Consider the following 69,142-nt stretch of genomic DNA (forward strand, 5'->3'; position numbering starts at 1 on the left):
AGGCGTTTTATAAACTGGTGAGTATATATACAGACAGCAATATATAAAGGGTAGCACGTTAATACATAACCAGTTGGATATATATACAGACAGAATTATATAAAATATATCACGTTAATAGATACACAGATAGAAATGTATATAGACAGGAATATATAAAAATATATGTAAAAACGGCTGGTTTGGGTTGAGAATTTTTTTTTTTTTTTATGCAGAGGAGCGAACAACGTTTCGACCTTCTTCGGTCATCGTCAGGTTCACAAAGAAAGAAAGAGGTAACTGATCGATAGCTGACTACATGTTTGAAGGGGATTGTGTAACCGAGTGTAGGAATGTAGAGGGCGTGCTTAGATGTTGCATATTTTTATTAATGTAGGTATAAAGGTGCTCCTTTGTATTGGTTTATTTTGAACTTGAGCTGTTGTATAAGTAAGGCTTCTTTAATTTTGCGTTTGTTTATATTTGTTTCTTTATTTAGTATTTGAGTGTTTTCTATGGTTATGTTGTGTTTATTTGATTTGCAGTGTTCGAAAACGTGTGAAGGTGACTTTTTGTGTTTTTTGAATTTGGTTTCCATTTTTCTACTTGTTTCTCCATATATAGAAGTCGTGGCAGTTATCACATTGTATTTTATAAATAATGTTGGAGTGGTGTTTGTCAGTGTAGTCTTTACACAGTATAGAGCTGAGTTTTGAACCTGGTTTTTGAATAAATTTGGTATTAACTGGAATGTCATTTTGTTACTAGTTTTTGCCAAATGTTGGTTATTTTTCTGCTGATGTCGGGAATATATGATATGCAGCAGCACACGGTTTCGTGACTTTTTAATTCGTGGGATATATTTACTTTTATTACTTGATTTTGCTTTCTGTCTAAATGTGTGCGTATAATTTTTTTCTACGGTTTGTGGAGGAAACTTATTGATGTTGATGAAGTATTGTTTAATTTTGTCTAAATCATCATTAATTTTATCTGGTGAGCATAGTTTTATGGCTGTGTTTATTTGGTTTCTTAGTATGTTGAGATTTTGTTTTGTTTCATTTGCTAAGTCCCAAGAAATGTATAGTTCAGTATGGGTGATTTTTCGGTGGATTTCTGTTTTGAATTGTGTGTCGGTTCTTGTAATTTTGAGGCTAAGAAATATTTGATTACTTTCTTCCTGTTCACATGTGACGTTAATGTTGGGATGTATAGAGTTAATGTGATTGAAAAAATTAAGTGTGTATTCAGTAGATGTGAATCGTATCGTTTACATATCTGTACCAGTACAGTGGTGGATATAATGCTGTGTTAATTGCTTGTGTTTCAACTTGTGTCATAAAAATATTAGCTGGAACTGGTGATACTGGGTGGCCCATGCTTAGGTCATTTGTTTGTATATAGTTGTGGTTGTTGAACATGAAGTTTATTTTCATCGTGGTGAATTCTATGAGGGTTGCTAATTGGTTGCTGGGAATGTCTATTGATGGGTTAGGATCTCGGATGTAGAGTTCCAAGGCTACCTTGCAGGCTTCGTTAAAGAATAGACTTCAGGCGAGAAGGTGAGGTGGATATGTCTAAAGATTTATAGATATAAACAATAAAATATTATAGATATATACATCAGATAGATACATGGCTATGTAGACAGGTAGAAATATACACGGTAATATACAGACAATACTTCAACATGTGGCCACGTAAACAGACAGGATAACACATTGCTAGATAAAAAAACATTTGGTAAATAACAGTTGCACAAACGACAGTACAATTATGAAGGTAAGATACTGTTCTCAAATAACATCCCGAGCTATTATACTGTACAACAATTTTTTTCTGAAAAGTTTTGCTGATTGTGACAGGTACCTGGTGGGTGTGCACAAATATAGTTTTGGTTTTGCTTCATTACGTAGGAACTCTGAGAAATAGACAGTTAACTGTTTACTGGCAATAACGTATTTAATTGCGTTTATGTTTCTAATACGTTATTAAGTTTAACATCATTAAAAGTGTTTTGCTCCTGATTTTTGTTTGTATTCAATGTCCGGTGCATCACGTTGCAGTATCCAACAGTAGTCCGTAAACATCGACGGATTCATTCCATTTGCCCTGATATCGTTTTTCCATTGTAGCAAAACTGAAGATTTCAATGAAACGGTACGTGATGGGCAAATTTGGATGTGATTTTCGTGATCAGCAGGAACACCCAATAGTGTTCAAGAAGCAAAAACTTTGTTGTGCAGTGTTATTTTTAGTAATATATAGAAAACTATTAGTTTGTTATAATCTGAAAACAAGCCGAAATAAAAATACACTAAAATAATAAGCAAAAACGCTGTACTAATGTAAAGATCCCAGGGTACAAGTTATAATGTAAGATATAAAATGTACCCTAGGTTTTGGAGGTGACTGCAGAAGTAGAATCCATTTTGCGGTTGGGACACACCATCTATTAGCCTTAACCTCCATTCGCCAGTCTTACATAAAAATATGAAATAAAGTAGTTGCAGTAAATATAGAAATTAAGAAAGCGAGATCTCCCACATCTATACCGCCTCTTACTGCCTGCAAACAGTTGTGAGAAGGTGATTGCTCTCCTAAGTAAAGAAGAAAAAAAAATGATTGAAAAATATAAAAAATAAAATACTACAATTTGGGAGTAAGTTAAAACTCACCCCTTGAAATTAGCATTCCAGTCCCCATTACGGTAGAAAGGCAGTAATTGGTAACCCAGTAAATGAATTATATTAGTATGAAGAGTCTCACCCAATTATCTAAATAAACTAGTATAGCACCCAACCATCACCCATTTATTAAGTCTACTGTGACTATCATGCTCTAAACAAGCCTTTATATGCGGCAAGGTGTACATCCGCCTAAAGTAGTGCCGCATATAATGGCTTGTAACCGAAGAACAAATAACACCAATAACTACCCTTCATGCAATGATGAGTTCCCGAAAATCTATTTTTTGCTAGACCAGTAAAATATTCGTGTTGAAACTAAGAAAGACAAAACTGATACTTTCTCAAAGAATAAGAACTGTTATCGAAGTAAAGATTTTCCTACATTTAATATCTAAAGGAGAAATTTATAACACTTTATTAATTCATGGTGATATACTTTACTTATAACTAGTCGCAGAAGGAGAGCTTTAGGCCCCTGAGAAGACTACCAGAGAGTTTAAGGTCTTCTCTCTAACTGTGATAATAAACAGTCGCTTCTTATAGGAGGAGCTTTAGGCTTCTGAGAAGACTATAACAGAATCTAAGGTCTTGCTTCTTCTCACTTTGATAACAAACAGTCACTCTTCGTAGGAAGAGCTTTAGGCTCCTGAGAATACCACCACAGAGTTTGTGGTCTGCCTTTTCTTCACTCTGATAATAGATAGGTCCTTCCTTACAACAAAAGAAATATGGGGCCCTGAAAAGATTTTGATAGATTCTGAGAACTATGCCTCCCGCTAGTACAGCGGTATGTCTTTGGATTTACAACGTTAAAATCAGGGGTTCAGTCCTCCTCGGTGGGATCAGCAGATAGCCCGGTATGGCTTTGCTATAAGAAAAACACACACTCTGAGAATTGTACTTTATGACTGTGACAGTAAATTTGTTTTTGATTTATATTTGAGAAGATTGTAATACACATCTCGAAACACTGTTTAGCAACACACGAAACTCGAAAACATCAGTTCAACAAGAGAATCTAGATTAAGGTAATTCTGAATTCATTATACATATAAACAAAAGGATAGTATTATCTAGCGCGCTCACACATAAATATTATCTCAATATAATAAATGTATTACTAGTTTTAGTCAGCAATTATAACAGCAGGAAGGGGTATACTTTGTCACACAAGGATAAGTATTTTTCGCCAATGATAGTAAAGGCGGATAGACAAAGTAGCGGATTTTGTCATCCTATTGACGAAAGATACTAACATTAGAGGAGTTGCCCGCCATGTTTAATGTTTCTTACCTAAATCAAACAAACGCAAACTTACGCGGACTCTAGCGTTATGAAACAAAGTTTAAATTCACTATTCCGAAACAACACCAAGGTTATGTGGATACCAGTTTCAAATATTGAAGTAAAGAGGACACGTGAACGTATCGAAACTTGTACGCATACATGTTTGGTGATGTTCCTCTTTAGTGGATCTAAATCATATTTTAGGTTATTTACATGGTATTGTGTACTTAGCCACTATTAGCTTAGCGTTGCTAGTCGGTGTTTTTATCGCTAGATCTAACGTTTCTAATACTTGTCAAATAAGGTATTGATATAGTTTACATATTTTACTTTCGTGAATTGATAAGTAGGAAGTTGGCAGCTTTTTTATAGTGGAAGATGAAAGAGAGAAAGAGGTATTTGATAGTTAATGTTTAAGTTTGTTTTGTTTTTTACATTTCCCATCCACTACAGCTCCTCTATCTGTATATTTATCCAAGCCAGAAAGGCTTACTTAATGGGGTAATCGTGTTATGAGCTTTCGTCATATTCCTCGGGCTTTTCTGATGCGCAAACTAAAGTGTAGAAGTAACTATAATCTTATTACAAGTACTAATGAGCTATAACTTAGTTTTATTCTTAATGTTAACAAATTATGTATGCAAAGTAAACTTACTATTATTGTAATGTTAACAAATTACGAATGCAAAGTAATCCTCTTTTTATTGTTAATATAAGTTATATATTAAAACTAAGTTTACTTTTATTGTTAATGTTAATACGATATTAATTTTGGAAGGTAAGTTTACTTTTTTTTTCAAATATTACCTTACAAAGTTATCAATCGCGCAACAAGACTTTCTGAGGGTTTATCTGTGGGAATTGAGTTCAAGCCAGATCTAAGCCAATGATTCTTGCGCATGATGTTAATATAAAGAACCAATTTCTCATTTCCTGTAACAACCCGTTAAAGGCATAGTTCTTTCTCATGTCTGGTTATCAATGAATTGTACACTGCTATGCATTGGTTTTGTTGTCACATAGCAACTCGTGTGGAACAAACTTATGGTCTACTGACCTTCCCAATCTGTTTAAGAAGTTTTTGAACGATAGACCAAGAATTATTAAGTTATTATAACAACTGTTTGACGGTTTGACAGGAATCTGACTCAACCTCTGACCTCAGGTCTTGGTCCAAATCTAGTGATCTTCCTGAACAATGGTAACCTGAGGAGATCAAAAATCACCTGCTCTATATTTCCTGAAGAACCGCTAGTATTTACGAACACTCAAAGCATCTTTATGAACCCTATAAATGTTTTTAATTGTCTGCGTTGCTTTGTTACCTTTATGAAACTCGTACGGCATGCAATGTCGAATTTGATTAACTTCAGGAATTTAGTTTGTTTGTTTTTTCTGGTCAGAGAAAAACTAGTTCTGTTAACAGACAATTGGTTAACAAGAAGGGTTTTCTTGGCTGCTAAATTAAATTAAGTTAATTAAAAACGTTTAAATTAAAGGCAACAAAAATGAAAATACTTCCTGGTACCCCTAATATGTAGAAAACTGCGATGCATCGAATAGCACAGGCCGTTCATTACATACCAAAATATAATGTCGTTCAGCTGCCTCAAATGACACGCCACGTCATAATTGTGTTTATAATTTACTTCAAAAGGTATAATGCATGAAAAGATAACTTAAAATTTAAATTAATAAATGAGAGGCTGGTGATTTATGTCAGCTTTTTGGGCCTAATCCATATTAAATAAAAATATCCGAAATTTTAAAGTAGGATATGGTACTATGGACGATAGGTTTGGTTTGTTTCAAATTTCGCGCAAAGCTACACGACGGTTATCTGCTCTAGCCGTCCCTAATTTAGCAGCATAAGACTAGAAGGAAGGCATCTAGTCATCACCACCCACCACCAACTCTTGGACTACCCATTTACCAACGAATAGTGGGATTGATCGTCACATTATAACGCCTCCACGGGTGAACGGGCGACATGTTTGGTGTGACAGGGATTCGAATCCGCGTCCCTTGGATTACGAGTTGAGTGCCTTAACCACCGTGGAGGCGTTATAATGTTACGATCAATCCCACTATTCGTTGGTAAACGAGTAGCCCAAGAGTTGGTGGTGATGACTAAATGCCTTTCTTCTCGTCTTACACTGCTAAATTAGGGACGGTGAGCGCAGATAATCCTCGTGTAATTTTGCGCGAAATTCAAAACAAACCAAACCAATCTTTAATTATTGATCCTACACACGTAAAGAGAAGTATACCTGTCTTATGATTGACCGTCATTAACCTTATTTTTGTTACTTCTATTCTTGTTATCTATTATAATAATACTTATTTTTTGTTTGTCCTGAAAATACGCACTCAATCCATTTTACCGGCTGTATACAAAAGGCGGACATAAATACACTTTAGTAGACATTGTATGCAACATATTAAAATATTAAAGTTGTTTAAAAGTTCTAACATTAGATCGTAGAATAATATTAAAACTTTCTTTACTGACAGCATTAAATACAGTGGGGTTTAGCCCTAACTGAACTAAAAAAAACATACAAGTTAAATTAATACTGTATCTCTTTAGCGAATACAGGCCATGCTAATAAAGACGTAACTAATGTTAGGCCTGAGAAAAGTGGACTTGCAGAAAGTTTTAGTGTCTGCGATTAGAATTCTTTTGTATTATTCTAGGAAACCTATATTTAAAAAGTAGTGTTGCAATGAAAATACTAATTTGACCTTAAATGTTTAGCAGGTCTCTGCTAGTAAATAAATATATTCATGAAAGAAAGTGTTTGGGAGATATTTGTTGTTGTTTTTTTTATTTGTTGTTAAACACAGATATGCACATTAGACGATCTGTGCACTGCTTAATGAGGGTATCGAAATCCGGTTTCCAGCAGTATAAGTTCAAAGGCAAACCTCTGCACCACTGGGGAGGCTGAAATTATTTGGAACTTGATAGCTGCAAATAACAAACAAAGGTTCGAACATGTGTAGTATTTCGGTTTGATGCACGAGATATGTTTCTGAACAGCATGTTTTCTTCGCTCTACTTGCGATATAGAAAGGATATTTATAAGTGCAGCTAGAGACAAAAGGTCATCATCAAACGTGCTGACTCTAAAATATGTTCATAGACTGATTGTGTTCTGTTGAAGTAATTATAACTCTTAATTAACGCCAGTGTCTTACTTATTTCAACAAACCCCTTGCACACTCATAAAATCACTACCAACAAAATTAAATATAAGCTATCATATCAATATCATTATAAATTAAAGATAAAATTCAACGAACGTTTTGTAAATCTATGAAATCATCACAATTATAAATTGAAGATAAGTGCTGTCAATTCTCGTGCTAATCCCATAAAATTCATAAACAAAAGCAAGGGTCACGAAAGCTCTTGCAAACCCATCAAATCATTATTATGACACGCCATAAAACAAAGACAATAGCTGAGTCTAGTCCTGTCGAAACCGTGTGTAGGAAAATGCTCGAAACGTTTCCTACCATGTCGTTTGTTGTTAAATTTCGCGCAGAGCAAAACGAGAGTTATCCCCACTAGCAGTCCCAAATTTTAATGTGAAGACAAAAAGTAGCTAGCTAGTCAACTTGTGGATTACTTCAATCGAATAAAAGGATTTGGCTGTCATTCCTATAACGCATCCATGTTTCAAAGTGCGGAACGCGATTTTTTGTTTTTTACAGTAACGAGCTGTGAACCTCGAATCCGCAGTCTCACACGCTAACTACGCATTCGTCCCAGCCTCTCATAAAAGATAATTCTAGCCAATTGGTAAGTTATAATTTGTACTTTTCTGTGTCTAAATATTTATATTTATCTTAATATACATGTATCATTACTTACGCATTAATTAAAATCAACTCTTTACAACTTCATAACACAGCGATACAGAACTACTGAAGTTTATTGTGTTCATTGCTGACTTTTATTGTGTATGAAACTATGCATTTCCAATTTTGTATGAGCACTCTAAAATCTGTATTAAAACGTAATATTCTAGGATCGTCTAAATAACTATTACTGGCAATGCTACTGTAGCATGTTTACATGCTTTGAAATTTAATGAAACATGAGATTCTTTGAAATAGAACACTAAAGATTACTATAGTTCTGATACATTATATGGGAACACAACATTACACAAAGTTGTACGTCATTTCGTTTCTCTGTGATTTTCCGTCAAGTTCTGTTGAATACGTTCAGAAAATTCACTCAAAATAAGAACTAGTCAAGGCGACGACTTTTGAATAGTAAATCAGATAGTCAAGCGGTGCCAAAAAAGACTCTCCAAGTAGTCGCTAAAATCGATGACTATCTGATGTGACTATTAAATATTAGTCATTTTTACTATTGTGTAGTCGGGAAATAGTCAGATAATGGTGGCAAGGATACCTGGCAGGTAATAAATTTGACTGCACTATGATAGTCGTTATGACTTTCGTTAGGTAGTCATTCTGACCAATGCTGACCAGCTGACAATAGTCTCACTGCCTACCTGCAAACCACTACAGAGTAGTCATGACATAATCAGTGTGACCCTATTCGTCCAAGGAGCGGTTGTCATTATGATCATCCATTAACAACGGACTGTTGTCATTATGACTATCCAACGACCATTGAAGATAAGTCATGTTGAACCGGCCAGGACCATCTCTGCAATGTCACTGTAAGGCAAAGAGACTATCTTTAGTCAGTTGTGGTCAGCAGAACCGTCACTGAGCAGTCAACCCCGCAGCCATCTGATGATTCAACCTAAGTCCCAGTAACCAGCTACCATCCTGAAAAAATATAAAATGCATTTTAGCAGCATCATTTTTATTCTAAACTGAACAAGTGTAGATCAATATACATGTACCAAAATAAAATTCAAAATGCAGCAACAATTTGAAAATAAACAACTGAACTTTACACTTGGTTATTGAAAATTCACTCTGGATCAAATACAAGTTACTATTACTAGATCTAATATAACCTTATGGCTTTGAACACTTTCCTCTTCCCTTACCTTTGGATGTTTTCAGATATTTCCCCGCTGCTATGTTTTTTGACATTCAAGAGATCAAGCAACTGAAGAACACATCTGTCTGCATCTTTTTCAGATTTGGTAATTTTCCTGGACTCAGAGCTTCAGAACAACCCTTTCAACAAAGTTGAAAGTTTTCTTGAGTTTTGTTGGAAATGCAAAGTTGATGATATAAAAACTCCCTATATACATAGTGAATGCTTCCACAAAATCTTCAATGGCACAAATATCAATGCCATCAACATATAGTTTGAATTTCTGATCACAAAACTGAGAAACCGAACCACATTGAATGTATATACCACTCTCAGCAGATTCCCTAACTTCAGTTCCCACCATGATACTTTCACTTTCTTTCAGAAGAAAAGGGATACCAAGAATGGCAATACTAGATGTAACATCAGGCATGTGTAAGGACTGTTTCATAAGAAATGCTAGCAATGGATTATTTTCTGGTGATATGTTTCTGTCCTGCAGGTGAGAATTTACTGAGTCCTTATATTGAGAGACAAAGTTGGATATTCCTTTTTCTGCATCATTTCCTAGCCGCTTAAATTCATTCAATAGCTGTGCTGGTGGTGCCACAAGGAAAGGATAATGCTCTACAAGTTCATTAACAGGAGTGTTGTCAATGACCAGTTTCATACGATCATGCGGAGTTTTGTCCATAAGAAAGTCCACTTTACAAAGATCACCCTTTTTTTCTGCAATGCAGACGAGTTTTCATCCATTCCTTGTATTTTTCGGTGGAAGTTTTATCCTCCCCAACTGGCTTTTCACACAAGTATTGCTTTAATCCATATAGCCTCTGTTCTGAGATGTGGATTGGAAATGGGGTTTCATCTGTTGCAGTTTTCGTCTTTTTCTTTCTTTCTTGGACTATAGACAATGATGAATCCTTCCGCTTTCTATTATTCTGGAATTTCTGACGAAGCCTTATCCTCCACAGCTCCTCCAATTAGAATTGACAGAATTAGTTCTATTGAGAATGAATAACAAAACTGCCCTGGTATAACTATAATTATTTCAAACATTATTTCTTTTAAACCACTTTTGGCATTTTGAGGTTTAATCTGAGAAACTGTAAGTCATACACATACTTGTTAATAAATCAGTTGTACGAGTTCGTCTTGACAATGTATTCTCTTTAGCATCAAATTAGTTGAGTTTCATTAGTTGAGTCACGTTACGTCGTATGCAAACAAAACAAATATTCCAAAGTATCAAAATAGCATTTTCCACAGCCCCTCCTTGGTAGATTTTGTACTTGTGTGCATTTTAAAAAATATACAACTTCCCACAAAATTTTCACTAATTTCTTCACTAATATTATGCAACACAAAAAATGCCATTTAATATATTTTGTAACTAATGAACATATTTTTTGCAGAATACATTTACACCCTTACAAGTGGTGATATGGTGATTCCTGTTATGCACTTTAGGACGAATTTTATTGAGCTCATTGGCTTTTGGACTCAAAGTCAAATGTATAGAATAAAGAATATATTTGTGATGAAAATATATTTCACAACAAACATTACATAATGCGCATGTAGATAGTACTTTAGGAACACCTTGGGGTATTAGATTTGGGGCATTTGACAGCTGAGGGTAGCGCTTAAATATTTCATCCACTACTTAGTCATACTGCCTTGAAGTGGGATATCTGGAAAATAGAGGTTGGGCAGGCTATCAAGTACAGATGAAGACATCTGAAGAGATATAATTACACATTTGTAATCAGAAATGATACACAAAACAAACAAACAAACAAAGAAACAATAATTTAATGCATGGGAAAATATTGGAAACGTCTGATTGTTCTGCCATGTTTAACTCCAAAGTTTACCAAACTTTACAGTGTCTATTAATAAATATTATGCAACACATGCATCCAAATGTCACGGGTTTTCATTCTGGAACGTAAAGTGTATCATTTATTTAACTAAATTTAATGTTAAATTTCAACAATAATTTGTTTGTGTTTGTTTGTTTTGGAATTTCGCACAAAGCTACACGAGGGCTATCTGTGCTAGCCGTCCCTAATTTAGCAGTGTAAGACTAGAGGAAAGGCAGCTAGTCATCACCACCCACCGCCAACTCTTGGGCTACTCTTTTACCAACGAATAGTGGGATTGACCGTCACATTATACACCCCCACGGCTGGGAGGGCGAGCATGTTTAGCGCGACGCGGGCGCGAACCCGCGACCCTCGAATTACGAGTCGCACGCCTTACGGGCTTGGCCATGCCAGGCCATTCAACAATAATAACTAGCAAATGTCGGTCGCTCGCAAACCGACGGCGTATCTTTGGACTTTCCCTCAATCTAGCAAATAAAAACGTACTTCAAAATGCAAATTCTTGCCACAATCCCCCACCCTGGGTGGTCAAAAACATTCACTGGCCAGACCTCAACCTAACTAACATATTCACCAAATTGGACAGAAATCCGAAATAAATTGTGGACTGTAGAGTGAACACAAAGAAATCTCTGCAGACACATGCTGATGCGTGATCCATGGTATTCCCCGATTTTCGTAAGGGTATACAATTTTTATTATTTTAATTACACAACTCGGTTGCTCATGTCTCGATGCAATATCCCCCGGATCCTACATTTCTCTTATCGGTATGGATTATGGGAGTGACCTAAAGTCTGAGAAAGTTCCCTGGGAGCAAAGAAGTGAGAGTGGTTGGCGTAATATTTTGCAGGATCACGGGCCTTCTATTCGTAGTGTACGGCCTGACGCTGGCTCCTATCTCGCACCATTCGATTTCAAAGTAGAGTTTAAAAAGGTAAATACATTTCGTACCTAAAGAGATTTTCAGATAGTTTGTAATATTAAATTAAAGAAACACACATTAAACGCAATATATGTTTCACTTTTTCGCCGTTTTTATACGATTTGTCTTGCCGTCCCCATTTGTAACTACATTGTTGGCTGTGTTAGTGGATCCCGCCATAATACACACATCGCATAAAGTGTGTACGCTTTAGAATGTGTAGCTCTGCTGATTTATTAAAAATAAGGATTTATCATTTACGTATTATCGTATGTCATCTTTCATTATCAAAGGTCTATAAAATAATAACAGACGAGGTCCCTTTAAATGAGTATACAACTTTCATCTGTGTAACGGTAGCCGTAACAAATATTTTTAGCAGCGGTGGAGTTGGCGCTAAATTTAACAGAGCAGCAACATGGATCATTGCGGACTTTTGATTCTACCACAGGATATGCATTCAAGATACCAAATATGTGTATTTGTGATGTCAAGACTGGGAAATGTTTTCGATTTCATACTTGCTTCAAAGCATTACCTAAATATAAATATTCCTACTCTACTACTACTAGACTACAGTAGTACAGACCTACACAATGTAACGGGCAACATTCCTTGTTTACACATAACGAGTTGTACAAAAAAATACGGATAGATTCACTTCAGTTAATCTAGAAAGTTAAACATTCGTATTCTTATATTGTTTTATTGAAACATAGTATAGGAAAATAAGACATAAACGATTAATATTTACCTGGATTTCTTCTTTCCGTCATCTGCACGGTTGGATGGCAATTGTGCAATGTCAGTACAAGTTTCGGTTATTACAAATTCTATAAACGTCATATGTAATTCTCCAATGTGCGATAAAATATTGCTGTGTGTGATTTCTCCACCCCGCCCCCCTTTGGGTTTATAGTGTCATCCCTACCTTCGGCTGCCGCTAAGGAGTGGATCGTGCCGTCTTCACTCCCCTCCTGTGTATGTATTGTTGTATGTGAGCCCCTAAATCCCCCTCGACCACCTTGAGGAATGATCAACCTCTCTCCACAAATAACACCTACAGCCCTCGTTGCACAAGGAACTGTAGCCTTCAGATAAACTCGACCTGGTACACCCATCTGGAAAAGAGATAGTCTCGCTCGCGCCTAATGTAGCTGCTTTCCATTTGTACTCGATTTGCGCTCGGACCACTAGACGAATCGGATGCATTTCCCGGTCGTGTAGTGTCAGCGCGAGTGTTAACCACGTGGGAAAAGTTTATTTCAGTCGTAACTTAGATCGTTGTGGATTGAAATAATAAATGTATTGATTATTGTATTTCATGTTCGAATATTCCAACACATGCACACAACAATATAAAAACACAATTGCCAAATAAAACAGTGAAAAAAATAGTCGTGATCGATAAATAAGATTTATTTAGGTAGGATTTATTTTGTGTGAAAGAAATTTATTCCCCCGTCCCAAATAAAAGTAAATACATAAATTCTTGCAAAGTTTAGTCCTGGTCACGTTTCAATAGTTGTATTTATAGAACAAAATACATGTTTACAGTCATCTGCTTGAACTGCGCCTTAAAGCTATAAGAAACATCTAGAGTGTCAATTCATGAGTTAATGCTGACTATGGTGTTGGTCTTCCTGACCACAAAGTAGTCCTGAAGACCAGCATAGCACTGCTACTATGAAGTAGTCAGGGTGACTGGGAAGTGGTCAAACAAACTGGGACATGGTCATTCGGACTGGGAAGTAGTCAAACTGACTAATTGCTTAAATTGACAGAGTCACTCAAACTGACAAGTAATAGATCATTGTTACTACTTAATAGTCAATTTAATATCCACGACTACAAATTGTTATTCATTTTGCTTATTGATACATTTTATATAGTTAATTTGACAGCGACCACGATATCTCTAAAGCAGAAAATAGACGTGACTATGCCCTGGTAGTCGAAATGAACAACTTTTATTTAGATGGTTACATTAGCGGTTTTTTAACCATCAACTCTTCTAGTCGGTAATTTTTTGTACGTTTCGGTACACGATTCTCTTTTTATTCAGATTAATAATAAATAGACAACTATTTTGCTTGCAGTCATTATGCAAGTTCTGAAAGACTTGGCGTGTTTAAATTCACTATTTTGATTTTAAAGAAACAACTACGTGAAGACAGCTAAATGTGTAGGGTTATTTGTCGTATATAATTTAGAAGTGTTATATATTTGGTCTATAAATTCTGACATTTATTTTTTTTTCCTGTCGGAATACATACACGACTCAGACAACAAAGCATCTAGTAGACGGAAAGCTCATACTAACAACAACATCGATTTGAAGTTAAAATATTCTATTATTCTGTGAAAATAATACAAGTGCAATCACAACCGTATCAGTAGGGGGTTTATTTTCACACTTTTGCTTGGTGCTATTTTTTAGCATAAATTCGTTGTAATTGCTGCCATTATAAAGTACGCTATTTAAGAGCTGTCAGTATGAAATATGATATTTACAAGCTGTCATTATAAAATATGATATAGAATAGTTGTCGTTATGAAGTACGCTATTTAATAGCTGTCATTATGAAGCATGATATTTACTAGCTGTCATTATAAAATATGATATAGAATAGTTGTCGTTATGAATTATGCTATTTAATAACTGTCAGTATGAAGTATGGTATGTTTCGAATAAACTGTAATGGTTTGAAATTCTGTTATGATTACATTTTGCAATTTGTCTTTTTTCTCGTGCGACTTTCACTTTATTGTTACAAAAATGGAAGTTAAATGTATGTAACTTACAACCTTAATTATTCTTAAGCCTAAATGTTATCATTTTCAATATATTACAAAAAATACTTTTCTCTTCAGAACCTATTGTAAAAATAAGTACTTGTATCAAAATCTTAAGAAAGCTGTTGTGATGCATGTTCAACATCGTGAACGGAATTAAATTATAGCAGTGAACAATTCTCATAAGTTCTGTGCAGCAACCAAGAGATAAATAATTTTGGTACATTACCAATATTTTGCAGTTATCTTGACTCTGAGTCTATATAGTTAAATACATTCCTAATATTGTGCGCTTGTCCTGACAGTCTATATACTTGGATAAATTATTAATATTGCGCAATTGTCCTGCTTCTGGGTCTATGTAGTAGAATAAATTACTAATATTATGCACTTGTCCTGCCTATGGGTCTATATAGTTGGGTATACTACTTATTATTTATCTTTTGTATTTGTTCTGCCTTAGTTTGTTTAGCTACCTACAGTGCTAATATTGTGAAAGGATATTATTCATTATCCATTGCTAACGTTTAGGCACAAATTTGTTAAATGTTATAACATTCTCCAAATGAAAGAGCGTTTACGTCACGTGACATTAGCGTAAACTATTTATCTAGGCTCTGTGGTATCGCTATACCGAAAGTTATAACACTGCTTTATAGATTAAAACTGTCACTGTATATTTGAAAGAATCTGATTGGTTCTGTAAAGTGTAGGTATGTTCCGAATGATAGGGTTGCGATCCTAAAGCTAATGTTAGTTACTGTCGTCACTTTGTAACTTGTTGCGGTTTGTTGGTATGTACTGAAAAAAAAGCCACAATATTTAATAAAAAAAATATCATCGGTGTGACAAAAAAGGCATAGCTAAAAAAGGATTGAGCATGCTACTTAAATAAATGAAGTCAAAACTGGCGGTCAAACCAGAACTTACACTCATATTATTGGTAGGAATTTCACAGTAACTATTCATTCATTAGTTATCCTTTATTTGTTGTTTATCTGGCGCCATGATTGTGGGTAAAACAAACTACGTAACGTAGCTAATTAGTGGATGAATATTTGCTTTAAACTTCTTAACAGTGCTATGAGTGTAGCTACAGGTTTGATCACCAATGTTGATTTCAGTCCTTTACGCTGAGCGCTCAATCCTTGTCTTAGTCCTACCTTTTTAGCACACCAAAGGTGTTTTTATTAAGTCTTGTGGCATCGCTGGATATTTTAAACGCCTCAAATAATTGTGTGTAATAAGAAGTGCGATACAGTGAGATATAAGTACAGAAGTATGAAAATTGATTGTATAACAACGATGACTCAAGAGAAATATGTTGAGAAATTTTCTGCTTATGTTTACACTGTAACGAGCTGACGTAATCAAGGTCAATAAAAGGGTTATGTAAGCTACGGAGTCTGCATTAATGAAACAGAATCAAAAAGAATCTCTGACAGCTTGAAGTCGCTGCAGTATGGGTTAACGCTGCAGACGATTGATAATTATGGAGCTTAAAACTTCCTAAAAAACAAGCCAGCTGGCACTTGGATAAAGTATTGATAACGGTAATTTGAGTGTAGATGAAAGAGAAGAGGCTGACGATTCACTGTCTGTACCTGCGACAATGGACAAGCAGATTTGTTTTTGTTTTCAGCTGTTGCACACGATAGTAATAGAATTGAGCAATTAAGTATTGAACTACTTGTCGGTAGATGTGCACTCTATTTGGCAGATTGAAAATATACTAAGGAAAAATCGAATAAGAGCTCATGTAACGGCCGACAGGTCAGCTCTCTCCTGCAGAAAAGAATCTGTTTCCGGATTCTACATAAATTGTATTAGTCAATTCTACTACTTTAACACGACAACCACACTAATAAATCAATCAACGATTTCTCGTCTGAACTATTGGTAAGTATTTTAATGACATTATTCCTAAATATTAGTTATTATATTAAAGTGCTAGAGAATTAAGTAGCTGTTTATTAAAAATGATAATTGGAGTGAAAGAATTTAATCTATTTGAAGAAACGTATGTTGGATGTAAGCTTCAAATATAAGAAAAACTTAATTAAAAAAGTATTCTTTCAGTTTGTGTCTCACTCAGACCTCTTTGTTTTAACTGTAAATCTTCAACTTAGTGTCTATGTGTTCCATTTGCCCATTGCATCCTCACTTAAATAAATAACAGTATAAGAGGTAGTTTTAGTCGAAGCTCCAACAGCTAAGCTGAACCATCACTCGGTCTGTCTTCGTTATAGTCAAATATGTGATCAAGATCTCCGAGCCCATACGCCAAGTAGAAACCCGGAATTATTGGTTTTTACCTTTTGTTAACGAATTCAATCATTGTTCTTGTAATTTTTTACCGTTTATAAAGTTAAAAACGGAAAAAAAATTACTATAGTGAAGTCACATTTATATATTATAAAGACTAAACACACGTAAATGAAAAGGCTAATTAGAAATATAGACACCTGCATTTCAGGTTCATAAAAAATAGAGATTTAAACATTAATTGTTTGTTAGAATGTGGGTGACAAATGAATGCATGACATATGGATAGTTGAAAATGATACACATATGGATATATGAGAATTCATGAAAGAGAGAAATATAGAACTGTTTAGTAAGAGCGAGGTGTAGTCACAAATGCACACGAAGGGGTAAGGCGTAAATCGACGGAAACAAAAAACATATTATGCTATCTTTTAACGTTGAAATCTATGTGCATTTTATTTTTAGTAACAAATTAGAGTGAGTATAAATTAAAACATGTTAACATAAATTTTAAACAGCAAAACTTAAAACTTCTATGTAAATCATGATTATAACTATTTATTAGGTAAGAATTTGTTTGTTTGTTAGGAATTAAACACAAAGGGTAATCTGTGCTCTGCCCACCACGGGTATTGAAACCCGGTTTCAAGCAGTGTACCTCCGAAGACATGCCGCTGTGTTAGTCAGTATTTTTTCTTTAATCATGTAAGAAGTCTCTTGAACATTTTAAAAATTGGTTATAAGCATAAGCTATTAAAATTAATTTTACAATTATATATAAATTTGGTAACATAGTTTGCAGTGATATTTAGCTTGAGAAACTATTATTTAATATTTTATATTTCCATTACCTACAATATAATGCTTTAAGTCGAAATAAACCATTTATTCCAAAGTATTATGTAAACAAACACAGCTATAAAATCACAAATCAGAACGAACTGTATTTCCTCAAAACAGAAGAGGAAAATGCTGCTATTTTTATTTCACAAAATCTTCGTTTTACTATGAACTAAGTTCATAAAATATTTAGAAATATGGTAAGGTTACCATTTTCATTATCATTGTAAAACGTTTGACAAAGAAATAATCATTTTTTCGATTTGTTTTGATAATTTTTAAATAATATTCAATAAAGCTGACTAACCTAGAAGAGGTGATTAGGGTGCTCGACTCGTAATCTGAGGATCGGGAGTTCGAATCCCCGTCGCACCAAACATGCTCGTCCTTTCAGCCGTGAGTGCTTAATAATGTGACTATCAATCCCATTATTAATTGGTAAAAAAGTAGCCCAAGAGTTGGCGGTGGGTATTGATGGCTTGCTGCTTCTCCTATAGTCTTACACTGCTAAGTTAGGGACGGCTGACGCAGATATACCTCGAGTAGCTTTGCGCGAAATTAAAAAAAACAACCAAACCAATCATAAATACATTAACTTGGTCAAATTTTAATGTAAGTATGTATTTAGAATATTTACCAAGTGCAGTATTAGCAAAATTACTTGAAGAAAGAAAAATGAGTATATTTCGATTGTATATCAAATCTAACAGTGTGCATAAGAAATTGAAATAAGTGTATATTTAGATAAGAAAATTAGATACACATCAACGAATTACTTAATTATATATAAATTTGTATCTATTTCAATACAAGTATAACTAAGTATAACACAAACTATAATATCGTAATTTAAATGAGTTAATATTTCATTACTCGCCTAATATTCATAAACATATTACCTTTCGAAATTTAGATAAATGTTTATCTAGATCGTTCATATAATGTAAAATTGTAAAATTTTGTGCAGGAATTTAAATGCGAGTTAAAATAATTTAACAAACATAACATTATCAAATTATTGAAAGGAGTTAAAATTAATGTGTGCATAAGACTACATACGAAATAGTACATCGCCGTATAACCTCGAGAAATGAAGAGAAGCGTGTGTGTGTGCGTGCGATGTCTTATAGCAAAAAACCACATCAGTATATCTGCTGTGTCCACTGGGGGGGGGGGGGAGAGAAGTACCTAAGTAAAAATTATACTACATTTAGAATAAAGAAATATTTAGAAAAAATCCAAGTAAATTTATATTTACATCATATAACAAATTTAATATAAGAAAAATAGATCTTGAAATTAGAATAAATTCGTATTTTGTTCATTTAACAAATATAACTTGAAATTTTGAAACATAAATAAGTGCAAATTAAATCATGTATCTTAAAAAATTGATATATTTTGAGAAATAAAATGTGTATTTAAGCACATATAAAAATAAAAGTCATTTTATCTTGTACGATAAATTAAGTGTATTTTTAGATCATCAAACAAATTTATGTCATCATTCACTCGTTATATCTTAAACAGAAAAATATTAACTTTTCCTCCGGCATGGCCAAGCGTGTTAAAGCGTGCGTCTCGTAATCTGAGGGTCGCGGGTTCGTATCCCGGTCGCGCCAAACATGGTCGCCCTTTCAGCCGTGAGAGCGTTATAATGTGACGGTCAATCCTACTATTCTTTGGTAAAAGAGTAGCCCAAGAGTTGGCGGTGGGTGGTGATGACTAGCTGCCTTCCCTCTAGTCTTATACTGCTAAATTAGGGACGGCTAGCACAGATAGCCCTCGAGTAGCTTTGTGCGAAATTAAAAAAAAGCAATTAACTTTACCTTGAATAATTTAAATAAACAATTTATTCCATCAAAAAAGTTCCCCGTAAAGTTAGAAAAACATATTTAGATCATTTATCCAAATTAATAATGACTTTAAATTAACTAAAAGAATTAAAATAAGTTTGTGATTAGGTAGGTATATATAATATTCACGCACTAAATACATCATCAGAACACATTGAAAAATAAAAATAAATGAGTCATAAGATAATGTAGCAAATATAACACTATCGTAGTTGCTCAAGATATAATTAAATGAATGTTTCGACTGTGTACGAAGTATAACATCACTAGATTACCTCGAGAAATTTGAATAAGTAATTTTGGCCATTAATTACACATCATATTACCAAATTAACTCAATAATTTAAAGTAAATAGTTTAAGATCACGAACCAAATATATTAACTTTAAATTACCCCGAAAATTTTTAAATAAAACAATATTTAGATTATTTACAAAACGAAACATCATCAAATTACATCAGTAACTCTGAATAAGAGTGTATTTAACTCATGTACCAAAGAAAAAATGATTTTATATTGAGAATTTTAAACAATTGTATATTTAGAAAATCAGAGCAATACGTAGAACTAACTTATCTCGTTAACTGAAAATAAATGCATATGTAGAAAATTTACCATTTGCAACATCAAACATATCTCGAAAAGTCAAAATAAATATCTATCTAGGTCATGTAAGAAATATAGTACTATCATATAACTTCAACAAATTAAACCCCACGCAAGTACAGCGGTAAATCTACAGACGTGCCGCTCTAAAATCAGGTGTTCGATTCCCATCGGTGGGCTCAGCAGATAGCTCGATGTGGCTTTGTTATGAGAAAACACACACTCGAAAAATTAAAAGACGTTTTTATTTAGGATAATTTCTAAATAAAAAATCTCCGAAATTCTTTAACAACTTTAAAGTATGCATTTAGATGATTTATCAAGTATAACACAATTACATTTTCCCAGAAATAAAATAAAATAAAATAAATAAGTTTATAAGATTACATAGTCAATTCTACATCGTCATACGGCTTCTAGAAATAAAACTAAGTGTCTGATTAAATCATGTGCAAAATCGAACTTTTTTAACTCATACTTTAAAAAAATTTAAATAAAAATGTTCTTAATATAATAGGGCCTGACGAGGCCAGATGGTTAGGGTGCTCAACGCGCAATCTGAGGATCAAGTGTTCGAATCCCTGTCACACCAAACATGCTCGGCCTTTCAGCCGTAAAGACGTTATAATATGACGGTCAATCCCATTAAGTTAGCAGTGTAAGAGTAGAGGGAAAACAACTAGTCGTCATCACCCACCGCCAACTCTTGGGCTATTCTTTTTACAACGAATAGTGAAATTGACCTTCTCATTTTAATGCACCCATGACTGAAAGGATAAGTATGTTTAATGTGACGGGGATTCAAATCCGCAACCCTCAGATTACGAGCCGAACGCCTTAACCCACCTGGCCATGCCGGGCCCTATAAAATTCTTACTTTTTTTCAGTGGTTTCATATTATATATTTTTAAGGCTATGAGTAAACAAGTAATAGAAGGTGATTTGTAAACTTATTAGGAACTATATATTATTGTATCTCTGAAGGTAAGCTGTTTAGGGGTAGCTGGATATTACTGTATCTCTGTTCATTTATTGCTTGTTGAAGTTTCTCATTTTATATTTTCTTTAGTTTCTTCCTAGTACTTTGGCCCGGTATGGTTAGGCGGTTAGGGCGTTCGATTCGTAATTTGAGGGTTGCGGATTCGAATCCCCGTCACATTAAACATACTCATCCTTTCAGTCATGGGTGCATTAAAATGAGAAGGTCAATCTCACTATTCGTTGTAAAAAGAATAGCCCAAGAGTTGGCGGTGGGTGATGATGACTAGTTGTTTTCCCTCTACTCTTACACTGCTAAATTAGGGACGGCTAGCGCAGATATCCCTCGTGTAGTTTTGCGCAAAAATAAAAAAAAATACGAACATACAACCCTAGCACTTTGTTTCGGAGCTCTCGATTCATCCCGGACTAATATTATTGGCTCTGATCCATTAATTAATGCTATTTATATTGAGAAATTCTTCAAGTTTCAATCTACTTTCTTGCTTGGGTATGACAGCGATATTGACAAGCGACTAGTTTCCAAGAAATTATAATAGCCTCTGTTGTCTGGTGTTGAATTTGTAGAGGTGAAGACTTTGGTATAATATACTATAACAGTGGTCTTCCTATGAGCGTTTTGCTGTTGATCTAGTGTGTTTGACATTTTATAACCCTTTGAGGGCTTTTCTAGAATTGTGTATGTTATGGTTTTGCTTGAATGGCACTGGATGTAATTCGTACAATTTACGACTTTTGAAAATGTTTCTGTACGACTTTGCTCCTCATACAGATTAGTACAACTTAACGGAACTCAATACAAAACTACCCTGGTGTCAAACACTTATCTCAATCTATGCAGTCAAAGCTCTCGTTTACGTTTGATGAGTTTGAAACTTATGCTGAATATAAGTGCTAAGAAAACGTTCAGTGAAAGTGTGTACATTTGTGAATGTTTCGTTTTGAACAATTGAACAGATTATATCAAAACTAGCGACACTTATGATGTTCATAGTAACTTTGTTTTTTTATAAATAATTTGACTTTGTTAAGAATATTTAAATTCTGTTCAACTGAATACCTTCATAATTACCATCACTGTAAAGATCAAGTTACACCTGTTTTCTTAATGTTGTGTAAGCTAACAAATATTTTCATTTTATCAATGGCAAACCTACGATCTCTCGAATAATTTAGTTCTAAATTAATCATTCTCTCGCGAGGACCAATGAAAACATCGGATACTCTGCGTTTTCTCTTGGCATGACACAAACTAGAAACCACATATCTCGACATCTTAATATTATGTCCCTTTGTACTATATTCATGCACATAATACAGCATACATGAAATATTCATACACAATGTAATAAATACATGTCCAACATCACTCTGCGTCATACAATTATATATGGATTTATGAATACTTATGACACATGACAGATTGTATGGTAATTTTGGCAACCTAAATTTTATCTTCCGATAATTGTGCACAATAACCACGTAATATGTTAATGTACAACTTCCTAAGTGTTTCTATCCAGTCATCACAAAATGTATAATTGCAAGCAAGTTTCAGCCGAAACGAATTTTCAGTAAGAACTCCGCTTCAGCTTGAATGAATATTCTTCGGTTTCACTACACGTGCACTACTACATACTTGTAACACAAACTGAATACGTTAATCAATAGTAATGTCACGTATACTGTCATTGACAACCAGTACTCCTAGCATACGAACTATCAACCATATTACTCCAAAATCTATGGATTCGCGAACTCGCCATATCTGGTACCTTAGGAAGAATAAATACAGGCGAAATTGGCAAAACAAGTACTTTTAATTTGTGACTTATGTAACATTATTTGTTTCTAGTCAAGATCACAATCTTTTCACTGTAACTGTAGAAGCTATACAGAAAGCCTTTATATATATATTTGTTCTGTAAATTTTGAATTTGTTTTTGCTTACTCACAAGTTTGTTCAAGTTGATTCTCGTATAAACATCCTGCAATGTTCATCATTTAAATTAGTCTTAGGACTTAAAATAAGATAAGAACCAGTTTAGCCAGAACAGAGCCTTTGTGGGTCATGTACTAAAGTTCCAAATTTCATTTTTTCACTGTATTGCTGTAACATCTCGTCTTCTACAAGACAGCTTGATTCAACCATTGACCTCAAAATTCATGAGTACTAATGCAGGCCTCAACCACTAAATATCTTTGTTCACACTGTAACACACCTGCACTGGGAGGTAGACCAGGAATGACATTCACTATTAACTATATTTCTAAGCCAAGTGTCACAAATTTTGACAAACAACCAGTTGATTTTTCCAATGTTACATAATACCTGGTCATTACATAAGCCAGAAGCTCATCTCAGTCTGTTTAGTTGAAATTCACAAACTCTCAAAACATACAATTGATGATGTACATTAGTAAATCTACTAGATTATCAAACTGCAGATGGCACACCCAATACCTTGCACTACTTGACAAACAACTAGTTCCTTGTTCACTGTGGAGTTATCTAATTGTTCAAATCATGTTGCCTTCTATTCAGCCATCACATCAATGATATAATGTAATAATATCTCAATCAATAGATAGCTTCAGACTATTCAGCGAAGTAATTAATATGACTAGAAAGTAATATTTACTCTTTTCAGATTAGGAATCTCTTGGACCATGCACTGCAAAGGGTAACCTTTGCAGGAGTTTTTATTATTGTGGCAAATTTCTCTCAGTAATGCAAAATTATAGCACTTGGGCCATTTCTTAACATGTTGAACTCAATGCAATAAGAAAACACTGATTTTATACATTGATACTAGTATGATAAACACCGTGACTATTTTCACTTTCTACATCATATAAAGATGAATGAACCTCAAATCTAAACGTTTTGCATCTCCAGTTTCAGTACCACCACTATAACAGCATATCATTCTACTATTGTGTAAGTGTCACAGGTTATGTACATCTGTACCACATTTTAGACCTGTGATTGTGATGTTTCACTTGATGTAACTAGCATTTGTGCTAGATTTGGGTTGTTCATTTATTATTCCAGAAACTCCTAAACTTCCATTCACATTTCAGAAGTCTGTACACCACTGGAATCACTACTTCCAGTATGATTCCACAACATAAAATCCAAGAACCTGGATATTCAATAAATAGATAGGCTTTCATCAACTGGAGAAACAGTCATTTGTTACGTGCAACAAATTCATACTTTATTACTGTTGTTATCCAACATACACTCATCATTCAGTTTGATGAATTTCACAAGACATTTCAGTGACGCGTGGTCCACTTGAATAGTAGATTCTCTAACGAAGAGGGTAGAACTGTAGTGATTGAACTATATTACACCATAAAGCAGTTTTTGTGTGTATAGCATCTGTATTCACGAACCACCAACATGTATGCAACACATACCTACCTCATGATGGACTTGAAACAGGTTTGCTTTAGTTAATTACTGTTATCAATATCCAAGATGAATGAATAATATATTTCTTGTAATTTCTCTCTTAACTTCTTTTCTTTCTTTTTAAATTATTAATTTTATTTTTTTACTTTATTTTTATATTTTGTTCCTTTCTTCTTGATATTTTTAAATTTTTATTCTCATTTTACTTGTTTTTCTTCAAACATTTTTATAATTTTTCCTAAATTCCAGTTTTATTTAGAGTACATATCATCATGTTAATGGCCAGATTTGATTTTGTACTACGTTACCAAAACAGAAACATTTCTGAAACCCGTGTTGTTACATTCGTCTATTGTTTTCAAGTTCTGCTGAATTATTTAGTAAAAAAAAAGAGGGAGTGTAAAGTTCAGTCCACATAATGATAACGAAAGTGTTTTATTTCTTTGAATACAAGTTTTACAAGTAACTTTAATTAATTTTCGTTTATAGATATAAGTTTACAGTAGTCAGAATTAAATTTCACTTAATTGCTAACGTCTCTGGTATATTTAAGTCACGCTATCTTATGATTGTTTATTTCAATGTAAAACAATTCACAAGAATGCTAACAAATTCGCTAACTCAGTAATTAAGCAATCATAAACTGTTGTGTAACTTACGTTTTTTCGTAATTTTTATATAATTTCCCAAACTTTCAAAAAAGTTTCTATTTATTAAGCCAATCTCATCAAGTAACGTGAAAACTCCCTCTAGTGAAACAATAGCGCAAACATTTAAATTAAAGAAAACCAATAACACAACACACAACAAAGCAAATGCGCGTTGTGTGGGCTGTGGGGAGAATCACCACATTACACATTGTACAAAACAGAACCCCAAACCCAAATGCTGCAATTGTGGGGAAGAACACACGGCAAATTATAAAGGTTGCCAGAAATATAAATCCATAAAAACACACTTATACGAAATTAAAAATCCCAACATGAACAAGCCGCCACCACCACGAACAATTAAGGAACCCACACCTACCACTCCAGCACCACAAAGTACAACTACACAGACAAACACATACGCTGCAGTGGTTAAAAATTCATCATCCCGACAGGAAAAAACCATTACCAAGTGACGAGGAAATACCAAAACCACCTCAAAATACACAACCAACAACAATTGAAACAACATTGACATCTGCCATAACTTCCACCTTCTCGGAAATAATGGCAGAATATACAAATCCCACAAACACCAACAGTCTCACAGACATAATTGTTAAAATCATATTGAAAAACATACACAAGTTCTTGCCGCAAATTTTAACCTCCATCATAAACTCTACTAGACATGGATAACTTCACAGTTCTACACATCAATATCCAGGGTGCTCTTGCTTCCAAGAAACATGAGATTGAAGATACAACAAGCTCCATAAAACCTGATGTAATCATAATTAGTGAAACTCTTCTATATAACTACCATAGATTTAAATTAAACGGCTACTCTACTATTAGACATGACAGGAAGGATAATAGAGATCCAAACAGAGGTCTTTTATTATTGTATAAGACTGAACTTATAGTTCAGGAACTTACTATCCCTTCCAGTAATGAATCTATAGTTATTAATGTAAAACGCAAAATCAGACAGACGTTACTGTGGCGGGCATCTACTGCTCGCCTAGTACCGTGTTAGATGTAAATCTATTGAATATATTGTATAATAGCAACTGTAATCTTATTATTATCGGCGACCTAAACAGTAAACATATAGCATTCAACTGTCGTTGCTCAAACGCAAATGGCAAATTACTTTATCAATTTCTGGACGAATCAAACATGACTTTATTAAACGATGCAACACCGACACATATCTCGTACGCACATGGCACCAGTGAAATACTGGACCTATGCCTGTGTTCGTCAAATATGAGTCGCAAATTCGTAAATTTTCATGTTGGTCACGATATAGATAGTGACCACCTTCCAGTTTGGTGTATATTCAATCTCACCCCCACTTAAATAAAATCATAGTGAGAGACCAACTGAACTACAAAAGCTAATTGGCCAGTTTTCCAAACTATATTAAATGAAACCTTACCTCCAGAAGTACTACATATTGCCGCGGACGCATCAGATATAGATGCATACTGTCATATCATCTCTGAGTGTCTAAAACATGCAGCCAACAGTTCGATACCGAAACAAAACACTTCACAACAACTCATTCATGGCAACCACATAAAGATATAATACACTTAATTAAAACAGACGTATACTCCGCAGACAGTACATTCAAAATCGCAACCCCACACTTAAAACTCAGATAAACACAATAAGGAATAAAATACGAAACTTAATCAGACAACAGAAACAAGAAAACTGGGACACCTTCTGTTCCGATCTAAATCATAAAACTGATCCTAAACAATTCTGGACACATTTGAAAAGATTTACAAACACAGGAACAACAAACACAGTATATCCACCACTGGAACTGGATGGAGAAACAGCATACACTAACACAGAAAAAGCCGAGATATTTAAAAAACACCTAGAAAACACGTTCAAAACACATCATGAACCAGACATGAACAGATACTTTTATAATACAGTCACAAACTTTATTGACCAAAATAGAAGCATTTTACACCTAAATTTCCAGTCAACACTATTACACACCAAGAAAAAACAAAAGACTGGAGCACTCATCAACTGGTAAAACATATCACTGTTACAGAAGTAGTAACTGCTATTAAAAACACAAAAAACAAAGCTCCTGGAGAAGATGGTATTCAAGCTATCCTCCTAAAACAAGGCACTCAGAGATTATATGAACACCTAACAGCGTTATTTAATCTCTCACTATCAGCTGGATATATCCCCGTTTCTTGGAAGGAAGCAATAGTATTAATGTTCCAGAAAGAAGGAAAGCCAGCGAATAAACCAAACAACTACCCCGATTAGCTTAACCAGTTGTATTGGCAAAGTATTAGAGAGGATAATTAGTAATCGTCTGTCAGTTTACTTAGAAGAAAATTCAAAATTACCAGAAATTCAAAACGGATTTCGAAAACCGCCAAACTACAGACCACCTGATTCGACTTACAGAATCAATTACCGACAGCTTCAACAAAAAAGAATGCACTGTAGCTTGCTTTCTCGACATTGAGAAAGCATTTGACACAGTGTGGCATAACGGCTTAAGACATAGATTGCTTGAAATGGCATTACCCCAGGAAACTATTCGCTGGCTGTCCAACTTCCTGGATAACAGAATGTGTAAAGTAAATGTAAATGGGGCCCACTCAGGGTCCTTTTCACCCGAAGCAGGAGTCCCGCAGGAGGGGTTGTTAGCCCTATATTATTTATCATGTACGTGAGTAATATGCCTCTGTCGGACCTAAATTTAGGTTATGCATCACAGTTCGCTGACGATGTAGCAGTCTGGAAAAGTGCCCCACTCCGTCAATAGCAGCAACGAACCTACAACCAGTCCTAAATAACATCGAAGAATACTGCCAGAAATACAGAATCAAAATTAATATTCCAAAAACCCAAGTCATAGTATTCAGCAGACTGAATAAGCTGAAAAAAAGATCCACCAAAACTCTATATGAATGGATCACTTTTACTGACTGCTACTTCTGCTAAATTTCTAGGTCTAACCTATGACTCAAAATTAACGTGGCTACCACATATTAAAAATGTACTGATAAGAATCTGGAAAAGAGCAAACTATGCAAGAAGTCTTTCAGGTAAAATCCAAGGAACATCACCAGACAACATACTTAAAATCTACAAAACGTACATTAGACCAACAATAGAATATGCATCACCTGCCTGGATTAACATAGCACCCACACATGTACAGAAACTTCAACGTATACAAAATTCTGTACTAACTTCAGCATACAAAGTACCACGTAGCACCTCAACCACATTCATGCACAAGTATGCAAACATAGATACAATAGCTGAAAGACTCTTGCATAATTCTCTAAAATATTTCAATAAGAATTGGCACAAAAATGACTTAATGTGTGATCTCGACAGATATCACGTACATGATGTAAATGGTCCTAAATACCTCTCCCCTTTTAACATATATTTAAGAAATGTAACACAAGCTGGCCACTATCCACTAGACACTTAGTCCTTGTTTCTTTTTATTTTTATAATTATTATTTTCTTTTTTTAATCATTATTATTATTATTATTTTTTCTCTTCTCTTTTTGAATTATTATTCAAGTATTGAATAATAATAATTATTATTACTTTCTTTTCTGTGTGAGTGTTTGTGTTACAAGTAGTAGTAGCATTCTCTCAATCGAGAAAAAGGAGAAAAAATACAAAAAAAAATATATATATATGAAAATACAAAAAAAAAAAAAAATTAAATGGAAAAAAAAAAAAAAAAAAACTTCTTGTTCGTCCATGCATGGACTGAGCCCTGAAATGGACCTGAGTATGATGTTATACTTTTACTCTGGCCCAAAGCTTTAAAAAAAAAACAAAAAAAAAAAAAACCCTAAAGACAGACGCTATAATCGTTCGGGAGGGAGGAAGAGGTCAAATGTACCTGACCCTCCTGGGTATTTAACAACATCAATACCCAAATACCCACACAGTCACAGTCAAACACACAACAATATGTTGTGCTAGGTACAATGTAAGGTAGATGATATGCAATATTATTTGTAAAATTATGCATATAACAAGAGTGTTATTATAGATTATTCTATGCAGATTATACGTTGCATCATTAAACGCGTTATATAACTCACATACAGTCACACACAAAATCAATCACAAACCGTTTGCCCCACAGAAAATGATTCTATTGTTCGAGAGTTGTTTTCTTTCATTAATCGTTAACTAAATAATACAAAGTCCGGCTTACATAATGATGACAGAAACGTTTTATTTATTTAACCTCAAACCGTAAAAGGCTCAAACTTTTTTGTAGCTAATGTTCACCGACCGTCATAATCTTATCTTAAATTATTTTATTTGTGCGACATATTCTTGTATCTCTTGCACTTTTTCGTAAAAAAACAACAACTTTAAATTTACGAAACCAGAATAAGTAACTTTCTTTCTCACTAGCTGACAGTTACAAAGAAACTGATAAACAAACATGCTAACTCAGTAATCAGTCGTTTACTTTAATCTAGCTCATGTTTCATACGGTTCAAATTGTTCTAGAACTCTGGGGGAAAATTCCAGAAAAAAAAAAAAGTCACATGTTATCACGTGACATTAAATCTCTTCCTCACCAAACAGTAATACAATCGTCTAAATTTAAAACGCAATCTACAATAATAATAATTCCCACAATATAGTAAAGTAACTAAGCTTTTTTTTTTTATATATTATGTAGCTCTTCAGGTTATATGTTGTGTTATTCATTACGTGTTATACGTGCGTTAAACCTTTTGGCCATACGCTGCCTTCCTACGTTATATACACAGTATGTTGTTTTTACAATATCATGTAGTTTTGTAGGTTCTACGTTATACTATTTATTATTTGTTATATATAGACCATCCTCTAAGTCATACTATGCTACGTTTCAAACGCAGAAATCTGACGACACATGAGAAACCAATAGACCTGAAATTTGTAATAAAATTACGTTAACTGTAAATGCGTTTTTTCACACTCCTATTATTTTTTGCATCGCAGATTCAAATATCAAAAGAGGGGAAAATTAGCGTTTTTTTATATCTCCCACGAGTCACTGTCCAAAAGCCCTTCTATTCAATGTTATTCTTGTTATTGTTTTCTATATGCATGTCCAACAGGCCTTCTGTTCAATGTTATTCTTGTTACTTGTTTTCTGTATGTGTGTCCAATAGGCCTTCCGTTCTACGTTATTCTTGTTACTTGTTTTCTATATGCATGTCCAACAGGCCTTCCATTCTACGTTATTCTTGTTACTTGTTTTCTATATGCATGTCCAACAGGCCTTCCGTTCTACGTTATTCTTGTTACTTGTTTTCTGTATGTGTGTCCAATAGGCCTTCCGTTCTACGTTATTCTTGTTACTTGTTTTCTATATGCATGTCCAACAGGCCTTCCGTTTTACGTTATTCTTGTTACTTGTTTTCTATATGCATGTCCAACAGGCCTTCCGTTCTACGTTATTCTTGTTACTTGTTTTCTATATGCATGTCCAACAGGCCTTCCGTTCTACGTTATACTTGTTACTTGTTTTCTATGTGCATGTCCAACAGGCCTTCTGTTCTACGTTATTCTTGTTACTTGTTTTCTGTATGTGTGTCCAATAGGCCTTCCGTTCTACGTTATTCTTGTTACTTGTTTTCTATATGCATGTCCAACAGGCCTTCCGTTCTACGTTATTCTTGTTACTTGTTTTCTATATGCATGTCCAACAGGCCTTCTGTTCTACGTTATTCTTGTTACTTGTTTTCTATATGCATGTCCAACAGGCCTTCCGTTCTACGTTATTCTTTTTACTTGTTTTCTATATGTGTAGTATATTATTCTTTAAATATCTTTGTCAGTACCATGCGCAGTCTTAACCTCTCTGTGAATTCTATCTTTAATCACCTGTTTGCTATATGTTTTCCTCAGGTTTATTCGACTTTCACGGGTAAGAAATATTATTATTAGTTGCATGATACACAGGAGTTTCCAGTACACAGGTCAGTTTTCAGTGTTGATACCAATGTGTCACATTGAAAAATATTATGACATTAGAGTTGAAGAATAGAAAGAGAGATTACTTTATTACGTATGGGGCCCGGGTATGGCCAGGTGGTTAAGGCACCCGACTCGTAAACTCAGGGTCGCGGGTTCGAATTTCCGTCACACCAAACATGTTAGCCTGTTCAGCCGTAGGGGCGTTATAACGTTACTGTCAATTCCACTATTCGTTGGTGAAAGAGTAGCCCAAGAGTTGGCAGTGGGTGGTGATGACTAGCTGCCTTTTCTCTAGTCTTACACTGTTAAATTAGAAACTGCTAGCGCAGATAGCCCTCTTGTAGCTTTGCGTGAAATTCAAAAAACAGACAAACAACCAAACATATAAACAGTAAATACGCATGATAAGTGAACAGGTGAACTCAGCCAGAAAAATATGTAATTCAAATATTTGCAAGCTTCATAGGAATGTATGGTTTATAGCACGCAGCAATACGAGGGCTGAAATAAATTTTATAAACTTAATTATATTTTCCATGTAAACGACCTTGCTGACTTGAGAAACTTATATCACGCAGGGACACTATAGCTGTCATACTTGGCTATAATATGTATGTAAACTGGTATTTGTGTAAGGTTAAATGATTGACCGTGGTAATATTTTCATTTGTATTTATGTAGTATTTGCCCAAATTGTATGCTACATAAATTTTTAAGGAACGTAAATTGTAACATTTTTATTTGTATTTAATTGTAAATCCGAGGTACGCTTTCAATGGTAGTAGGCACGTGATAACTCGATCACGTAGCAACTGCTACCATAGTAACGAATGATTCTTTCAAAATCGTGATAACTTGATCTTGTAACCTTTGCTACTGCAGTAATTAATTATCCTCCTAGTACGTGATATCTGGACCCCGTAGCTTCTGTTACCACAGTAAGGATCGAACCTTCCACTACGTGATAACTCAATCCTGTAGCAACGGTTCCGTTTAAATTAAAAATAAAATATTAGAACATTGTGCAACTTACTGGCTTTTCATTCGTTTCTTCTGCAATAATATATTGTACTAATGATAAGTTGATTATTTTATTACAGTTGCTCATTGTTTGTAATTCCCGTATTTGTATCAGTTAATCATTAACATATTTTTCTAATATTGATAAAGCAATATTTTTTTAACATTTCGAGATTTATGTCAATTCTTAATATTTACTGAAAGCGATAAAACACACATAAAGCTTCAGTATGTCCTATCGCCTCGAATAATCTTTTCTTCAATCTAAGTAGCACGTGAGTTAAATAAAGTTTCTTTAGTCTAAGTAACAAGTTTCTGGACGATGAACTTAGTATTACATAATATCAGATGAATATCTGTAACAATGGTATTATAAAAAGCATATCTTCCTACAGCAAGAGACACTTATATAGTTATAGCTTCTTCTCAACGCTTCACACTGATACCTTTCTTTTTATATCTTCAGCCATTCCTTTTACGTATTAGTTTAATCTTAATATGTTGCTTGGTAAGGTGTATTCATTATGTCGTTAGACGTAAGTAGTTTTTGTTCTAAGCAGCAAATGCTTTACACACCTACAAATGAAAGAACAAGTTTTTGATATTTTTTAAAACTTTAGAATAGTGTTTTCCACACCAACAGTTAAAGAGGCGCTGGTTGTCTCTGGTTAGAACTCTGTATTTCGAAGCTTACGAGCTGGGTTTGAACCAGTGCAATTCCACACACACACACTATATATATACATATATTTGCATTTTAAGCTATGTGTACGTTTTTCTGACTGTCTACATTCCTTCTGCTCAGTAGTTCAAAATGAGGGATGGCGGTAGACAACCTTGGTATTTCTACTATTGACAGAAAATACCAACTTAAAGGTAACAGTTGAGTTCCTGAACGAGGTTCAATAATTTTAAAATGTGAAGTCTTATCACTTGTGGCTGTTCGTAAGAATTCTGTGAAGCTTTGTTACTTGTGGCTGTTTGTAAGAGTGTTGTAAAACTTTATTACTTGTGGTTGTTTCTAAGACTTTATTACTTGTGGACCTGGCATGGCCGAGCGCGTAAGGCGTGCGACTCGTAATCCGAGGGTCGCGGGTTCGCGCTCGCGTCGCGCTAAACATGCTCGCCCTCCCAGCCGTGGGGGTGTATAATGTGACGGTCAATCCCACTATTCGTTGGTAAAAGAGTAGCCCAAGAGTTGGCGGTGGGTGGTGATGACTAGCTGCCTTCCCTGTAGTCTTACACTGCTAAATTAGGGACGGCTAGCACAGATAGCCCTCGAGTAGCTTTGTGCGAAATTCCAAAACAAACAAACAGTTATTACTTGTGACTGTTTGTAAGAGTTCTGTGAAGCTTCATTACATGTGGCTGTGGGTAAGGGTTCTGTGAAACCTCATCACACGTAACCATTTGTATGGGTTCGAAGGATATTATCTATCCATGACGTTTCGTACTAAGCCTATTCTATGTATAAATATTTTAGGGTGTATTTTTGACATCATATTTCTGTTCTTCTGTTCCTGTAACTTTCTATATAATGTTTTCTGTTAGTCTGTCTCTCAGTCTAACTGTTAGTTGTTCCTTTATTTTCTACTCTTCGTGTTTCTCTTCTTATTCACCCCCCGCTTGTACAGCGGTAAGTCTACGGATTCACAACGCTAAAATTAGGGATTCGATTCCCCACGGTGGGCTGAGCAGATAGCCCGATGTAGTTGCTATAAGAAAACACACACACACCCTTCTTATTTATATCATTACAATTATTATTTTTCATACCTTAATGGCCCCCTTTCTCTCTATCTGTTTCTTTAAATTCTTTTTCGATCATTATGGCTGTCTTTGCTTTTATATATTTTTCACTTTTTCGTTTGTTTTCTGTCTTTCAATCTCTCCTTTTTCTTATACATTTTTTTCTGTTAATTAATCACTTCAACTTTGTCCATTTCATTATCTGTCTTTCTATATTTGTTTTCGAATGTTGTTATTTTCGTTATTCCTTTCCCCTTTTTTTTCTCTTTTTTAATCGCTCTTTCAATTTCTATATTTTTGTCCGCATTTCTCTCCGGTTTACAGAATAATCACATAAAAATTTGAATTGATTTCGATCAAAGAAGATATGCTGCGTTCCACTGAAAGTCAGTATGTGTGAGTTAGTAATTGACACGCTCGAAAGTGCGTGAAACCTTACTTTAATTAATTAACTGAACTATGCGGAAGTGCAGCTACCCTTAATGTAGAGTAGGATGTTAAATAAATCCGTAGTGTTTCAGTTAACGAACAGGTTGGTGTGCTTGCGTGGACTACAATGACTTTGTCACTACAAGTAAATGAATTGATATGAGATAAACAGACAGCGAGAGAGCATGTTCAATATTATATTTTTAACATCTGAAATACCAGCTTATATCGAGTCTTATAATGTGTCAATTAAATACATTAAGTTTTGTTAACGGTCCAGTAAACATTTGATAGTTTGGTTGGCATATGTTCGTAAGCAGTTTATAGCGAAGACAAATGTAAACTAAAACGATTCGGTATTATCTCTATGTTGGATAAAATGTGATAATTGTTTTGTTCGTAATTTTACTCACTGTGTATAGAAGTGTTAAAAATGGATTAAAGGTTTTCTGTTTACTGTAAGTCTATGTTAATCTCAACATGTGGTTTATGAGAAATACAAAATACAGGTTAAATATACTAGAAATAAACGACCTTATGACACCAAAATGATGTTTTTATTTATCTGTAAATTTAAAGTTTCGCTTTGCAGCTTCTTCAAGATTGTTCAATAAAATACAAACCGAAACTAACTTTCGTTTATTTCTAGTATTAACATATCTTTTATACACTAATATGCAACAATAGAAATTAAAAATACGTTTGTTTGCTGCTAAGCACAAAGCTACACATTATTGGACCCCGGTTTTTACCTTCATAAATCTTCAGATTTGTAGCTGAGGGGGTTAAACTAAATAAAAACCAAGAGCGTGGGTTGGAATGGGTTGAGCTATAGATTTCTGTACTAAGAAGTTGGGTTCTAAATTATGTGAAAATACAAATGTATTCTCCTTACTTTAAACTATCCGGCATGACCAGATGGTTAGGGCGCTCGTCTCGTAATAAGAGGGTCGTGGGTTCGAATCCTCGTCACACCAAACATGCTAGCCTCTTCAGCATCGGGGCATTATAATGTCACGGTCAATGTAAATATTCGTTGGTGAAAGAGTAGCCCAAGAGTTACTGGTTGGTGATGACGACTTGCTGTCTTCACTCTAGTCTTACATTAGTAACTTAGGGACGGCTAGTACAGGTAGCCCTCGTGTAGGTTTGAGGGAAACTTAAAAACAAAACAAACAAACAATACTTTAAACAATGGGCGTAACATAATAATGACAGTCAATCCCTTAACGGGAATGAAGGGAGCTGATTGTCTGCTTTCCATGTGCTTAAAAGTTAAAAATTATGGACATCGGTATGTAATCTTAGCTGCTTTGCCATAAATACAAAGTAAAAAGCTATCTTTCCGTGATGCATTGGCGCAAATATTCCGCACAAAGCCGATCGATAAAGTCACGCTGTAAAACATTAGTTGTTGGATGCACTGTAATCAGTCAACATATTGTATTTAACATTTCTAATACCTTTATAAAGTTGAATACCATATTTACCGTTTTATTTTTCAGTTTCTGGATTGTTAATTATCTTGTCCTCTGGAGGGTGACATATATTCGATTACTACAAAACTTTTTTCTTTACCATCTTCTACTAGAAGTACATAAACACAAATACGTTCATAACATGTTTGTGCGGTTTCATACAGTTAAAGTTTATACAAAATTACAGCTAAAATACCTTAGGAGAATGTTTACATGGGTTTAAAGCCCTATTTGTTAAATTACATGTTTAAAAAACAAAACGCTTTGTCGGATTTACTTACTCTCATCCAATCTCTAGACAAAGGTTGTTTGTTTTTGAATTTTGCGCAAAACTACACGAAGGCTATCTGCGGTCGCCGTCCTTAATTTAGCAGTGTAAGACTAGAGGAAAGGCTGCTATTCATCACCATCCACCACTAACTCTTGGGCTACTCTTTTACAAACGAATAGTGGTATTGACCGTCAGCCCCCCTCGGCTGAAAGGGCGACCATGTTTGATGTGACGGAGATTCGAACCCGTGACCCTGAGATTATGAGTCAAGCGTCGTAACCACCTGGTCATATCTGGCTATCTATAGACGAAAAACATTTGAATCGTCATTTTACAAGTACGCAAGCCTTTTTAAGTGATTTTATTATTATTTTGCGTTCAGTTTGGATGGAGGTTGCATAATATATACAAATGTCTGGCAAATGAAGTTGATTTTGTTTTATATATATATACACATGTATATATGTGTTTATATATGTGTGGCCTTTAAAAAAGCGTTCCTGTAGTTGTCATTAACCGACAGACTTGCTTCTGACTTGGAAACGAATGTTGCTCGAAACGTTTCTTGTTTTGCTTGTTTGTAATTAAGCACAAAGCTACAAAATGGAATATCTGTGCTCTACCCACCACGTATATCGAAACCCGGATTCTAGCGTCGTAAGTCACAGAACATACCGTTTTGTCACTGACGGGAGCTCGTAACGGTGCCAGAATATTAAATTTCAACCATAGTTTTTAAAGGTGATGTATCTTATAGATATATGTATACGCTATGATATATCCTAGTAGGTTATTTCTCACCTGTGACTTCTCTAAATAGAAACATTTTCTGTTCAGACGTTCTAAAGACAATTAAGCAACTTAATAAAAAAAGAAAAGCACAGCGACCTAAAAAAAGCTACAAACGTTTAATACAACTTTAAAACAGCTTATCTCGTTCTTAAAATCTTTGTTGATTAGAATATAAAGCTAACAAACAATCTTAGCGGTAGTTTTTATTCATTGCAGAATAATCACTTCTTGAACAACGCAAGGTAAACAGTTATTATATGTTGTGTGATAATGTTGCATTGTTCATTCAAAATTAACACAAAACGTGAGTTTACAAGCTTCATTTATATAAAAAACACAGTTCTTAAGCAGGTACTTGTTGCAGTAACGCTGACTCTGGCTGGCCCGTTTAGTTATCATTTGAAGTCATTATTGGGAATGATAACTTGAGTGATATAAACTTAAATATTTTCCAAATTTCCTCTTACAGTTAAGTTGACTGATTCCAATCATTTTTAAGATTATTCTTCCAACTTAATAACTTTGTTTAAAATGAGGTGATTTTTTTTCTGTTGGATTTTAAATATGGCTGGGAAAAAAAAGGTTTTCTGCTAATTTGCTTCATATTTTGAGACACATAAAATTTTTTTATTATCCAGTGCTATCGAGAATTGATACGACGATTGAAAAAAATAATCAAGTCCTCCTTTATTTGACTTGATTGGCCAATTAATTATGCCTTTTTTCCAATTGAATAGACACACGTACGTACATAATTAATTAATTTCGTAACGCTAATAAATGTGTGAGGTAAAAAATTCTGCTGTGTACCTAAAGCTTCATAAATAGACTCTAATCTGTAAAACGTGATCTCCACGTGTAGAAAGAACTGAGGGCGTTACCCCTTACCTAGTGAATTTATATATATACCATAAATCTTACAGCTACATGAAGTACAGTTCTTACTTGGTGTGTCCTGTTAGAGATGTATTCCTAGTCTCTTTTCCTTGATTCTTCATTTCGCATGATGGACATTCAAACAGCGACGTACTGCCATAAACTTAAGAAAGGATTTAAAAGATCAAAATTGCTGGAAAGGTAAAGTACTCAATCAGATTTTTCTTAATAACGTAGTAGTTCATTCCTTATAGAACAATGGATCATAAGAAAGCTCATAAAGGAAGATGTGAAGTTTATTAATTTATTTGAATCAAATATTTTATGAGTAATAATTAGTATTAACTTAGAGAAAATTAAAAGTTAACTTGGCATTCAGTATGTCTAATTATATACACTTGTGTTACTTTCTATTCTATGTTTCATCATTTGGGTATCGTTAATGTTAACAGTGTTTTCGGCCATAATCTCAATAATATCGCTCCTCCCTCCCCTAGTGGTACAGCAGTATGTCTGCGGACTCACACCGCTAGAAACCGGGTTTTGATACCAGTGGTTGGCAGAGAACAGGTACCCCATTGTGCAGTTTTGTGTCAATTCCAAAGAAACCCCAACCCCCCCAAAAAAAAACAATAATATCTCTCGATATTCGGCCAGCTGAAGAGATTTAGATTAGTTCTTATTACATATACTATGTTAAAATTTTCTATAATACAATACACTTATAAAACATAAAATTTAAAAGTAATGACATTCGATACATTTAACGGTATAGCCAATACTGCTAATCAAAATAATAATAAATGAACAAGTAATAGAGTATGCCTTACATACCTCTAATAGTACTAAATGTTTTAAAGGGAATTGAGTAACAGCAGTATGTTTTCACTTGACTGTAATACATTTTTCACAGTTTCAATGACCAAAAACATCTTTGAAAACACATCTGCAAGTCCCAAGTAATCTTTCTTGTATTTTATGATTTAGGAACAATTTTAAATTTTATTTGATAACGTATGACCAGTTTTTAACAAAAGTACTTTACAGAATATCAGTATAAGTAACAGCATAGGATAAATTATTTGCAACAATCCCTATCATACCAAACAACCTTTCAATCGTGGGAACATTATAAATTGACGGTCAATCCCACTATTCGTTGGTAAAAGAGTAGCCCAAAAGTTGGCGGTGGGTGATAATGACTGGCCGCCTTTCCTCTAGTTTTACACTACTAAATACTTCAAATGTAATTCTTTTTTTAATATTTTAACTAATGTTTTGTCTCTGCAGTTTTCCTCAGGTTTAATGTACACAACTGTTTAATATTAGAATAGGTGTTATATTGTAACATCAAACATTTGTGTATGTTAACCCTGAGGAAGTCGCAAAGGCGAAACGTTTGTTAAAATAATGTTTTTAAATATATATCTGGAGAGTGAAAGTCGTTTTTTAAACTTTTTTTTTACCAAAAGGATTTATTCAAAGTGCTAGTCTGGCATCTTATCCAATGACCAGTTATATTTCATTCTCCAAAGCTGTAAACCATTATGTAAATGTAATTTAAAGATCAATGACGAAATAATAATAATATTAAGTTATCATAGGTTAACAAGTATGTTATTGTATTAGAACAAAGATAGGAATATTCCATTGTTTGGTTTGATAAATAGTCTTTTATTCAACACTAATAACCAAAAATACTTTAGGTTTTTGGATAACATGTGACATACTGTAACAATTAATTATCCATTATTATTCAGTGAGCAAATTAGTTATCAGTTTATTTGCAATTTTATTTTCTCGTTAAAGCGTGAATTTCAGTAAAGATAATATGAGGTATACCATGCCTAATCGATTCTTTTATTCGCGACTTCCGCTGTAATAGACTAGTTTTTCTGATTTCACAGCTCAGGGCTGCTTCTATATAAAGCTTATTTTAATTATTTCCTTTGCTATTCCAAGAAGCATTAAAGAGCTGTGCGTTCAGCGAAACTACCTGCTGCATTAGAAATAAGGAACCAAATAATAAGTCAGGCCTGAATTTCACGTTTTAGTGAGGAAAAAAAAAAAAATTCTCAGTTAGAAGAATACGCTCTTTATTTGTTTCCGCTGTCACAGAATATTTCGTAATAGATTAACGTAAATTTGTTTATCATTGCTGAAATTATGAAATATTACACTGCTAGTGTACAGCCCTTCAGAAATGACAGGGCAAGTACTACCACCCCCATACCATTTCATAGCTAATTGTAATAAACAAATTTTGCGAAATCAAGCTGACCAACGAAGTAACAGAAAGCTGCTGTCGAGGGAGTTAAACGTCGGTAAGTTCTTTTGTGAGCCAATGAAAATTTAGATCATTCATGAAACGAATTCGTGGAGTGTTTGTAGAACGGTTATTGGTAAAAATCGATTATATTAACAACTTCTAATGTATACAGAAAAGCCGATGTAGCACTTAGTTTCAATGATGACTTTTAAGCCCTGTTGCTTAACACAAAAGTATAACCTAATATTGTTGTTAGTCTATATACTGAAAGTATAAAATTAAATGTATAGACAACAAACTGATTTTTTTTATTTCCTAATTTAGAGACACTGCTGATTAAAAGGTTTGTTTTAAATTTAAAAGTTGGTAATATAACAGAAAATGGCATAATTCAGAAATAATTTAAATTTAAAATGGAATCGATATTTTAACGTTTATGATAGATTTTATGCTCTAGGCTATGCGATCCCACACTACATCTTTACTCTAGTCTTATTATAATAACACTTACTACACTTATAAGGTTTTAGGGTCCTTCCTCACGGCCCCCTTTACATTCCCATTACTAAAAGCATAATGGTCAGATAAATTATTGAACTATTCTATATGGATAAATGCATTTTGTTGTTTTTTTTATATAACTTCTCCTGTTTCGAGTAATCAAGCATAACGTGATACGACATTGAGTTGTTTATAGGTTAAATTTATCAAACAAGAATATGACGTTGCATCTTACATGGCATCAATAAATCCGATGGCTCTAAAACAATGTTACCAGAAAATGGATGATAAAGTAACATACATTTAGCGTCAACACAACAACAATACTAGTTCACCATAAAAAATGACATAAATAATAATGAAATCGTCAAACCTGATTAAGATTTGATGAACGTTATAAAAATGCATAGGCCGAACGGTGGTCAGTGGATAAAGATAAAAAAAACTCCTTACAAATATTAATCAATGTGTTCATTTCTTTCTAAACTGGAAAGGCATGACTAGGTGGTTAAAACTCTCAACTTGTAATCCGAGGGTCGCGGGTTCGAATCTCCGTCACATCAAACGTGGTTGCCCTTTCAGCCATAGGGGTGTTTTAATGTTACGGTCAATCCCACTATTTGTTTGTAAAAGAGTAGCTCAAGAGTTGGCGGGGTGTGGTGATGACTAGATACCTTCCCTCTAGTCTTACACTGCTAAGTTAGGGACGGCTGGCGCAGGTAACCCACGTGTAGCTTTGCGCGAAATTGAAAACAAACCTAAACTGGAAGTATGGGGTATTGGAAAAAAAATTGTATTTAACGAGTCACATTACTTTTTGTATGAAATGTGGCTGCAAACCGCCACCTTATTTAATGCACCTTACTTGAAATTGATCAAGTGCGGATAAAGTCAGACTATTTGTGAAATATTAAAGATATGAAACAAAAGATCAATATAGGGAGTATAATACACTGGCTTCACTGTGAATATAATGAAATAAATATTCCAAAAATTTCATTATTCTTATTTTCCTTCAATTTTAAGATAGAAAAAATATATGTATTTTTAGAATTACTTAAAACAAGATAATATAGGTTAATCTATCAGGTTGTGATGAACAGTATAAGTTAAATAACCATTATATACCATTTCTATAATTGTTTAGTTTTTGAGTTGAAGTAACACAAATCTTTAAACTAGAAGAAGATTTTCAAGACAACTTCGAGACTCCAGTAACCATTAATTGATAGGAAATTTAAGAAATGAACTTTATGCGCTTATTGTTTGTTTTTGAATTTATCTCAAAGCTATACGAGGGCTAGCTGTACTAGCCGTCCCTAATTTAGCGCTGTAAGGCTAGAGAGAAGGTAGTGGTAGCTAGTCATCACCATCCACTGAGAATCTGTGGGCTTCTTTTTTACCAGTGAAAAGTGGGTTTTATCGATACATTATAACGCCCCCACGGCTGAAAGGGCAAGCATGTTTAGTGCGACCGGGATTCCGAGTCGAGTTACTTAACCACCTAACCATGCCAGACCTTATTCGCTTATTGAAAGGAGTATTTCTCATTCAGAATTATATTTTATTTTATGTTATTATTATTTTTTTTCAATTTTTTGAATGAGTTTTTGTAGTTTGTACACATATATGTCATATAAACCTTTACATATATCAACGTACCAATAGGCCTATGGTTATCGAAAATTATTTACGAATGATAATAAAAAATCGATTATTTTTGAATGACTAATGATAATTAAAAAATAAAGAAGCAGATTAAGTTTTTAATGTATGAAGAGACACCTGCTGCAATAGTGCGAAGGAACTTACGGTCCGTTGAACTTCGAGGTTCTATTTCTTACGTGAGGAACTTGTGTTCACTGGAGCGTTGCTATGGCTCTCGAGAAGTATTGAATGTTAGGATGCAGTTGTTTTATTTTTGTATGTATTTGTGTGATATATTTTTGATCACATTTTTTATGTGTGGTAGGTACGGACAGCGTAGTGTTGTGCGGCGGATCTTGCAAGAAGGACGAATGTCTGTTTTAGAGAAAACCAGTACGGGAGCATTAGCTTTACACTATGCCAGCTCTAAAGGGTGTTTGGAGTGCGTTAAACTTATTGTGGAGGCATGTCCAGAATTAAGGTATTGAGTTTGAATAAATCTTATATAACTTACAACTTAATAAATAAAGCACTTTTAATTGGATATCGTGTAAAATGATCGTCATCTGACTGTTAAGATTATTAATTGGCAAGATTATTAAAAAATGTAAACTTAAGATGGGGAAATATAGATCTTCAGATATTGACAAGATTATTAAAAAATGTAAACTTAAAATGGGGAAATATAGATCTTCAGATATTGACAAGATTATTAAAAATGTAAACTTAAAATGGGGAAATATAGATCTTCAGATATTGACAAGATTATTAAAAAATGTAAACTTAAGATGGGGAAATATATATCTTCAGATATTGACAAGATTATTAAAAATTGTAAACTTAAAATGGGGAAATATAGATCTTCAGATATTGACAAGATTATTAAAAAAGTTAGCTTAAAATGGGGAAATATGGATCTTCAGATATTGCGGAAGCACAATAGGTATATTAAAATGGAAAAATTGTAAAACAAACAAGTTTAAGGTTTAAGACACAGTGTTGACGTTATTTTCTCAAGCTCAAGTCCCTGTTTTGACTCTCCTAAATATTACAACTTTTAGACATAGACATGGTGTATGACTCTCTCTTGGGAAACAATGAGAGCCTTTGGATTGGCTTCATGCAGATTGGATGGCTTTGGCTACTGCTCCTGATATCATTGTCATAATGTTGTCATTGATACTGATTCTACATGTATGATTTCTACGATTTATGGCGATTAACATACACTATGTTATTTATATACCCGTACAATACATATAGTTATTATATTTGTATCTTATAGCTATATGGGTAGTCTATAAGTACTGGATAAGAAGGACAACTGAACTATACTACAATGGTGCATGGACTGAATTTTGTAATTGCATGAGTTTCATACATGCATGTACATGAAATGCATATTAGCTAGTATATGTATTTATTTGTATACATATATAAATGTAAGCTTTATACTATTTTAAGTTGTGAAACCGTATATACAGGTAACCATATAACGTTTTGAGTTATATAGATACATGCATCTATATTTAATGGAAATATAGTATAATTCTTATAATATAATACGATATGAATACAAATAAACATTTTAAATATTTCTTATAGTTGTTATGTTTCCTCTGTCTCATTCTTTTCGCTGGCCATAGTAAGTTCAGTTATAGTTTTGCCGCAGCTGGTCATATGTCCTCTTAGAGTGATGTTTTGCAAAATCGATAAGATAACAAGTGTGAACTGATTATATTAGTACATACCTTTCCCTCCTCCCATACTGAAATAATTCGGGTCGTGAACCTTCTACGATCCTCTTTTACTGTGACGACTTTAAACTCTGGTGGGTCGTCGTTCCTGTATTCTTTATCTGAAACAAAATATTTTAAAATAAATTATACAGCTACAAAATTCCTGCCTCCGTTTCGCCTAGAATTGCAATTTTTTTAGATACTGTAAATAGAGTAACCATCCTTGAAGCTAGCTATATGGAATTTAAAAGATTTTTGTTGTGGGAGTCAGTCTAGATGTTTGTGTAACATTACCGAAATCGACTATGTAGTGGTTAAAAAAAAAAATCACACTATGATCCTGTCAGAAGCGTGGAGTTCGAAAGAGCAAAAACCATATGCTTAACATATGATACGAAATATCAATATAGTGGTAACAGTAAGTTCATAATCGCGAGGTATATATGTCATGTCTGCTATATGAACAATAAATTAGCTCCACGGCCTGCAGACAGCTATATACGTATGAAAATAGCAGATTATGAAGTTCCATATAAACCACAGACTACATTAAAACAACTGGGTGCGAACGGTTATACAACCGTTGTTATCTGATAGATAGTCAAATAAACTTAACAGTTATCCTACGCAGAGCGCAATTATGCGTTTAGTAATATTGTCCAAGTTTTATTATAATACACACATTTATTTTTGTTATAGGTTGGCGGAACAATATTAAATATTAATAAAGATGAAAATCTGGACGATCCATATTATGAATCATTACCATGGTTCACGATGACAGTATTCAGTGAAGATTATTTTAATGATACAGTATCTGGGAAATTCGTTGTATAGAACTACTAGTGTTAATTAAATAACAAGAAATTGAAACTTAACAACGTTTAGCTCTTAAAGTTGTTTAATAGCACACATTTTGATGTAACGCCAATTTATTTCTAGAAAAAACGTATTAAACAGTTCAGTTCTGGAAAGCTACTGATGCTTAAGTATCAAACTTAATTACTTAAGCAAGAATGCAAGAAACTCTTGATGCTTAAGTGTCAAGTTTGATTAAATAACCCATCACTTGAAAAATTACTGATGCTTAAGTGCCAAGTTTGATTAAATGGCCCAACTCTTGGAAAGTTACTGATGCAAATGCCAAGTTGGATTAAATGGCCCAACTTTTGGGAGGTTACTGATACTTAAGTGCCAAGTTTGATTAAATGGCCCAACTTTTGGGAGGTTACTGATGCTTAAGTGCCAAGTTTGATTAAATAACCCAACTTTAAAAATCTGTAGTTTTGAGATTACAATTATTTCAATGCACTTCAATAATAAACTTGAATGTGGTATATTTAATGTTTTAGATTTGTAAATTATATAATCCACAAAAACATTATCTAAGATTGCAAGAGTTGAAACTTAACCCTAGTACACACACTCAAAAATTACGTTGCCCACACTGGGGTCATTTTTACCCCACCAAAATATTAAAAAAATTATTTTCATGTAAGCAAAGTGTAAATTTGGACAAAATATTTATTCTATACAATTTATGCATACACTCTGGGTAACTTTATGGTAATTGCAAGCCATTTTACTACATTTGATACACTTGAAAGAAGTTTTTTTCCTTGAATCACGTGCGCATATTTGACACCATTTCCTAACGTTCTCTTCAGCAACTTTTTGTCTTTTTGGAGGGATCACTTCTTTTGTATCTTCTTCAGGCAGTAATTCATCAGTAAGCAACTTCAGAAATTCACGTCTTGCTCTTTTTTGGTACTTTGATGCGAATTCTGGATGGCGCTGGCGATAGAGAAGGTAAGCATTGTATGCGGCAGCATCAAGAATGTTATAAAATAGTGCCATTGGCCACCTTCTGGTCTTTCTTTTTGTGGAAAAGAATCTAACTATTTGGTCTAGTGTATCGACTCCTCCTTTGGTGGAGTTATAGTATGATATTATTTCAGGTTTTCCTGATTCATCATCGATTGAGGGATCGCTATGCAACGTAGATAAGAATATTCTAGAATGCTCGAGAACATTTATAGAGTGTTCTAGAATGTTCTAGAACACAAAATTTCATATCAATATATTATTTGATTGTTTACCAGAAATGTAATTGAGTTTTTTAAACGGGGGTCAAAAATGACCCCCAATGTGGAAAACGTGAATTTCGACATTAGACAAGGGGTGTAATACCCCATTTGCATAAAATACATGTTAAACGTATTAGTATAGTATGTTATTAGTATAGATTAAATTAGGTACATTTTTAGGCCCGAAAGTCACACCTTTGATATTTCTATAACAACTTAAACACAAGTGGGCCCATTTTTGACCCCCACCGTGTGTATGAGGGTTAATTACAAATACTCAAATAAATAACACGTTATTTTAGCATTCACGAAAGCAATATTTAAGAGCACAACAGTTAAATCTCAATTAGAAATCCCCAACTGAATAACACGTTATTTTAACCGATTTTGATAAACAAACTTAACAATATTGTATCGTGCTGTTTATTATTGGTTAATAAACTAGACACTTTGCCAGTACAACAGCTTCCACGTAACGTGGAAAAAGTTATTTTTGAAAATGAAATTGGTTTTTTAATTACTATTATAGAATACGTAAGTGAGCTTGAAATACTGACTTGGTTCTTCTTATAATTAAATTAATTTACAGACGCCGGCTGTTGTGTCCGAATTCAAACAAATTAAAAGTTGTATAAAACTATATAAATTTAGATAGTCTTTGAGTATCCTGTGCAAACAAATACAAATAAAAAGTAAAAGAGGATCCAGATTGTGTTCTTATGAAAGAGTGAAGTTTTTCATATTATGTATGAATACAGAAGGTGCACTTAATATGTGCACAGCCTGTCAATAACTAGAGAAACCCAACTACAAGTCTATCATCTTCATTACGTCATATATAAATGATCTCGACGTAAAAATACAGGCATAGCTCAGAAATAAGTACCATAAAATTCATAGCCATACTACGAATGAAAGGATTCCAGAAATCAAATCTATTTTCATGAGGTTGCGTATTTGGACAATGGGATGAGTAGAAGTCAGTTCGAAATCACCAATTCACTTCGTTGTCCATACCGAATAAGATGTCTTTTTGTAGAGCAAAGTTACATTAAACTATCTGCTATGTCCACTGCGGAGAATCAAGCTCCTCACTTTATTGTAAGTTCGTAAACTTATCGTTTTCTCACCGAGGGACAATAATACGGTGACAATATTGTTATGTTTACGTCGTAAAACAACAGTTTGTATACAGCCCAGGTGCCCCAAATCAACAGACTGTACTCTTCATGTTGTGTGGAATATGTCCTGTATCAAACGGTTGCTACAGAACAGGTGCAGGAGTGCCTCAGATCCATCAGAAGCTATCTTCAGTCATGGATTACAATAGAAGAGTGCTACTTCTCACAACAGTCATTGTTGAGTGTCGACAGTAAAAAGGCATCACAAAACTCATTGTCGTTTAACAACATTACATTACATTCAGAGTGCCTTAAACTGTAACACACTCTATTAATCCTAAACAAAGTGAACGTTTAAATGTATTTTCAAGACGGCTAGTATGGGCATTAAAACTTTATATTAATTAAAGTTTTAAGACCCGTATCAGCCGTCTTGAGAATACATTTAAACTTCAAACTGGGCTTCTCGTCATCACGAAAGTGAACGTTATTAATAAACATTTACGTTTATTTAAATCAGTTTTGTTGTATTCTAAAGCATATTTTATCTTGGGATGAATTCTATGTGTCATTATATGTCTCATTATATTCGAATTATGATTTAACCTGTAGATTTTCGTAGTGTTAAAACACTTTAAACTTTGTAATACAATGAAAAAACCCAAGTAACACAACAGTGTTTGAGAAGATAGTTCACAGGTGTTATAGATACCGTGGAATATGAAGTTCGTTGACGTCGTTAGCGTACTAAAGTAGTGCAGTTAGGTGAGCGTAACGAAAAGAACAAAGATCTATTCCTTTTACCGACTTGAATTACTTTTCATAAACGAGCTATTAAACTGAGGTTACAGCAAACACCTGAATAACATCTAGAGAGCAGAAAAAGTACGTGTGAAAATCGACACGCCCTTGCATCATTTTGGTAGAACTGGAAAAGAATACATTGTAATTGTTTCAATTATTTGAGAATCTCGTGCTCGGTTGACAAATACAACTGAGAAGTACATCTACTCTATGCTTGACATCCTCGTCTTGAAAGAAGTATACTAAAGAAGAAAATAGAAATAAAGGTTAGGGTCTGAAAGCCGTGTCAAAAATGACGGGTATTTTACCACAAATTTATTCATCCAGTTAAAGATATGTATAAAACAGTTTTATGTTTGATTTCAACATGAAATGATGTGTCTTGTGGGTAATGTTCATCATGAACAGAATATTCTCTTAAAGAACACACGGCTTTTCAATAACACATGATATTAAACCTAATTCAGCAACGAATCTCAAGCAGAAGGATTTTAGTTTGAATTTCAATTAAAAGAAGTAATCGACGAGTTTCAATCAGAACAGACGTGACTGGGCATTAGTTACAACTAAGTGAAAAATGAGTTTCTGTCCTAATGCTCGACCTTTCAACCGTGGGGGCGTTATAAAGTCACGATCAATCCCATTATTCGTTGGTTAAAGAGTAGCCCAAGAGTTGGCAGTGAGTAGTGATGACTAGTTGTCTTCCCTTTAGTTTTACTTACACTGCTAAATTAGGGATGGCTAGCGCCGATAGTCTTCGTGTAGCTTTACGCGAAATTCATAAACAAAGAATCAAACCGTCATAATGAATTATAATATACATTAATTAAAACTAAGCAATAAATTTCAACTAGAGTATATTAAAGTGAAAATGAATTAAAACTAAGCGATGAGTTTGAAGGAGTATGAACTTAGAGCAAACATTATACTACAGTTTAACTCATTGAGTAAACAACATTTAGTGATTTGACTATCATTTCGAGTGTTATCTTTGTAGTTTTCAGATTTTATTGTTACTAAAGGCGCAGTAACAGCCCCCTCTGGGCCTGGCATGGCCAGGTGGTTAAGGCGCTCGACTCGTAATCTGAGGGTCGCGGGTTCGAATCCCCGTCGCACCAAACATGCTTGCCCTTTCAGCCGTGGGGGCGTTATAATGTTACGGTCAATTTCACTATTCATTGGTAAAAGAGTAGCCCAATGGTGGTGGGTGGTAATGACTAGGTGCCTTCCCTCTAGTCTTACACTACCTGATTAAGGACAGCTAACGCAGATAGCCCTTCAGTAGCTTTGCGCGAAACCAAACCAGCCACTTCTGATGTTTCTGGTGTTGCACTCGAACTCTGTTTTGTTTGTTTGATTTGTTTTAAATTTCACGCAAAGCTTCTGGTCAACATTTCAGTATTCGAGAGACGTTGTAGGTGTAAAGTACGCCACTACAAAAAGTTTTTTGAGACAAGCTTGAAAGCACAAAATATTTATTTTCACTTAATTAATTAATCGAAGGAAAATAATGTGTTATTTTAAGCTTTTTTTTTTGTTTATGATCTACATATTTTCTTAGTTCGATAAAGATGTTCCTAAGTGTTATAGTTGTTTTGTTTTTTTGAAAATTTATTACCGAATTTACGAATTACCATTCAGTTGTACGAGTGTCAGTTATTTAACACTTAAACAGTAACTTTAAATAAATCTCAGGACAGAAAAAAAACAATAATTACTGTTCTAATTAACAACGGTATTCACATAACATTATTAGTAGAACCATGTTTTTCCTACTCTGACTGTTAAGTTTAGGTTGTGATTAGGTTTTTATTACAATAGTTCGCTTGTTTTAAGATATTGCTTCACCTTACGAAACAAAACTAAATCTGTTTTCTGTACTTTTAGTAACCTTGCGTATCTAAAGGACTGAAGATTGTGACTGATATGCTTTTAAAGACTTTTAAGCTTGTGCTTTTGTACTTAGAGAATTCGTTTCACCCCCGGTGGCTCAGCGAAAAGTCTGAGGATTTTTTAGCGTTGAAAATTAATTGGGTGTTGATACCCACGGCGGGCACAGCGCAGATAACCCATTGTGAATTTTGTGTTTATTAAAAGGAAATAATACCAATACGTTGCTTTTGTTTTTGCGTAGATTATGAGGCACTAAAACCATGACGTGGAGTTTTCTCTGAAATTCAACATAACATACCTATCTAAAGTAGAGCTCCGGGAACGTTTGTATATGTTAATATAATTAATTAGTATATTTTTAGTAGTTACCTTTGTATGAATTAGCATGTTTTCAGTAATTACATTTGTGTCAGGATACGTAAACTTTCAGAAAGTACACCTAAATGAGTCAGTGTTACGAACTACACCTTATGTGAAACAAGAACCGTTCCAACACCTGCACATTATCTTGTGTGAAATACACGTAATGATAAAACTACGCGTTGAGTAAAGTCGTCAGACTTTCGCTAATTACACGTCGTGTGAAATAAGCACATTACCAACACCTACGCACTGCCTTTACTGAAATTAATACTATTAAAGTAGCTACAACTCGAGTGGAATCGTCAGACTTTCATTAATTATACGTTGTTTTGAAATAAGCACACCTTACCAACACCTACACATTGCCTTTACTGAAATTAATACTATTGAAGTAACTACGCCTCGAGTGGAATCGTCAGACTTTCACTAATTGCATGTTGTGGAAAAGAAACAACATTTAAGAAACTAATTCGTGGAGAACCAACAAACTTTTATCAGGCTCAACTTTACAAATGTTAAAAGTTAGCACTTTTCTTCACTGATTACATTTTTGCAGCACTGATTCAGTAGTTGCACGTCGAATCAGAACACGTTTTCGTAGCTACGTCATGTGTTTCTTTATCTCACCTGGAAAATTAACATTATATTTTGTGTGAAATTGACAACAAAAGTTTTTTGCAAAAACGGTTCGCATACTGTAACTTCTTTGATTAGTTCTTTTAAAATATGTAATTTTTGATCCAATAAAAATATATGGCATTTTGAATTACAAGAATAAGCTTTTAAACATCAAGCGGAAGTGCAAATCATAAACTTTTGCTCCCTCTATAGGAAAAAACAAAACAACAACAAAATACACTTCACATTCACTTCAATAAACATTTTTATATTGTTGTTTATTACTAAGCAGAAAGCTACATAAAGGTTTATCTGTGCTCTTCCCATCACGGATATCAAAACCCGGTTTTTAGCAGTATAAGTCCACATACATACCACTGTATCATTTTGAGGCATAACATTTTTATGACACTGCTAGTTACCGTACGGTCAGTAACATCTGAGATGTGATTATTTATCAGGCATACCCTTAATTCCGATTTTGAACTTTGATAAAATTATGGACTTTTTTTTTCAAAATCTTATCTGATTGTTGTGAACTATTTGAAGGAAAATGCGAACCATAAATTACTGGCTTGGTGGTTAGGACACTCAGTTCCCAATCTGTAAGTCGCGAGTTTGAATCTCATCATCGAATATTCTTGTCTTTCTACTGTGTAGGCTTTATTATGTGACGGTGAAACTCGCTATTTGTTGGAATGAGAAACCCAATAGCTGAGAACAGAATGTTGAAATAAGCAACAGGACAGAAATTAAAATTAGAGACAGCTAACGCAGAGACTCCTGGAGTAACTTGCGCGAAATTTGTTACAAACGAACAAGCCAAAAATTCATAGTTTTCAATTTAGTTCTATCATTACGTGGCATCAGTGATTCTATAGCTAAATTATTTTACGTGTATAAGATATAATACACACGTGACTTAGTGGCACAACGGAATGATTTCGGTCTCGCACCGCTAAAATCCTGGGTTACATATCCGTGGTGGGCAGAGCAGAGATAATTCTTTATGTAGTGTTGAGCATAATTCCAAATATTCAATCACACACACATATATATACAAATTCAGGTTCCACCCTTGCATATTAACAGCTTGTGAATACAAATTTTGTGTTGTAGAAAGATCTTGTGGCCCCCCGCTAATACAGCGGTATGTCTAAGGATTTATAATGCTAAAACCAGGGGTTCGATTCTCCTCGATGGGCTCAGCAGATAGCCTGATGTGGCTTTGCTCTAAGAAAACACACACACACACACTGTAGAAAGGTCGTCTAAGTGTGTTGGTTCACACCAAAGAAATAGGACCTGTAAATGGTTTTGTGTTACAAGGTTAGTTATTGTAAAAATGGAAGAGCAATTTTTTTAAAACGACAGTCTGTTTATTACTATTATATATAGTTTCCACTGCTTAAATCTAGTTAGTTATAATAAGACCTTCTAGACAAATAGCTTATTTTACTTTATTGATCATAGAGCGCTGTATCATAGCTGAAACCATTTCTAAAATGTGAACTCTACAGGTTTCGACGTTTAACAAGTCATCTTCGAGTAAGAGTTGTTAGAAATGTTTTGCATATCTATTTTAACGTTTTGTATTTATTTATTATTTGAAAATATGGAAAATCAAAAACTGTTAATGTTATGTGTTTAGAATGGTGTAACAGATTGCTGTGAAATAAGTAAAACAGAAATAAGTAGAAATGCATTTCTAATTAGAAACAGACATGTTAACTTAAACAAAATGAATAGAAACATTTCTGTTTTAAAATTATATGTCACTGGCTGTTAGTCTTAAAACAATTTTGAAACTAAGGAATTTTCAAGTAACTGTGGACATCAAACATTTTTCAATGTAAACTTCTATCTATTTTTATATAATTTAATTTTTTTGGATTTACTGATGATTGACTAATAATGTATATTAGCTGTTTAATCTGTGACATTGTGAGATCTCTGGTTGGTTGTTTTTCTAGTGACGTAAAATGCATTTATATAACGTTTATTTTTCGGATGTAATTAGCAGTTATATACCGTTTCACAATCATACATTTGTTTCACATCACCACCAGTAAATACAAACGAGACTTATACAGTCACTGAATTTTACATTATGTCGAACACTTTAAAATATTCCTTAGTGTTTTCTACGACCTTAAGTTAATTATTTTTTACAACAAAACGTTATATAAATCAAACATACTAGTATATTACACAAAGTTTAATTGTTATGAACAACATGCCGTATTCAAAGTGTGAAACATAATGTTTTTCTTTCGTTGTTTTGGTTTTATTTTAGTTAACTAATTGAGCATTTAAAACTGACACTCTCCATAATTAGGCCTATGGGAAGAGCATTTAGAAGAAAAAAAAGAGGTGAAATACTATATACTTGTTCTCATAACTACACAGTTAGTCTTAAACACTGATATATTAGTCAACAGGTGCAGACGTACCACTTTATTATTCTGAGTTTAAGCAATGTTCGAATGTCATATAAGCCAATCGGCCCGTCATGGCTAGGTGCTTAGGGCGCTCGACTCGTAATCTGAGGATTGCGGGTTCGAATCCCCGTCACACCAAACATGCTCGCCCTTCAGCCGCGGGGGCGTTATAATGTGACGTTCAATCCCACTATTCGTTGGCAAAAGAGCAGTCCAAAAGTTGCCGGTGGGTGACAATGTCTACCTACCTTTTCTATAGTCTTACATTGCTTAATTATGGACAGCTAGCGCAGATGGCCTTCGTGTAGATTTGCGCGAAATTCAAAAACAAACAAAGAAAGAAGCCAGCTCCAGCTAGAAGACAGACTAGTTTTGCTTTTTCATAAGAAAAGGAAGATATTTTGGCAAAACGTTAACAGACTCTCTTTGTTATTTCTACTCATTGTTTTGTGATTCGAATTAAAAAAGTAATATTTATTTACTTCACAAACAGTATCACGAAATTACTGTGCATCGAATACTGCTAGTCTGAATAGTTCAATGTTGTTAGGATTCCGTATTGCCGTATTGTATATGTAAAAAATGAAACACAGCTCTGTAATTTCGTATTTTTATAGATATATGTTATAACATGAAAAAACACAAGAAATCAATATGAACTTATATATAATAATTTGCAAGAGTGTACAGTATTTAAAAAAATCAATCTTTCTTGGTAAACCCATATAGGAAACGTCTCTCCAATTCAACGTAATCAATTCATAGGTAATAAGTCGAAATTCAGTTTCAAGTTGTAAATTCAAAGTTGAAATTCTTGCTAGATGTACAGTTACAAAAGTTCAGTGTTCCAATTTCATTTAGACGAAATCTTTTAGACATTTTGAAAAACGGTTTTCGAGAGATCTCAAAAACCACAAGGCTTACAAAAGTTACAAAAATTAAGACAAAATCTTAACGTTACTAAATATTTAGACTCTTGAACAAAAAACTAATAATAACTGATAACAAAAACCTACAATTAATATATAGGATCAAAACTCTTTCGAGTTTGATTAAAAAATCTCTGTCTAAAATGGCCACTCAAACTAAACTAAACCAAACCAAACTTCTTAAAAACGCTTCTTTTTATCTCTTAATGGAAAGTTGAATCTTTTTACACAAAACCTCAAACGAAACCATTGCAGAGGACGTGCATGCTAAAAACCGTTAATTACGTCAGTGATCAAGCATTACACCCGCAACGTCTGACAAGTGAGGTTTTACAGAAATATTACAAAAATAAAGCACCGTAACAATATGGATTAATTTAGTCTGGGTAGTTAGATATGGGTTAATTTATCTGGGTAGTTTAATATGGATTAATTTAGTCTGAGTTATTCAATATGGATGAAGTTAGCTAGTTAGCTAGTAGATCAAACTGACCCAAAACGTCCAGCTGCTAAATAAGTGCAGAGGTACAGGAAATGTAAGATGGAAATTAGTTTAATGGTTTTAGTGACTGTGATGGGCATTTAATGTAATCAACCTCTAAGCACAGGGATATGTGAAGACTGTTTCTAGTCGTCTGTACATTGACACGATGTTCACTTGCGGCTAAAACCCTGGTTCAGTTTTGGAAGATAACCTTCGATTGCAGCCAGTGAATCAATACATAACACTTACCTTATTGAGTCTGTCTTGGTCAGAAATCTAAATAATTGTTCCGTTGGCTTGGAACCAGCTTCACGTACTTCTCATGACATTTTAACACACATATAGCTAACTCAACAGCCAACTGTGAGTGGCTAGATTTTAATTATCGAATGGTTCTCAAAATAAGTGGAATAAACAGATCTATTATTACTTTAACCACAGTTTAGGACCAATTTGAAACATCTTGTTATTTAATTAGAATTGACAACTGAAACGACCTTATGTTATACTACTATGCAAAACATAGGCTGAATTAATCATTTATAGTTTGTATCACGTAATTGATCATTGGAAGTCGGGCTTGCATTTGGTTTTTGTTTGTTTTTGAATTTCACTCAAAGTTACATGAAGGCTATCTGCGCTAGCCGTCCCTAATTTAGCAGTGCAAGACTAGATAGAAGGCAACTTTTACAACGAATATTGGGATCGATCGTCACATTATAACACCCTCACGGTGGAAAAGGCAGGCATCTTTGGTGTGACGAGGATTCGAATCCGTTACACTCAGATTACGCGTCGAGCGCTCTAACCACTTGGCCATGCCGGACTTTCCGGGCTTGCGTAAAAGTGTTTGTTTGTTTTGTTTTTGAACTTCGCACAAAGCTACTCGAGGGCTATCTGCGCTAGCCGTCCCTAATTTAGCAGTGTAAGACTAGAGGGAAGGCAGCTAGTCATCACCACCCACTCTTGGGCTACTCTTTTACCATTGAATAGTGGGATTGACCGTCACTTTATAACGCCCCCACGGCTGAAAGGGCGAGCATGTTCGGCGCGACGGGGATGCGAACCCACGACCTTAAGATTACGAGTCGCACGCCTTAACACGCTTGGCCATGCCGGGCCGCGTAAAAGTGAATTGAGATAGTGCATGATACCACAATAGGACAGTAATTTTTCAATTCTTATTACATGTTCTGCCCGATTATTGTTTTTTGTAATATAATTAATCATTACAGACGGACTTTTGGTCAACAACTTCTCTTATTACTCCGGAAAATGTGAAAATACCATCTTGGATATAAGTGGTAGGCAGATGAGAAACTCAAAGAACAGTGTTTTTTTCAAATACTTAAACATTTACATCTTGCGTGTTAACAATATAATAATCTTTAAATTCCCCCCCCCCAGTGGCTCAGCGGTATGTCTGTGGACTTACAACGCTAAAAACCGGGTTTCGATACCCGTGGTGGACAGAGCACAGAGAGCCCATTGTGTAGCTTTGTGCTTATTTCAAAACAACAACAACAATTTTTAAATGTTAATTTTCTTGCTTGAGTTTCAGTAATGTTCTATATAACTGATTGTTGCCTTAAGACTCAGAGCCAGAAATCGCCTATTCTTACTCTTGAAGACTTGATGCTTTCTTAAAAGTGCTAATATTTACAATCTGAACGACACCTTATGCGATACATATGCTAAACCAGTTACACCCAATACCTTCAAAGTTCTGGCCTAACCATTTCTAATTTAGAATAGCTATCCAGAAGAAGGGAAACAAGCCAGTAACATTTACCACTGAGGCAAATGACGGAATAAACTTTTACAGTTATGTCCCCTCAACAGGTAAAAGTGCAAGAGGTGTTCGAACCTTGGACTTTTGATTAGCAAATTAGCAATGTAACTAATAGTCACAAGTGGGTTTCTAACACTGAAAATTAAACACTAAAATTTGGCCTCTCGTTATACTTCGCTTTGCTCCAAGGTGCGTGTAGGTGACCTGAGTGATTATACCTTTCTTTGTTCCAGATCTGTTGATTTATTATTGTTGTCATGTCTATTGGCTGTATTGTGACAGAACAGTTTAGCTGAGCCAAAGTTTTAATGTTTTAGGGTTATAGGACTACATGGCTGCTCATAAAAAACTGGTGTGTACAGTATGACCAGGTTTATAAATATTGGCACGCCTTTATTTTTGAACTTTATTTTTCATTTTAGCTCCGATGAATGATGAAACGTTGGTTTAAATAGACTCACTCTTTCCTAATGTAATAATTCATTTCTCATTTCTCAATAATCGCGAAACAAAACAACAAACTTTTAAATCTATAATAAGATATGTATATTTTCTACTTTAAGTACAGTTAACTTTGAGGTTTTGTATTTTAGCGCTAACTCTCAGATGGAAAACAATGTGACTCCTGTATACTTGGCGGCACAGGAGGGACACTTGGATGTCCTCAGGTTTCTTGTACTGAAAGCTGGTGGTTCCCTCTTACTTCGAGCAAAAGATGGAATGGCTCCAATTCATGCTGCTGCCCAAATGGGGGCTCTAAAATGCGTTAGGTGGATGGTAAGAAACCTCTGAATATCACATTCCTATACAAGTTATTGGTTATAACGGAAACTTAAATTTCTAGACACATTATCGGTGGAATTGAAGAGACAACAGTCTTTTTTTTTTTGGTAAATCAGCCTTTTTTTAAAGTCTCTCATGGCCACAGAGATTATTTAACGCTACTATTATTTTTCAATTAAAATATAATTTGTGTCGTCAGAAGTCTTCTTTTCTCTTCAACAAACATTTATGTAAAGGAAGGATATCAAACAGACAAATAAAAATAGTTTGTCTTCCCCATCTCACCACTGTATATTTCACAGTAGGTTTATTTTGTTAGTTCCCCAATTTGTTGTTAAGAGTCGTTACTTCTAGAACTAAAACATATATTCATTTTGGTATATGTACTAACTTAAATAGCTTATATATTACCTGAACCAAAAATCTACTCACAGTACTAGAGTATTTTTTAAAGAAAAATAAATACTGGATAATAGTTTCTTTTCTACGTACAGTATTGGATAACGTTGAAGCTAAGTGCATGTTAAGTCAATCAGGATGACCGTTTGTTTTGTATGTGTGTGTTTACTCAACAGGTAGAGGAACAAGGAATAGACCCGAACATGCGTGATCATGACGGCGCTACTGCAACTCACTTTGCTGCCAGCAGAGGGCATTTAACTACTTTGCGATGGCTTCTAAGCCATGGCAGTATGATTTTATTGGACAAATTCGGAAAAAGCCCTGTGAACGATGCAGTCGAAAACAGTCACATGGAGGTGAGTAAAATCAAAGTCAAATATTTATATTAAGTCAGGAGTAAAAGCTCCACCTGCACTTAGAACAGTCTCACTTCCTGCAGTTATGACAAATCAGAGGCCAACACTTACATGATAAACTGCATCTCAAAGTTTGTATTTCATGTTTTTGCATTTTCAAAAGTAATTGCCTGCAGTAGCATCCTTTTACATACTTTATATATAAAAGAGAAAGCGCATCTCCTGGGTCATCTTATCACTTAACCATTTCTCAGTTCCGTATTCAAGCTCTTTCGTTAGTTAACTTTGTCAAACACAGGTTTATGCCCAACTCCACCCCTTAGCTAACTTTGTGATAAACAGTTTTACATTTATCCAAGTTCTTCTGTTAGTCAACTTCATCATATGCAGTTCTATATGTGTTCGAGGTCTTCCATTCGTTAGCTTTATCAACCAGAATTCCATCTTTATTCAAGCTCTATCATTACTTAACTTTAGAATACGTAGTTCCATATCTATCAGAATATTTCATTTCAGGGAAGTTTGTTTCTCAGTAACAGTACATTACACATTTCCAAATGAATCCAAGCCAGTCATTCCAAGACAATGTTTCTCTAGAAAACTTTTCAATACATAGTTTTGTATATTTATCCAAACCATTGTATTCTATTTCAGCTTGTTTAAACGTTTCCATGTATCAGATGTGAAGCTACTTCTTTCTTTGAAAAACGATTTTTTATGTTTTATGTCTGCTCTTTTTATCTTCCTACCTTTCTTCTCTGGCACAGGTTTTAGAAATGGGGTATGCATTCTATCTTGTTGAAGCTTTAGCTACCCCTTGAAGCGAAAGAAAATATATTAAAATGATGGTCATTCAACCTATGTTATTGATACTAGTAAATCACATTCTTGGCTCAGTTATTAATCTGAAGTGAATCACAGCATTTAACGTAATCTAAATTCTTCACAGATCTGCCTGTCGTTTGCATTTAACGTTAGTTACCGCAGATGATAACGGAAAAAAAACCCTAATATGTGGTAAATGTGTTTTAATGAGCAAAATGAAAATATATACATAAAGGGAAGAATATAATTTCGTGCTACGAGGGCTGCTCAAAAAATACGCGGACTGACGTCATAAAACAAAATATGCTTTATTTAGAAGTTACAGGTCTGGGACCCCTTCAAAGTACTCTCCTCCCCAACGCACACACTTATCCCAACGGTATTTCTACTTGTTGAAACAGTCCTGGTACGCTTCTTTTGTAATGTCCTCCAGCTCCTTCGTCGCATTTGCCTTAATCTCGGGAATCGTCTCAAATCTTCTTCTTTTCAAGGGTCTTTCGAGTTTGGGGAACAAGAAAATATCTCAAGGAACAAGGTCAGGTGAGTAGAGGGGTGGGGAAGAACAGTGATCGAGTGTTTGGCCAAAAACTCACGAGTTCTGAGGCACAAATTTCGCAGCAACGCGGTGCATCTTTAATTTTTCGGTCAAAATCTCGTAACAAGATCCAACTGATATCCCACACTCTCTCAGCAAGCTCCCTGACAGTCAGACGTCGATTTGCCCGCACCAGGGTGTTGATTTTGTCGACGTGTGGGTCGTCAGTTGACGTGGAAGGACGTCCAGGACGCTCATCATCTTCAATGGACTGTCGACCATCCTTAAAACGTTCATGCCACTTGAAACATGCCGTACGCTTAATAACAACATCATGCCGTGCCGTGTTAAGCAGCGCAAAGTTTCAGTCGCAGATTTTCCAAGTTTAACACAAAATTTCACAGCAAGTCGTCGCTCCTTCAGGTCATTCATTCTGAAATCCGCCAAACGAAAAAATCGCACTTCACTTAAAACCGCGTAGCTAATACACAAATGAAGATATCTACAATCGGGAAATGGCGTCGTAATCAGCTGATCTGTGCAAACCTAGCGACACCAAGCGGATTCCCCTGGAACCAACTGGAGCCGCGCAATTCAAACAGTCCGCGTATTTTTAAACAGCCCTCGTATAGTAATGGTTAAATATAGTTATTTACGTATGTCCTTTAGAATTAAATTTTAGTGTTAAAATCAACTTATAAAGGTAACATGAAAATTATATGTTATCTAGAGATTTAAATAAGTGCCCTTTTCGGGATGGTGGATGCTATATAATATATTAGATATAGACATAAAAATTAAGGAATAAATTAATTAGTTCTGAGTTTTTCACCAATAAAATCTCAGAAAATGCTAAACGTATATCTTGCAAATTAGATATGGAAGTGAAAACCATACTCAATACGTTAAATATTTATAAAACGATACTTAAAACACAATCAACTATACTAACTTTTTATTCAATATTTGTGAAAGCAATTTGATAAACGTGATAAAAACTTTTCAGCAGTACAATTTCCTCCTATGTAATCCATTTAAATATACTGATGAAAAATACAAACATAAGTTTAAACAAGTTGAAATCTGTACGTAATATTATGGAAACACTGCAATGCTGTCCGTCTGTAGGAACACCATCCACTTTTGCAAAACACGCACAATATACCTTTGTAAGAGAAAATTATAAAGTATTGTCAACATGCGTAAAATGAAATATTTTGTTAAGAACTATTTACTGTTATACATAACAAAAATCATAGTTATATGGGTAGAGGAATATAATGTATTTAATTCAATGTATGCATTATATAAGCGAAAACTATAACACAGTGATCTATATCTTCCTCTGATGGTTCACTCATGAAATACATTTTTGGCCCAAACCTTTGTTAATTTTATAATAAATAAAATCGTTATTACTAAGATGGTAAACAAATACACTTAGTACTGTCAGACTGAGAAATGCATGTGACATTCAATATCTATAATGTAATTTGTATAAAGAGATATGTTCTATGGACATCGTCAACGATTTATAAGAACCATAGACAATTTTATCTGATATCTGTAGCGAGATACATGATTCAGAATTTCACTTATCACAACGAAACCTTACCAAAACATATATCACGACAAAATATAACACCAACTTATTATAAAGAGCGTCTTTAACCTTATGTTCGTTCATATTAAACACTAACTACTTGGTTCGGTTAGTCCTCATCGTATTCGAACAACTTTTGCAAGGCAATGTGTAATGTTATCAATGAGGTTATTCGAACAACTTTCACAAGGCAATGAGGCATGTTATCAATGAGGTTATTCACGTACTTCATCTTGATTTCATCTAAACTTATCACTAGAACGAACTATAACTCAGCTACAGCGGTTAGCAGGGATGTAGGGATGATGCAAATGCCATTCTTGCTATACTGTTTACAATTGTTTTTGAAGGATATATATTAGTCATCCTTACAGTTACTTACGTTTTATTCAGTGTTTCAATAGGTACAGGAAAGTCGTATTTCTAAGCAAGTTCCAAATACAATGAAACTACCACTGAATTATTATTTGCCTATTTTTGGCTAGTAATTCCTGTTTCACCCTAAACTTAAAATTTATAAAGGAACACCATTTTTCTGTAATAAAGCTAACTTTAAGGGGTAATGATAACATGATTACACGAGAATTATGATTTTGTTTTAAATACTACTAATTAATAATACTTATAAAAGCGGATATTCCGTTTGAAACTATGTAACCTCAGTGAAACTGGTTGACATCATTGTTTTGGTTTTTGAGTTATCATGTAGATAAAAAGAGAAGCAGAAGAAAGAACAAGAAATTCAAACTTTTGTTCTATATCTACAGACATTCCCAGAACTTGTCATTACAAATATGTTGTTAAAAATATTATTTAATGTTGTAACATTCTGATGACCCATTGAAGAAGTATCTCATAATACCTTTTCAATGAACAATTCGAGCTATCCCTACATAGGTAGTGCTACTGCCTGCATGATAGGTTGAGACAAGTTGAAACCTGCATGCAGTTCTATAGAAGTATAGTAACACTGTCCAACCATAAAAACACCATCTGCTTTTGTGAAACGTCTTTAACGTTTTACTTATAACCTGAAACTGTAACGCTATCTGGATCGAACCCTTTAAGCATGTGTCACAACTAGTCAAGAATTACTCCAAACACTAAACAATGCCATTGAAACAACTCTTGCATAAAGTGATCGAAGATGCTTCAAGTTTTCATCAACACTCGTTTTGAGCATGATCTCGGTAACGACCGTATTCGATATCGATGTGACATGTGGAAGGTAAAGATAAGTCTCAGTGGCTTCCATAAATGATTCTGCACAGGTTGGTAGTTATGGAAATCAACTCGCAATCTTGAACGTGCTCGCCCTTTTAACCGTAAAGAGTATCATAACGTGTCGGTCAATCCCTCTATTCCTTGGTAAAAGAGTATCGTAATTTGACGGTCAATCCAACTATTGTTGGTAAAAGAGTATCATAACGTGTCGGTCAATCCCTCTATTCCTTGGTAAAAGAGTATCATAATGTGACGGTCAATCCCTCTATTCCTTGGTAAAGAGTATCCCAAGAGTCTGTGGTAGTTAGTGTTGACTAGCTGCCTTCTTTTTAGACTTTCACTGCTAAATTAAGGGCGGATAGCGCAGATGGTCTTCGTGTAGCTTTGCATGAAATTCAAAACAAACAAACAAACAATATATATTGTGGATAAAATTTATGTCTCTGTCTAGATATCTACATATATGTAAGGTTAAAGTTCATTAGTTACTTTTACATGTGAACTAAGAATGGTATGTTTCTCGATCTGAACAATGCTGGGTTTTGTATAGTATCTTGGAACACATGGTTATTACTTAACAGACCAACCACCTATTAATGTGCACTGTAAGCAATTAGTAACAAAAACGTGAAAATGATTATGTTTGAAAAACTAAGACATTAAAGAGCCCAACATATCACCAGAATAAATATGGAAACTACACGTATTATGTTTAGGTTAAAAATATCAAACTACTTCATTTGTTGATAATAAAACAAACACCTTGAATAATGTGAGGCACATTTATGACAGAAAATGTGCTATAAACTATCGCACATTGATGATAATTGATGCCTGAATGTTTTTAAAGTATGCGTGTTCTTCGTTTAGCTTTGGGTGGCCTCTCAGTGGGTGGCTCAGCGGTATGTCTGCGGACTTACAACGCTAAAAACTGGGTTTCGATACCTGAAACCCAGAGCACAGATAGCCATTCTGTAGCTTTGTGCTTAATTCAAAACAACAACAACAACAGCTTTGAGTGTAAACGATTTTATTATATTTACGTCTTTCTTATAATATTTTCTGTTTATCTCCTGGCCAAGCGCGTTAAGGCGTGCGACTCGTAATCTGAGAGTCGTGGGTTCGCATCCCGGTCGCGCCAAACATGCTCGCCTTCCCAGCCGTGGGGGCGTTATAATGTACGGTCAATTCCACTATTTGTTGGTAAAAAGAGTAGCCCAAGAGTTGGCGGTGGGTGGTGATGACTAGCTGCCTTTCCTCTAGTCTTACACTGCTAAATTAGGGACGGCTAGCACAGATAGCCCTCGAGTAGCTTTGTGTGAAATTCAAAAACAAACAAACAAACTGTTTATCTTCATGCTCCACCTTATCTAATCCTATCAGTTTTGAAAACCTGACAAATATTCACACTTTATAGATAATCCACTAAATTTCGGTAATTTTTATCCTATTGTAACTTATTAAATACAACAGATAGCTTTTAACACTGATAATTAAATTATATCTTAAATTATCGATTATCATAGGCATCTACATATTGATTTTATAGAGAACAACTGTGTAAGAATGAGCTTTAGTATGTTGACAAAAAACTGTGGTAATAACAGGTGTGTATTGATAACATTAATGTAGCAGCGAATTTTGTTTGCTGACAACGACAATGTCACAAGTCACTGTGCATTAACAATAAGACCACAGTAGCAAACTGTACTAATAACGATAGTTTATTAGTAACTTTCTTATGTGCTTACATCAGTAGTACAGTTGTAAGTTTATTGCGTGGTTATAACAATAGTATAGTAATAAGTTTGTTCTGTGGTTTCAACAATGTTTCAGTGGTAAGTTTGTTCTATGATTACGACAATAGTACAGTAGTAAGTTTTTTGTGTGCTTAAAGTAGTAGTATAGTTGTAAGTTTATTGCGTGGTTATAACAATAGTATAGTAGTAAGTTTGTTCTGTTGTTACAGCAACAGTATAGCACTAAGTTTGTTCTGTGATTACAACAATATTACACTAGTGAATTTGTTCTGTGGTTACAACAATATTACAGTAGTAAGTTTGTTGTGTAGTTACAACAATAACACAGTAGTGAGTTTGTTGTGTGGTTACAACAATAGTATAATAGTACGTTTATTGTGTACTTAGAATAATATCACAGTAGTAAGTTTATTGCGTGGTTATAACAATAGTACAGTAATAAGTTTGTTCTGTGATTACAACAATATTACACTTGTGAATTTGTTCTGTGGTTACAACAATATTGCAGTAGTAAGTTTGTAGTGTAGTTACAACAATAATACAATAGTGAGTTTGTTGTGTGGCTACAACAATGGTATAGTGGTGAGTTTGTTGTGTAGTTACAATAATATTATAATAGTAAGTTTATTGTGTGCTTAGAATAATATCAAAGTAGTAAGTTTATTGCGTGGTTATAACAATAGTACAGTAATAAGTTTGTTCTGTGGTTATAACAATATTAGAGTAGTAAATTTGTTCTGTGGTTTACAACATTATTACAGTGAAAGTTTGTTGTGTAGTTACAACAATAGTATAGTAGTAACTTTTTTGTGCGCTTACAGCAGTAGTATAGTAGTAAGTCTTTGTGTGGTCTCAACAAGAGAATAGCAGTAAGTTTATTGTGTGCTTGGAAGCTAATTCTTTTATTGATACCATAAATAAATGCTAGTTAAAGTAAAAGTCACTTATTCAGTTTATTTTCCGGTAAAACAGTAATAAGTTTACAGACTTATAACGCAGATAACTCAATATGGCTTTGTTCTAAAACAAGGATGTCTGACTCTGTTTGAAAAGCTTCTTTCAGTGTGAACTCATTACCCATGTTTCAGGTAGCGAAATAACATGTCTGGAAAGCTTGTAAGTTTAAACTGATTTGTGTTACTTTATTTAGATTCAGGTATGGATTATTCTCTGTTATAAGAGAAAACACAGAAACTGTAGTATTAGGCCTATTATGACTTTTAGCATTAAATTCTTCTTTTGGTTCCTTAAAGATATTCAGGAATTGGAAGAGTGTTTAATAATAATATTCCAACCATTCTATATTTCCCACATCCATTACCCATTATGTATAGGTTTAAAACTAACATTGAAATCATTTAGTTTGTTTAAAGTGCTAGTAGGTTAGTATGACAAACCGAAGTAGCAATGAGTTTTATTTAAGGTCGAAACCGGTTGCGACATGGAATTTTTACTTAACTAGTGTTGAAACCAGCCTCGCCAACTTGTAAGAGGAATTCATACCATTAGAATTATAACAAATGGCTTATATAAATGGTGTTTTGACTAGAACTTGTCTTTACTTTATCTACATCAGCCTGAAAATAACCGAACTGAGCGAAACGCATCTTCGCCAGTGGATATGACAAATACAGTATGGTTGGAATACCATTATCATACGCTCGTTTGATTTTGAAAATTCGTAAAGAACTAGACATAGAATGTAGTGTTTAAAACATTATAGGCCTAATGCTACCTTATAATAATTATAAATATAAAACATGCCTCGTCGGCTTATAAAGGTCATAAGGTTATTTTTAGGGTTAGTAGCTGAAATGATAACCGATAATTATCACACCAAGTGTAACATTTTCTTCAGAAATAATTGTGCACAGACGGTTAAAAACTTGTTAAAGGACAGGTACGAATTTAAACAATAGAACATAACATTTAGGCTTGTCGCAAAAAGAGAATTATGTAATTTTTCTAGTGTAATTTTTGATAATCGAGTTCAGATGTTAAACGTTATTTTTGTGTCGACAATAATGCTTATTTTGACTGTAGTGTTCATGTTACGTATGTATCTTGGCTGAGACAGTTTAGCCAATCAAATGCTTCTTTGATTATTGCATTACCTACCTTATCTGTAAAACAATGTTTGCTATGCTCTCCTTCAGCCATGTATGTTTCGTAATGTTAACAAATATACCTATAGCGTTGCTACCTTATGATCCTTACGTTTAGTTTGTAACTCATTGGTCCGAGTGGATTATAAAAGGTAACGTAGTTGATCTTACACACTGTGGTGTATTTTACATACGCTGGTGATTTAAGATTATCCGGTAAGTTTTTCTATATAATATGATACATATATACACACGATGACTAAGAAAATTATTATCAAAGGTACTTGTATAACAACAAATAAGTATCTATGTTAATGTGTATATAAGCATATGGTAAACTAGTCACTTGAGATTGTTGTCTTGGATACTACTATTTAAGGCGATTATTAAAATACAACAGATATAATATCAAACTGATAGTCATAGTTGTTTCCTGATGACCGAAAATAATATTTGTTTTTCTTCACATATACAGTACGTAAAATCGGTCTGTTTGATGACTAATTGCTAACAGTTAGTTTTACTTTGTAGAAGATTCTGTTTTTTTTTTTCCTAGGGATAGTTTTACATGTAAAGAAAATCTGTTTAATGAATGATGGATAAAAGTTAGCATTACATGTGAAGATTCTATTTAATGAATCGTTGTTAGGGGTAGTTTTACATGTAAAAAGATCTGTTTAGTGAATTGTTGATAAAAGTTAGAGTTATATGTATAGATTCTGTTTTATGAACCGTTGATCTATATTTATTGTTTTGTGGCTTCATATACACTATTTTTGTGTTATGGGAAAGTTGATATATTCAACTGGACGCGCTTTAGACTGAAACATATGGCAGTAATTATGAGAGTTAGGACGTTATATGGTAGAGATGTTTCACCGTATTTCTTCGGTAAAGTGTTGTGTTAGACAGAGAGCATTGAAATAAATATCCATCGACTACTATGAATGAAAACAGAAACAACTACTTGTGGGTTGTTTAAATAAGATATGCTATCCTGTTTATTTGTTGTTTCTTTCATTAATAATAATTGCTGTTAGTTACTATATCGTAATAAATTACCTTTATTTCATTATAATTTGCTGTTCATTAAAATGCTTTTAATTATAAAGATTTATTTGCATTGTTAGCCTAGAATTCGTATTTAGAATTAATCTAAATCTTCTGAGCTGACTAAACCCTATAACATATTATCTGGATCACGGCCGATAATATCGTTAATATAGAGAGTCAACGAATGAAACAGTACATTTTAATGCTCATACAAAATACGTAACAAAAATAGTCTTCTTCTTCTTCTTCATGTGTCAAATCTGCGGCAGACATCGACGACCATGGCTTGAACTTCTCTGTTGTCAATCCTCCTTATCAACTCGATGTTGCTCATTGAGTTCTTGGTGACATAGTTATTGAGGCTGTCGATATATTTAGTTCTTTGACATCCTCTGCTTTTCTTCCCTTCTATTTTTCCACATAGCATTTTTTTCTCTATCCCATTCTTCCTACAGATATGTCCTAGAAATTCCATTTGTCTCTTTCTTATCGTTTTCATGAGGGACCTTTTGTATCCTGCCAGTTCCATGACTTCCACATTTGTTTTCTTTTTCAGTCCATGATATTTTAGCATCCTTCTAAGGAACCAGCAGCTTCTAATCTCTTCTCTGTATCTTTGTTCAGTGTCCAGCTCTCACAGCCATATAGAGAACAGACCATACATATGATTTCAAGGTGTTAATTTTAGTGACATTTGTTATGTTCCTGTTTGTGAATATGGACTTTATTTTATAGAAAGTATCCTTGGACATTGCAATTCTTTTCTTTATTTCTGTGTCACTCTTTGCACTTGATGTTATAGTATATCCAAGATATTTGAAGCTTTCGACTTGTTTTATTCTCACGTCCTTGCCGGTTATGCTACATGTGGATGTAATTGATTGTTTTGAGATAACCATGCACTCTGTTTTCTTTGCGTTTAACTGCAAGCCTTTTTCTTCACTCTCTCGTCTACTGCTGTTGAGTCTGTAGATTTCGTTCGGAGTCCGCAATGAGGACTGTGGTTGTTGATATTGCATCCGCCTACTTTGACTCCCTGATGTTCATTGATGTTTCGTAGGATTATTTCGATGTATAAGTTAAAAGATCTGGTGAAAATACACATCCCTGCCTCACCTCTTTCAATTGGTCTATATTCACTCAATTCATTTTCAATTTTGATAGCTGCCATTTGCTGCCAGTAAAGGTTTCTAGGATTCTTAGATCTTTAGCATCGATGTTCAGGTCTGACAACATGTCGAATAGGTCATCATGTCTCACTTTGTCAAAGGCTTTAGAATAATCGATAAAACATAGATATAAATCCTTTTGTACTTCCAGTGATCTTTTCATGAGCATGTTTAGAGCGAAAATTGCATTTCTAGTGCCTTTATCGGTTATAAATCCAAACTGAGTATCAGAAATCTCTGGTCTTATCTTATTCCTCATTCTAGACATGAGCACTCTTAAAAGAACCTTGGTAAGATGACTCATTAGACTAATTATCCTGTGCTGTTCACAGTCAGTTGTTCCGGGCTTTTCGGCAATGCAATAAAGACTGATTTTTTAAGTCTTCCGGTATTTCACCCGTGTCATAAATAGTGTTCAGCAGTTTTGTCACTTCCTGGATTCCCACTTCTTTTGGGCTAATAAAAGTTCAATGGGTATGTCGTCTGGACCAGCTGCTTTGCCTTTATGTATCTTCTTCATTGCATGTTCCACTTCATCAGGCATAATTGGAAGACCTACTGTGTCTATTTCTATGTGTGGGGTTGGGCTTCTGTTGTCGTTATATAGTTCCCAATATATTCTGACCATCTGTTAAGTATATCTTTTTTATCCATCAAGATCTCTCCATTCTTAGATTTTAAGCATCCTGTTTTGCTGATGGAGTCTTTCCTGTCACTTCACTAATTTTCTTATGCATATATTTGCTGTCTTTTTTACCTTGTTATTTTT

At 34.2% G+C, this 69,142-nt stretch overlaps 1 protein-coding gene across 1 annotated transcript; it reads left to right on the top strand.

Moving 5' to 3' along the window:
• Window positions 1-37,927: 37,927 nt before the first annotated feature.
• LOC143228542 (uncharacterized) lies at window positions 37,928-58,920 on the top strand. Its single transcript, XM_076459785.1, has 5 exons — window positions 37,928-38,071; window positions 42,613-42,768; window positions 57,152-57,335; window positions 57,917-58,099; window positions 58,867-58,920. Exons 1-5 carry the CDS (start codon window positions 37,998-38,000, stop codon window positions 58,918-58,920), a joined length of 651 nt encoding a protein of 216 aa, XP_076315900.1. The 5' UTR covers window positions 37,928-37,997.
• The last annotated feature ends 10,222 nt before the right edge of the window (window positions 58,921-69,142 follow it).

The sequence above is a fragment of the Tachypleus tridentatus genome, chromosome 10 (genome assembly GCF_004210375.1).
Source record: "Tachypleus tridentatus isolate NWPU-2018 chromosome 10, ASM421037v1, whole genome shotgun sequence".
In the NCBI taxonomy this organism is placed as follows: domain Eukaryota; kingdom Metazoa; phylum Arthropoda; class Merostomata; order Xiphosura; family Limulidae; genus Tachypleus; species Tachypleus tridentatus.

Excerpts from the sequence above, each read along its gene's own strand:
- LOC143228542 (XM_076459785.1), top strand. The coding sequence starts at position 37,998 with ATGATGGACATTCAAACAGCGACGTACTGCCATAAACTTAAGAAAGGA. Across the intron at positions 38,072-42,612 it reads AGATCAAAATTGCTGGAAAG|GTACGGACAGCGTAGTGTTG; the intron begins GTAAAGTACTCA and ends TATGTGTGGTAG. Across the intron at positions 42,769-57,151 it reads GAGGCATGTCCAGAATTAAG|CGCTAACTCTCAGATGGAAA; the intron begins GTATTGAGTTTG and ends TTTGTATTTTAG.